General features: G+C 40.0%; 2 protein-coding genes and 1 long non-coding RNA gene across 3 annotated transcripts; all 3 read left to right on the top strand.

The window, feature by feature from the left end:
- The first annotated feature begins 21458 nt into the window (after window positions 1–21458).
- Window positions 21459–26053, top strand: LOC118809326 (sialoadhesin-like). Its single transcript, XM_036572517.1, has 5 exons — window positions 21459–21512; window positions 24546–24896; window positions 25178–25408; window positions 25698–25938; window positions 26032–26053. The coding sequence occupies exons 2-5, from the start codon at window positions 24782–24784 to the stop codon at window positions 26051–26053; spliced, it is 609 nt and encodes a 202-aa protein (XP_036428410.1). The 5' UTR covers window positions 21459–21512; window positions 24546–24781.
- Window positions 26054–33103: 7050 nt separating this feature from the next.
- LOC118811877 lies at window positions 33104–38535 on the top strand. The gene is made up of 5 exons (XR_005007509.1): window positions 33104–33121; window positions 35289–35363; window positions 36365–36442; window positions 38094–38171; window positions 38246–38535. It is a non-coding gene; the product is annotated as an uncharacterized LOC118811877 (long non-coding RNA).
- A 17022-nt stretch (window positions 38536–55557) lies between these two features.
- LOC118809318 (sialoadhesin-like) lies at window positions 55558–67041 on the top strand. The gene is made up of 10 exons (XM_036572506.1): window positions 55558–55562; window positions 56971–57152; window positions 60235–60585; window positions 60899–61117; window positions 61408–61650; window positions 64437–64700; window positions 64783–65022; window positions 66135–66222; window positions 66431–66479; window positions 66814–67041. Exons 1-10 carry the CDS (start codon window positions 55558–55560, stop codon window positions 67039–67041), a joined length of 1869 nt encoding a protein of 622 aa, XP_036428399.1.
- Window positions 67042–72089: the final 5048 nt, after the last annotated feature.

Here is a 72089-nt window from a genome sequence, read left to right as displayed (position 1 = left end):
ACTAACATTACATCTCAAGAAGTCAGTGTTGCTCTGGATAGCGTTAGTGTAGCATCTTGTACAGAGACAAACACAGAGGGCAGTTCAGTCTACAGCTGAACCATCACTGATCTGAGGTCAGCTGAGAGCCAGTCACTGCTGATTGTGTAGTCTCGTCTACCTCAGTAGTACCTCAGTGTCCTCACAGCTAGTTACGGCCACGCTTTTACTTCTGCTCCAGTTCTGGCAGCACCTTTCCTGGTGCACTGTGCTAATTGAGACAGTGCCACCACATGGCTTAATGACGCAATAGCAGTTTCAAAAGATAGAAGTCCACTGAGTGCAGCACTTGTTAAAAAATAGCATTTTCTATGATGAGACCTGTCATCAGAGTTTTGTCAAGAGCATGAAATTTGATGTAGGCGGCCGCCTCGTTATTCTCTTTGCAGGAAAAACCCGGTATTATTAACCTGTTCTATTATATTATTAAGGAACTTCTACTCCAAATATTATAACAGTGTTTTGAGTCCATTTCATTACAGTAGTTTTGATATATTGTGCAATAAAATAATGTCTTAATTATATGGTTATGTAATTAATTACATTCTGTGCAGACAGGCTTCAGACTTTTTGTTTCATTTAAATCATAATTAAACGTCATAAATGTAAAGTATGGTTCAAAGATCAGTCTGGGCAGAAATGTGGAACAAATTGTATAGTCTGGACTAATAATCCTCTGTGATGTATAGAAACCCTTCAGCTGCTCCTTTCAGATGGGTGGGTCCTGCTGGATTTGCTTCCTGACAGCCATGAACAGCACAATGTTTAGTCATTTTCCCACACCAATAACAGATACAGACAGTCTGCAGGAACAACACTCAACATTCACTTTGGGAATGGGCTGGGCTAAACTGCTGTAGGCTTAATGGGTGGGGCTAAACTGCTGTAGCTGAATGGTGGGGCTAAACTGCTGTAGACTGAATGGTGAGCTAAACTGCTGTAGCTGAATGGTGGGGCTAAACTGCTGTAGGCTTAATGGGTGGGGCTAAACTGCTGTAGCTGAATGGTGGGGCTAAACTGCTGTAGCTGAATGGTGGAGCTAAACTGCTGTAGCTGAATGGTGGAGCTAAACTGCTGTAGGCTGAATGGTGGAGCTAAACTGCTGTAGACTGAATGGTGGAGCTAAACTGCTGTAGCTGAATGGTGGGGCTAAACTGCTGTAGCTGAATGGTGGGGCTAAACTGCTGTAGCTGAATGGTGGGGCTAAACTGCTGTAGACTGAATGGTGGAGCTAAACTGCTGTAGCTGAATGGTGGGGCTAAACTGCTGTAGGCTGAATGGTGGAGCTAAACTGCTGTAGACTGAATGGTGGAGCTAAACTGCTGTAGCTGAATGGTGGAGCTAAACTGCTGTAGCTGAATGGTGGGGCTAAACTGCTGTAGCTGAATGGTGGGGCTAAACTGCTGTAGACTGAATGGTGGGGCTAAACTGCTGTAGCTGAATGGTGGAGCTAAACTGCTGTAGGCTTAATGGGAGGATCAAATTATGTGGGCTCTTTAAAATATTACAGATCCACTAAATGTTTTCAGAAAACTGGTGATTTAGTGTATCAGTATTTCACAGTGTTTATCTGTATGAATGCTCTAAAAGCTTCTTTATCTCTGTTCAGCTGAGCTGTGGAAGCAGTTTGCTGTTTGGGGAACTGTTGGATTTGTTTCTGCTCTGTTTCTGTCTCTTATTAACGCTGTTCTCTGGATTCAGTGAGTGACTGTGTTCTTTGGTTATTACTATGAATATCTGAATATATATCTAAATGCAGTTTTAATCATGAACTTAACTGTATCCTCAAATAGAAACTGTTAAATGAGCCTGTTTCTGTTTAATCTGTGTGTTTAGGAGGAAGAGAGGAGCAGAGAGAGGAGCTGATGTTCAGGTACTGAGAGAAAGTTTTACTTTTTCTGTTTATGAACATGCTCCTAGAACAGTGATACCAGAGATGGTATTTTGTCTGTCAAGGGAAGAGGGGAAAACCAGTTGAGAAGGTTGGCTAACGTGTAATTTGGATGATGTTAGCAAATATGAAAGTTAGCGCAAGAGTGGTTTTGAGCTAATCTAGCTGAAGTTTTCATAAGTCACAGATCTCACTGAAACTGCAGCTGGAATAGCTGCTGTGCTAGCTAGTGTACATGCTGAATGAGTGAAAAAAAAAAACTAATTTTCTTTAAAGAGTAACTACACCCTAAGATCTTATTTTTATTCATAGCTCAAATTGATTTTTGTTTCAAATTCTTGCTTGAAATGTGAACACATCTTTCCAAACTGTAAAAATATCATTTTTATCGTGGTGAGTTCCGCCTCTGCAGTGCCCCTCTGGTTCAACTCTGATATAGGTGCGGATGATGTGTCTTCGTACCAAAGTATGATGACACATCACAGTATGCAAATCAGTCTCCCAATGTTCCCGCCCCCTGATGACGTCCTACTCGTGCCCAGAGCCATGTAGAGATATGGCTCTGCTCATGCCGTGCTCAAAATTTTAAAACTATATGAGCCCAGAGTGAGGGAGAATATCAATGCCATTTTGGATGTTTTTCCATGCATATCTTCTCATCACATTTAGCGTGTTATTTAGTGTTCTAGTTAGTTGTTATTGGAAATGCTTAGTTATTGTATTCGTAGATATTGTAGTTTTAGCCTTTTAGACATAACTAGCCTTATATTGAGAACATTCAGCATATGATTAGGTAACCTGACAGACTGATTAAGTGAGGATACTTGCAAGTCTCCATAGAGCTGCTGATAAGTGCTGTGAACAGCTTGCAGAACGTAAGGATTTAGGGCCACAGCAGCAAACCCTGGATGAACGGTGAGGCAGTGTACGACCCCAACCTGCTCACATCTGTGAACATCTTGTTTGGTACCATACAGTCTCATTGTTATACTTCTGTGCTTGGAATCAAACAGGCAGCATGCTAAAAACTAAGCTGTGTTGCTGGTAATGCTAGAGAACAGCTAGCATAAGCTAACTGCACTTTTAAAAAAAGTCCCTCATCAGATCTTCCTAAAAAAAAAAAAATTACTTCATATGATAACAAGCGATTGAACTTGTTTTATTCAGCTCAAAAAATAACTTTGATTGAAAGAATCATTCATTCAAAGTATTTATTTAGGTTCAATAAAACTAGTTAATTCGCTTGTTACCACACAAAGTAATTTTTTTTAGGTAGATCTGACGAGACACTTTTTACAGTGTAGTCTAAGCTACAAAGGTGGGGTTAGATTTTTTCTGCATTAACTTTTAAGAAACCTCCCTACTACAAATGTTCTCAACAAGTGAGAGATTTGTCCAGTGCCCACAAGAGCACCTTTATAGAAAGAAATGGTACCTAATGGTCTAATAGAAGTATGTTTTTAATAGCGAAATGCCAAAATGAATGAAGCTTAGACAGTGTTTAAAGAAATCCACTTAATTCTTTCGGAATTCAATTCAGTATATCTAAGAAATACTAAGAAGACTAAGGTTATATCGAATATAACAACAGAACAGAAGCCAGTTCTCACGGTTTTAGCGAATGTTCTACCATTTGGATGCCTCTCCCACTTGCTGTTATTCATTTTCTGGCACTATGTTAACACTTCAGCAGTTTGAGTCAGTGGCTCATACTGTTAAGGCTCAAGAAACTGTCTGTTGAGAAACACCTTCGCTAGTCGAAGATGGGGATGGTAGGAGAGAAAAATCGTCAGCCTCCTAAGATTCTCAGTTGCAAAAGTGCTGTTTGATTGTCACTCTCCATATTTTCTGGTAGCTAACGTACGCTAGCTCTAAAAACACAGCAGCCCAGCCCACCTGGTTTCCCTCCCAGCCCTCACTGCAGTGCCCCTCCCATTTCTGAGCATTTTTCAAAGATGAGCCAGGGGTGGAGTTACTCTTTAAACACCAGATTTACTGTGTGTAGAGCTTCAGTTCTGTCCTTCAGACTGAAGGTTCTTCTGTAATGAAAGGCTCGTTATTTGAAGCTGTGTGGAACCGAACTATAATCCTCTACTTAAGACTCGAGACTTGACTCTGACTCATGAATAGACTTGTGAGCATCTCTGACTGATCCTAAATAAAAGCTAAAGCTGTGTTCTCCTCATCTCTCTAAAAGGCTCCAAAGTCTGGAGACGACACGTACTCAGCCCTGAACCCTGAAAGCAGGACGTCTGATTACGACACTCTGACTGTGAGTCTGCACTCTGTACCTTCATTCTCTGGTTGAGCTTCATAACAGTTCCTAAGATCTCCTGTTTTTCAGGTTGTCCGTCCTCACCCAGTGATGAGAAGAGCTCCAGAGAACGAGAACTAACAGCTGTGTTCATTTACTCTTCATTCACCACTGTAGCTTCAGCTCTATGGACAGAACATTAAAGAGGCGTACGGAGGATTTCTGAGGATTAAAGAGCTTTTAGAGCTCAAAACACATCAGATGATTCCTAAAGTCAGAGTGATTCTCTCAGATCAGTCAGAGGAGCTTCTGTTTATGAAGGGTCTTTATTCACTGTTGTGCTTTTATACCCCATGATGATTCAAACATGGACCAGAATCAGGCAGTTCTGATCATTCAGTATGAACAGAGTTAAGATGATTTGAATTTTATTTAATGAAATGTCAGTGTGTACAGCTAGGTTTATTAATACCTATATTAATACATATTAAGTTACCATATTTTATATCACTTTTTTGCAGTTTTATTCATGTTTTCATTATTTTAGATCCTCTGAAACTCTTTTATAGTTGTGCTGTACTGTCATTATTCTAAATGTGCTATTAAAAACAGACTATTAATAAAGTTTTGAAGCAGGTTTTTCCTGTTTAATGAACAGTGAACAGATGAGAGATTTCTGGATGGATCTGCTGGCTGTTATTGTCACTGCCTTCCTTCAGCTCCCTTATTTCACTTCTTCCAGTTCACGTACAGGTAGCTGTAAGTAACTGAGGCATTTTACAAATACAGCAGCTTGTTAATTAGACATTTAGAAAACATACAGAAATAAGTAACATTCATAATGAAGCATGTTTGGTAAAAATCGTTGAAGTACTAAGCAAGTTACTGCCTGTTTAAACTTGACACATCATATTTCTGGAGTGTATTTGTTTACCAGTAGATCTGGACTTTTCCAGTATGGCGGATGGGCAGACCAATCACTGCAACTGTGAATGACCAAGGTGCTGTCTATGTATATATAATCATGTGTAAAACAGTGTCCCAATGCACCAATTGCATAATTTAGAGAAAATAAGGCAGCTAAAATATAATCTAGTCTAATCAGTGGCACAGATAATCCATTATTGATGAACTACAAACTGACAGTTCCTCCCACAGACCTTTTGGATATGAACCACCACCATGACTATTAATGCTGCCTTTAAAAACACATCGTACTGCACTTTTCCTGTTTATTTACTAAACAGATAAATATATCCATTGTGTTTTAGATTAAGTAGGAATTTTGGGCTGATTAAACATGAACAAAGAGAGAAAACAGAAGAGGGCCCAGTTTCCCCAAAGCATCTTAGTGTTAAGATCATCTTAACTGGGAGAGAGAGAGAGTTCAGAGTAATACTCACTCTACCATTTAAGACTTATCTTTGTGCTCAGATGCTTTTGGAAACAGCCGTAACTGTAGGAAGAGGAGGAGCTCTAGTAAAAATATTAATATAATAATAACACACTTTTTTCAGAAAAATAATCACACCATGCCATTTTCCTCATAATTACACAATTTCTACTATCTGAAATATGAACATGAGATGCTTTATTTTCACATTTAATTTTTTTTCAGTTGTGTTAATCTAAAGCAGATAAAGCAGTTTGAGCTCCTTCCAGTAGGGGGCGCAGTGCACCACCTGTTCCCCCCCAAACTCCTCCTGTGTAGAAGACCAGCTGAAGTGTGGGTCACTGTTCTCAGCCACTCTTCCTGTAACTGCAGTGACCTTCACTGTTTCAGCCTCTCATCACTGGATACTGTCAGTTATTCAGTCTCTCTCTCTGTCAGTCAGTAATTAAAGAGACTGTCAGCTCCGTTACAGACACTCAACATCAGAAATGATTCTACAGATTTAGGACTTGATGATCTTTAACCAAAGAGAGATTTAAAACTGAATTTAATCCACAATTCAAACGGAGTTAAAAGCTAGAAAAGCTCATCTTTCCTGCCTGATCAGGACTGTGTGGGCGTGTCTGACCTCACGCTGATTGACCGCAGCATAAAGCAGCATAAACAACCAACAGCAGCAGCAGATTTTTACACTTTTTAAGCTTTTATTTTCTGGACTTTTAAAAATCTGTCCTAATTCTGATTGGTACGAGGAGAAACTGGACATCAGCCTCTTCAACATACTGCCCACCTCAAAGCCAACAGAGGAAACACAACAGTGCAGGAATCTGTCAATCAAAATGTCCAACATTGTTCTTTATTTGACAGTTAATAGTGAATTCATGCAGGAGCCGATCAGAGCTAGAAGCACCAACAGATTAAGGAAATAATCAGACAGTCGCTTTAAATCAGTCTGAGTTATTCAGTAATACTGACACTCAGTGTTACAGCCAGTAATGCAGTCAGACTGGAATGCAGTCAGTTCAAATGGGCACTTAGCTCCGCCTCCAGCGAGAAATTTCATCTTTAGCCCCGCCTCCTCATCAGTTCTCCCCTTTAGCTCCGCCTCCTCATCAGCCGCGGTTTGGCGCTCAGTTGTGTCTCCGTCGCGCGCTCTGTGCTGTGGACTCTCAGTGAGGAGTTAGCTTAGCAGCTAAAATAAACAGCTCTACAGAAAAGTCGCTTCAGGACTCAAACACAGAAAAAACACCAACAAAAGCCGTTAATGTTGATCAGAAGCTCAACACGCGGCTCAGCAGCACATCTGGGGGAGTTTATTTCACTGGTTTTCCTCAGAAAACCACAATCTCTGTTTTAGCGTTTAGTAGCTCATCACGCTAATCCTGTTAGCTTTCCTGGCAGGGCAGCTCAGTGTAAAGTGGGTTTAACTCAGCTAAACGCTAATATAACGCACTAAACCCACACGGTACCGACCCATTTTACTGGATTAAGGACAGTTTCACTGAAAGCTGTGGAGGAAAATGTTCTTTTTGCCTTGTTGGACTCTGAGCAGGTTGAAGCTGCCGTGACAGCAGACAGCGGTAACATGTAGAACATTCCAGAGATATGAAAGCTGCTCATATTCAGGTGAGTCTTGGTAAAGCAGGTAGATGCTGGGAACAAACAGCACACTTTAAAACTCTTTGTAGGAGTTTATTTTATTAATATAAACTTAGTTATGACAGGTGAATGAGAGCACATTGAACAGGTAACTCAGCTGTTAGAACCTGATAAAGAAAGCAAGGTTCTAGATTAATTACACTGAAAATATGGGGGAAAGAAATGATTATCTGTTGTATTGTTCTAAGATAACTGTAAAAGTAAAGGAAATAAAGGTGGTGAGTTTATTTTACTTCCTGTAAAAGAATATTAACTTGTACGTTGCTGTGAGTTTCTGTGTGATGGAAACATAAAGAATGATAAGGGACAGTTTTGGGAAATAACAGTGAATCAATACTGTGATGTAAAGAACTTTGGGTTATGGTTCCTGTTTACTTGAACAAGTCAGGATTTTCAGAGAAGTTTGAGACAGACTGATCACTTTTGTAGGTGGTGTCACAATTTAGTGTCTGTTTTCTTCTTAGGTCACTTCACTTCTTGTGGAGACGAGAGTCAGATACAAAACCTCCCTCAGCACCTTCAGACCTTCACACCTGCACACCAGCTCAGGTCTTCACTTCTGGACTCTCATGTTCTTCCCTGAGATCTGATCATTCTCATAAGGTAAGATCTTACGGTGTTAGTGTTCTTTAGCGCCCTTCAGTGGTGTAACTCTGCACTGCACAGTGCTCTTCAGGTAAAACCTTGGGGAACATCTCTCTGCTCTCATTCACTCTCCATTCTTAATCCTTCACACTTCTTATGTTGCACTTAATATTTGAGTATATTACTCATTAAAAATCCTCTACATATATAAGATATGCAGCTGTGTTTATTTAACCAGAACAGGGGTCGGCAACTCAAGAAGAGCTATTTTGTCCTTTCAGCAAAATCAAACCACCTTGGGAGCCTCAACATTTTGTGTCCATTTTACCGTCTTGGCTGTAATTATGTCTGTGTGTGCTAATGCTCTGCTTTAAGCTTTAGCTCAACTATAGCTGCTTTTCTCACATCTCTGGCAGGAAACTTTTCTGCAAAAGGTATAGTTTTTTGTAAAATTTCTCTCAATGTTAATTTTTTCTTGTGGCTGAAGTCGCTTCTCATTTGCCAGCTTCTTGTTCTAATTTTCTTGTTCCACTTTAAATGATGCCTGAGGCACCAGAATGTAACTGCTGCACCATTTAGGCTGACTTCAGCTTCACGACTTTTTAGTATTTGACAGTTTCTCGTTGCAAATTAAGCGTATTAGGAAATCAGCTGAGTGCTTAAAAATGCAAATTTACATTAAAAACCCTGAAGAGTCTAGATCGAACAGAACTATGCACAAATTGTGAAGGAATGCCTTAGCATTGTATTTGCATGCCAGCTCTTTCACCATTATCTGTATGGCCGCACTAAAGTCACAGCAGAAACTGACCACAAACCTCTGATAGTCATTTTCTTCAAGCCTCTTCTACATGCACCAAAGCTCCTCCAGAGCATGTCTTTGGTTTTACAGAATTACCATCTGGAGGTGGTATACACGCCTGGCCTGGAAATGTAAGCAACATGCTGAGCAGGGCCGTAACGCCTGATACACAACCAGCATCAGCACACCAGACGCACACTGTCTGTGCCATGGAGCAACAGCAGCACGACTTGGAGCATATCCTCCAATCTGACTACCTCAATGTGATGGACCAGCGTCTGCTTAGCATTAGAGCACACACAGATGCAACAGCTAAAAACTTTTGTTCTGAACGGCTGGCCTGAGTGCAAAGATGACCCAAGCTTGGACATTAGAGAACTTGCAAAGATGAACTCAGTGTTCAGAATGGTATACTGAATAAAGGCCAGGCAGTCATCATTCCAAAGTCTCTCCGTCCAGAGATGTTGACTCTGATCCATTCCACACACACAGGGGCTGATATATGCTACAGGAAAGCTTGAGAGACACTTTACTGACCAGGTATGCAAAGTGCAATAAAAGACTATATCAGCAACTGCAGCACTTGCAGTGAGTATCAGACAGCAGAAAGAGACTATGCTTTGCCATGGACACATGGATTTCACAAGGCCGTGGCAGATTGTAAGTATGGACTTTTCAGTACGGTGGGAAGTCTTTCCTTCTCCTTGTTGATCATTACTCTGACTTCTGGGAGATTGACCTGCTCCCAGATCTCTCGGCTGAAACAACGATCAAACGCTGTAAAGCACAATTCGCTCGTTATGGCGTCCCAGATTGAGTGATTATGGATAATGAATCTCAATTCGCATGCTGGGAGTTCAGTCGATTTGCGACAGAGTGGAAGTTTGAACATTTTGACAAAGGCAGCTGTCAAAATTGAAAAAAACCTGTGTAAGAAAACTTACTGTGATGGGCATGACCCATGGAAAGCCATCCTCCAATGGCACAATGCCCAAACGGAAGGAATGGACATCAGCCATCTGCAGAACTTGTGAACAAAAAGTGGCACTCCGCTTGTATCTGGTCAAAGTGGATGGCTCCTTCTTTTGTCAGAATAGAGTGGACCTGTGGATAGCTGAGCCATTGACATCTGTCTCCACTGTGCAGCCATCTGCCCGCTGACTACCCAGCTGAGAGCATGGACCTAGATTCACCTGAGCACAGACCGCCTCCTGCTCCCACTAACAAGTTACCGTCACCACCTCCACCTACACAGACTGTCACAAGCTCGCTCACTCCAGGGACCCTATGTCATCACTAGAAGTGGAAGACTGGTGGAGTGAACATACATACATACATACATACATACATACATACATCATCTAAACCGCTTATCCTTCTGGGTCACGGTGGGGTGCTGGAGCCTATCCCAGCTGTCATTGGGCGGAAGGCAGGATACACCCTGGACAGGTCGCCAGTCCATCACAGGGCAGGGTGGAGTGAACATTTCTTCTTATTTTGAGACGTATGAGAAAAACTGGAAAAACAAAACAAAAAAACTCTTGCATACCAGTTCATCATCAGGGGTTCATAGCTGTTCAGAAAGTGTTATGGTTGAAGTTCAATAACTGTAGCCAACAACATAAACTTGTTTAAACTTCAGAAAAAGCCAACCTGTGGAAATATTGTGACTTAGGAAGGGGAGATGTTAGATAAGAGCCAGTCAGTAGCACCACCTACTGCTAGGGACTTTTATTGTGACATGAGCACCTTCTGCCTGTTGTTGTATGTGTGTGTGTTTGTGTGTGTGTGTGTGTACGTGACCGGCCCACATTTAGCCTACATTTAGCAAAAAAAAACAAAAAAACACTGAATATCCAAAACCCAAACCTAAAAACTGAATACCTACCCAGTGAACGAATATCCCAGTAGTTGAATATTTGAGTCCAGCCTTTCTAGCTGTACAGCTTCCCTCTAGGGTAGACATACAAACCCACACTAATTAACCCAAAGCCCAGCACAATAAAACAGTCAACACACACACACGTCTCAAACCAACGACAACAGCAACAAGTAATGTCTTTTTAACAGAGGGAGGGGCGGCACTCGCAGCTCAGCTTTGCTTACCTCACCCCTAAAGCCTCTTCTGAACGGACTACAGTATGCACAGTCATTGTACTCTGACTGCTTCAGGTAGTGCACTGACTTTACTATGTCTCTCCTAAATACTTTAAAAATACATACAAAGTCTGATCACCATGTAAAACTCATCCCTCCCAAACAGAACTTCAGTTAGTGAACTAATTTTTTGGCTAAAGAAATGTGTCTTTGTGATTGTGAACTCATTGGATTCCGTATCATCCGGAGCTAAAGGTAATAAAATGGGGAGTGATGTCCTCCTAATCATGATGGGCATGAACAGCAGGTCTGTGTTGTTTTGACGAGATGCTAAACTCCTCTTTACCAATGAACCCAGTGGACATGTTTGTGCATGAGAATATGGGATGAAGGAGGAGCCAAAACAAAACACAGCTTCTGAAATTATGGAGTATTAATGTAGTAGAACGACAGATCTGTTCTCTGAGGTCTGAGTGTTAAACCTGGTGCAGAAAGCCGGGCATATGTCAGATTTAAATTTCACTCGCAGTCGTTACGTTTCAACTGCATTCTGACTTACTAGTTAATATTGTTTAAATGTTAATTTAATATTTCCTCAAAAAAGCTGTGTGTATGTTAAATTAGTGGTGGGCATCACTGTTAACATTCAATTATGGTATTTTCAAATATCACAGTATCACGCAATCAGATGAGAAAGTTTAAACTTAAAATTTCATTTTATGTTATGGAAAAGTCAGAAATCTCACTGATTAATAAGGGTTTGAACCCTGTAAGAACCTCATAATGTGTAAAATGAGCTTATGTTTATTGTTGAATTGTTCTGTAAAGTATATTAATATTCTCATATACAGGAGTGGAAATGGTCACTTTTAACTGAGGGGACTTTTTCAAATCAAAAACATCCTGAAATATTTGTGCATTTATACACTTAAATATGCTTTTTACAATGACAGATTTTATAATAAACCAATAAATGCTTCAATTTTTCTGTTTTTTCTAAGCAGCTTAACTTTACCTATATCATGAGTCTCTGACATTTTTAAAAAATTTGAAAGAACAAAAACACTCATTCTGCATATTTTGATGTCTTTTTGTAAACTAATCTCTATCCAGCCTAGACATGATTTTATTATAGACTTTATAATTATTGATGCTCAGGGGAACCTGAAGTCAGAGAAACGTACCATGAGAAAGGTAGCTTAGATAGCATGGCTGAGCTACAATATATGGACACCTGACCATCACACCTATATGGGCTTGTTGGACGTCCCATTCTAAAACCATGGGCATTAATATGGAGTTGCCCCCTTTGCAGCTCTAACAGCTTCTACTCTTCTGGGAAGCTTTCTACAAGATGATGGACAGAGTCTGTGGGAATTTGTGTCCATTCGGTCAGAAGATCATTTGTGAGGTCAGACACTGATGTTGGACGAGAGGGTCTGGTTCACAATCTCTGTTCTAGTTCATCCCAAAGGTGTTCAGTGGGGTTGAGGTCAGGGCTTGGTGCAGGCCACTGGAGTTCCTCCACACCATTTACACCCATCCAGCAGATGCTTGGCACGGCACCTAGTGATCTTGGGCTTGTGTGTAGCCGCTTGATCACAAAAACCCATTTCATAGAGTGCCTGATGCTCAGTTCTTGTGCTGATGTTGATCCCAAAGGCAGTTTGTAACTCTGTGAGTGACGCTACAGAGGATAGACGATTCTTATTCGCTGTTAAAAACGTCCGGTTACTTTCACCTTAGATTAATGTGTATGTAGATACCTGACTAGCTCAGAGTGAATAGAAGGCTAGTTAGCTCAGTATCAGTCATTACCCTCAATCTGAGTCACATTAGCTAACATGCTAAAGCTATTGTGGACATTTTAAACTAAGCTCACTGACCGAAAACATACAAATCATCAGATGATATTAATTATTTTGAGTAGACTAGATATCCAAACACAAACCACCACCTTCATTACTGGTTGTGGACCAGAGTCCAGACAGTCATTACCATGAAGACTGGGTGGGCGGGGCCTGCTGCAGTATGATTTCCCATTGGCTGAACAGGCTGTAGGCTAAACTTGAGTTTAACAGACATTTTGTTTCATAAACACACTTTAGAACAGAGTGAAACAGCTACAGCTGTTTACGGTTTACCTAAACACAGTTACGTAGATTTTATACACGAGTTGTTCAGGGTTCCAGTGCGTTCCAGGTCTGTTTCACCCGCTCATGTACAGCCTTATGCAAATGTTTGGGCACCCCTGATCTAATTCCATGTTGTTGTTTATTCTGTGAGTGAAAAGAACACATCCTCTACAGAGACACACTTCTGTACATTTTAATACACAATTACTGCTTATTTACTGAATTTAACACACACACACACACACACACATGATCTAAACCGCTCATCCTTCTGGGTCGCGGTGGGGTGCTGGAGCCTATCCCAGCTTTCATTGGGCGGAAGGCAGGACACACCCTGGATGGGTTGCCAGTCCATTGCAGACTGAATTTAACAGAATAGGAAAAATAAAACATAAAATGTGGCCTGTGCAAAAGTTATAGCTGATTTGAATGTTCTGTTTTTTCCAATATGTTAAATATAGCAAAAAAATAGAAATTATGCACTTAAATGCCATATTTAAGGCTGTTCTCTGTAGAGGATGTTAACTTATGTGGTGTAATTAGATAAGACTGCAGTGTTTCCCACACATAGACTGTACTTAGGTGTCCCCCCCAATAATATTGACAAACATTTTTTTCCCTTTTAACAATTTCCAAATGCTGTTTTGTCCCGTTTTAACAAATTCCAAAATACATAATAATTGTACATTGTAATGTCTGTTTCAACATTCCCCAAACCTGATAGAACATCACCAACCCTTTCTGTAGATAAAAGGACAGAAATAGAGCAGTTTAGAAGAGGAGCTTCATCTCATATCACTGCTATCATAACTAACACTTTCCTCTCTGAAGTGGCAGCGTTTTGGACTTTAATGTATGTCAGTAGGTTTTGATCTGACAGGGATGAGATGATCCTCACAAAGAAGAACAGAAATAAAATGATAATCACACTCAGATGTCTTTCTGAGAGAGTTGAGTGAAAAAGGAAGTGACCCTGAGCTGAAAGTGGAGGTGAGGTGTTGATGACAGACCACACAATGCAAAACACGTCATCAGTGTCTTTGCTGACTTTCTCTCTGCTGAGATCAGAACAGTTCATAAGTGTAGGAGAGTCAGAGTGAGGAGCTTCTGGACCTTCTGGACCTTCAGGTATCCGCTGTGTTTGAAGAGTGATGCTGCCATGTTTTCCCAGAGCTCAGCAAATATTACAGCAGCACTGATCCTCATTTTACTGGCAGGTAAACTTTACATTTATTTACTTTTCTGCTCTTAATGTGTTTGTGTTCCACAGCGTTGATCTACATCTGTGTCAGATCAATGTGTAGAGACTAAAAATCCTTCAACATATAACAGTTACAGTGTGTTTCAGAACATTTTAATACATTTGACACGATTCAGTCACAGGAAGTGACTTTAGAACGAACAGCAGAGCTACAGTAACTACAGATTAATAACTGATACCATTTTATAATCTCTTAAACTCACAGAACATTCAGACTAACTGCAGCTTTAAGCTGAAGATCTTCATCAGAGCTTATTTGTGTGATTAACTCTGTTAAAGCTTTGAAGCTGTTTTAAACTCAGGTCAGCTCTTTTGTGGTTACGATATCTCCACCATCTTCACACCTCTTTGTGGTTCTGTTAACAGGATGGAGAAAGGCAATAGAAATTGTACTTAAGTGACAGAATGAGCTGCTGCTGCTGCGAAGTCTGACAAATGCTGCAGAATTGTTAATTCTAGGATGTGCCCTTAGATTAGATGTTTTTCCTTTTGAGAGAGATAATTTTTCCTACAAATGCAGCATATTGCCTTGTCCGAATTCGCCGGCTGCCACTTGTCATCTAGCTCAAAGCCCAAATGTGCCCAAATTGACGACATAGCATTTGGCTTAGGAATTAGATTTGTGGACGTTATTGAATCAAATAACGTCAACGGGCTAGCAACTAAAAGTGGCGTAAAGCAACAGCGACAAGTAGTTGTTGTGCAGTAAAATGCAGTAACCACAGAGAAGATAGTTGGACAATGTTTAATATCCTGAGGGGATCACATACCTTTGCCAAACACTGCAGAAGGTTATGGATCCAAGCCATCAAAAAGGCAGATTGGGGTCCCGATGGTCCCACAGGCAGCAAAAGTATGTGTCCTGTTCACTTCGTATCCAAATGTAGTGTTTTTTGTTAGGGTGATCAGCTATCAACACATTTGGACTGTAGTTTTAATACTGGTAGCATTTTCTGACACATCTGATTTAGATTTTCTGACACGTGATTTAGATGAGGCTGAATTCAGCTTCCTATTCAGCCACTTCTTGTTTGAATTTCCCCGTTCCACCTTAAATGGTGCCTGAGTGCGCAGTGGCCTGAGGCACCGGAATGGAACTGCTGCACCATTTAAGGTGGAACGGGAAAATTCGAACAAGACGCTGGCGATTAAGTAGCTGACTTCAGCTTTGTGTGACATAGTGTATAAAAATGTCCTACCTACAGTTTAATGTAAAGCTCTATCTGTAAATATGCGCTGCAGTCAGACATTTCAACGAGGTCACACAATTCATTAGAATGCTGGTATGTTTCTGTTTGCTAACATTAGCTGTTAAGGTAATGAGTAAGTTAACACTGCTAACCTAGTTAGGTAGCCTAGCTAACTAACTGGCCAACTAAACTGTGTTTATTTACCTTAGTGACAGTAATGGTACCACTATGCTCCTGATTTTGTCGGATAAGGAAAGGAAAACAAATAAACCAGGTAAGCTGGGCGAAACTCATAGGACATGTCAGCAAACTATAAAGGTTTTTGCGATTTGGAGAGCTTCTATTAGCTGAATATCTAGTGAATAGCAAACTTAGTGGGGCATTCATAGAGACCAGGAGCCAAATTATAGAAACGTCTTAACTCTGAAATTGATGTGATTAGTCTCCATGATGACTTCAGTACGGACTGAATTTTGGGACATTTTTTTGGGACAACTGTTATTCTGGAATATTTTTAGGCACCTGTGTCAGCAGCATAGTTCACTACCAGCATAATGAGCTCCATTTATTTCTACTGTAAAACGCTGCTTTCACTGTGAGATGATTTTCTTTTCTAACTCTGCGTTTTAAAGATCTCAGATGCTGCAGACTCGATCTCCACCGCCCCTCTGATCACCTTCGTGTGTTAATGTTGAAATATTACAGTGATGGTGGTGAATAATGAGGAGATGGAGCTGAACGTGTGTCTGTTTATTAGGAGGAGTAACGTTAGCGAGCTCGGCTAAAGCATTTGGGAAATGGAGACTGAAACTGGGGAGCGGCGACGCTCTGATAAACAGCAGGAGGCGCTCTCATAGGATTCACAATTTACAGTTTATCACACTTCAGCTCTGTTTGACCTTTTTTTACGTCAGTAACGGTGGCTAGCTGTCTAGCTAACTAGCTTGATTATTTTGATATGTTTCAGCTCTGTGTATGGTCGGTTGCTAAGAAACAGATAAGACAGTTGATTGTCGACTTCGAGTAAGTTCGGATTTCCTAACTGGAGATAAGATGCTGTAAGACAAGATAAAATTCCTAAATTAAGATCAGATTGGCTTCTGTAATATGAATTTGTGAAAAATCTTATTTTGACCTGTCAGATCTTAAGACAAAAAGATAGGAACTTTCTGTAATATGGCTCCTGATGACTAACCAATACTGATAGTCAACCATTGTTAGCTTACATTTACATTTATGGCATTTGGCAGACACTCTTATCCAGAGCGACTTACAATTTGATCATTTTTACACAGGAAGGCGAAGGTAGTGTTAGGAGTCTTGCCCAAGGACTCTTATTGGTATAATATAGGGTGCTTACCCAGGAGGGTATGGAACCCCAGTCTACAGCATAGAAGGCAGAGGTGTTACCCACTACACTACACACTACTACTACAATGTTTTACATGTTATATTAAAATGTAAATGAAAGACAAAGAAACAGATCCAACTAAAAAAAAATGACAAAAAATACAAAATCTACACACAGTTGACTAATATTACAATCTTGTGACCGGCTAAGTCACTAAAGCGGTTTTGCTTCCTGGCTGTGCGTGCACCCAGTAATGTTTGTAAACAGGAAACCCGTCTATAAGAGAAGTGTACTCGCTATAAAAGGCACTTGCAATGAAAATCTAACTCAACAGTTTATGCTTCTGTCTTTAATGTCTGTGTGTGTCTATTGTGTGTATAAATTCAGCTAAATGTTATCTGTAGATATCACAAGTTCTCAAGCATTGAAATAATTAATAATAGACACGCTAATGAAATCCCTCATATGTTTAATGGACTGTCCTTCTCCCTTGCATACAAAGCTGAAGTGACCAGCAACTGAAAAATTTTGTTTCTCCAGAATCCCATCAACACAGGATGGAAGTCAGTCAGAGATGATAACTGAGCAATGATTATTGTTTGATTATTTCATATCATGCTCTCCTGCAACATACCTGCAACAAAAAGGGAAAAAAGAAAACCATACGGTGCTGTAATGAGCTTGTTTTTGAAAATGGAGTTTGACGTAAATATCACTGGTGTCAAAACGTACGGTTTTACTGCTCAGTACCTACAGTCCATTTATGGAAACTAAACTGCACACACACAGCCTGTTTAGAGTCTTTGTGATGTCACAAAAAAACAATGCATTTATATAAAAATTAAGTATGAATTTTTTGGTACATTAAACAACATAATGGAACCTCAGGGGGAAAAAATAAGATATGGGCCTTTTAAAAAAAAGTTTTACAAAAAAAAATTTACATTGATATTAAATTGATTTGAATTTTCTCTGTGTGTGTGTGTGTATATATATATATGTGTGTATATATATATATATATATATATATATATATATATATGTGTATATATATATATATATATATATACATACAGGGTTGGGATAGCTACTGAAAAATTAGTAGCTAGCTACAATTTAGCTACTTTTCCAGAAGAAGTAGTGACTACTTTTTAGCTACTTTCAAAGTGCGACTGTCAGAATGTTTGTGAATCTCCACCTGACACACCAGACAAGCCCAACTGAACATGTGAACAAGACACTACATTTCATCATGAGCCAGAAAGAAACACACAATTGAAAAGCTGCGAATATACAAAACATACACAACCAAAGGCGTGATATCCAACAAAAATTTAGACTAAAGGCAACGTCAATCATTCCAGGTTTTTCCTAACAAAAATCAACAAAAATAACTGAATACAAACCAAACAATTTTGTGCAAAACATTGTCAACTGTTCAAATAAAACTGCTCTAATTTAAACATTTCAGCAAGATATTTACAGTTATTCAGAGTCCTTTAAACTTCAGCAACACTTTAGCCTCAAAATCCTCATCAGTGACTCTGGCTCTGTTTGAGGTGAGAATCAGGCCTTAATAATCTCTCCACTGCTGCAGAGCTGCTGCAGCTCCACAGCAGAACTAGATTTTTAAGTAAAATAACATATAATAATCCTCCTTTACTGTAAAATCATTATAACACAGTTCTAACACAGTTTTCATAATAAATGGTCTTAAATGCTGGAGTTAATGTAGAACTGCTAATTCACCCTTTAACCCTGAAAATCAGCGCAGACTGCTGGACACACAGCAATGCAAACAACGAAAAGGCAAAGAGAGAGATTTAAGATGAACATCGATAATTTGGAGGTGAATGGACTTATTTGCATTCATAATCACTCAGTTTCCTCATACGTTTAATCTGCAACAACTCACAAAGCTGAAGTCAGCTTCTCATTTGCCAGCTTCTCATTCGAATTGTCCCGTTCCACCTTAAATGGCGCAGAAGTACAATCTGGTGCCTCAAGCACCATTTAAGGTGGAACAGAACAATTCGAATGAGAAGCTGGTGAATGAGAGTCTGACTTCAGCCTCGTAAAAAGTCGAACATTGAGAGATATTTTACAAGAAGCTCGCGGAAAACTTTCCCGAGATGCGAGAGAAGTGGCTATAACTGAGCTAAAGTTTAAAGCAGAGCAAACGAAGTCTGCTTTTCCTGTATATTATATTTTTTAGCCTATACTAGCACATACTGAGACATTTACAGCCAAGGTGGTAAAACGAACATAAGGTGTTGTGGCTCCCAAGGTTGTTTGATTTTCATTGAAAGGACAAAATGGCTCTTCTTACAATCTGGGTTGCGACCCATGAGCTAAGCCTACTAGTAAGGAGTGATCACCGCATGGGACCCACGGGTGCCCGTTTGCTCGAACTGTCAGCGGCTCAGTCAGGATTGCACAGTCGCCACCAGCCCAGTTAACGGCCACGTTCTATGGTTCAGATTTTGCGCGGATTGCCTGAAGCCTGTAGCGAAATTGTAGTGAAAATTATCACTATAGCTACACAAACATTTGTAGGCGCTACAGCTGTTAGTAACATTTCATAATACTGTAGCGGCTGCTCCCGAGTGGCGCAACCGTCTAAGCGTTGTCCCTCATCAGGGGATCGCGAGTTCGATCCCTGGTGATGCTACAGCCGTCCGTAGCCGGGAGTCCGAGAGAGCACAATTGGCCTTGCTCTCTCTGGGTGGGTGGGATGGCTGCCTCTCTCCCCCCATCACTCAGCGTGATGCTAGTCAGCGCAGGCGTCTGTTAGCTGACGTAACAGATCTGGCGGTTGGCGCTTTCCTCCGAGCGCGTTCAGCTGTCCAGTGACGTTGCATGAGCGGCACCTCGAAAAGAAAGCGGTGGCTGGTTTCACAGGTCTCGGAGGAAGCCTGTGTTAGCCTTCGCCCTCCTAGCGTTGATAGCGTTGTGTGATTGGGGGAGTCCTAACTAGCGGGTGGAATTGCAGACGACTAAATTGGGGTAAACCTGTAGCAGCTACAGAAAATTTTAGCTAGCCTCAAAAAGTAGTACTTAGCTACTCTCCCATCTCTGTTATTATTATCCCATGTTATTGTTAGTTGGGTGGGAATTTCATGATGAATGGACATACAGAAATGGTCCAAATTACTTGCATAAAAGTCTTCACATTATTTCCCATTCAAAAAATCTCCTGCCCTGAAATTTGTAACAAGTGCTCTGAAGGTCTAAATAAAAATGATGAGGTAAAAAATCTCCTTCTCTTAGAAATGTACTTGAAAAAAAGTACAAGTATTCAATTTCAGTAATGCTGGAATGAAGTACAGATCTTCCAAAATTATAATGAAGTACAGTAGCAAAGTACCTCTCTCTGTTAATGTTAGATATCAAATATTATCAGCAGTGTATAAAGCAAGGCAAGTTTATTTATATAGCACTTTTCATACACTGCTGTCATTCAAAGTGCTTTACAAATGAGAAAATACAGAGTTGTTTAAAAACGTAAGGGAGAATAGAAATTAAAAACATGATTAAAACATAATTAAAACAATAAAATTAAAAGAGAAAATCATTAAATTAAAAATCAAATTAGAAATTTAATTAGGATAGTTAAAAATCAAATAAAAAAAAAACTGAACGTTAGTTTAGAATAAAAAGCGCCATTACAGAGGAAAAGGGGCTAGAAACACTAACAGTGTTTAAATCCAGGCTCAAAACATTCCTGTTTAAGAAGGTTTCAGCTCAGTTTAAAGTGTCCAGTGTTGGGGCTCTTCTAATGCTCTCTGTACACTGGGTCCATTTAGCATAGTGGCTAAAGTAGCTAAACGCTGCTTCTCCATGTTTAGTCTTCACCTTTGGCAGGACTGACTGACCATTCCTAATGATCTGTTTGATCCCGAGAGTTCTGATTGGCTCATATCGCTGCAGCAGATCAGATAAATACGCTGACATGTATAGAACAGTAACAGCAACTTAACGTCTATTCTGGAACAGACTTGTAACCAGTGTGAGGATTTAAGAATGGGGGGTTCTTCTTTTACTCCTAGTGAGACTCTGGCAGCTTTACAGTGATCAATCCTACTAGAGATACAGGCGTGGATGAGGTTCTCCAGGTCTGGTTTAGTCAGAACATCTCGGACCTTGTTGATGTTCCTAAGGTGATAAAAAGCTGATTTAGTAACTGCTTTAACACGACTGATAAAACTGAGATCAGAGTCCATCAGTACACCAAGGTTACGTACTAGATCTTTAGACTTTAGGGCTCTTGAATCCAGATAGGCAGCCAGTCTGTGCCTCTCATTGCTATTCCCAAATAAAATAATCTCTGTTTTATCTTTATTCAGCTGCAGAAAGTTTTGTCCCATCCAGTTAGTGATGAGCTCAAGGCACTTACTGTGTGAGTCAAGGGGACCACAGTTGTTTGGGGAGAGGGCCAAGTAGATGTGAGTGGGGCAACAATGTGGCTCCACTCTGTCCATCAGGACATCAGATATCAGCTTCACCTGCTGACTTTTCTCCCATAAACACATTAATAATAGTTATTTACAGGATTCTGGTGTGTGTGTGTGTGTGTGTGTGTGTGTGTGTGTGTGTGTGTGTGTGTGTGTAGTCCTGCAGGCGAGGGTGGACTGTAAGACTGTAGGACAGAGAGTGGTGAAACTGACCTGTAGCCCCACCTGCTGGCCCAGTGGACGCTGTTACTACAAATGGTACAGAGAAAGAACGTGGCACAGCAAGGAAGACATAGGATGTTCATATAGTGACTCAGTTTGGTTGGTCTTGGACACCAGTTCATCTAATCAGGACAGCTACACCTGTCAGGTGTATAACAACATCTTCCCTCTACTAAAATGTAAGTATCAGTCAGTCTGTCTCTCAGCACCAAACCACTGAAGACAAGTAATTCCAGAAGAAATTCAGAACCAGAAAATAACCTGCATTTAGTAGCAGTTTCAGATATAAAGTATCAAAGATCTCACTTTGAAAATAAAAACGCTCTTTTGTTGTACAGTTTTTTTTTTCATATCTTAATGTCACTACAAGTTGAGACACTTTTTGACAGCTAAACAATAAAATCCTCAGGTATATGGAAGTAGCCTTTTCCAGGATCAACAAAACACAGATAGAACGTTTTAATTCTAAGAAATGTTCGTTATATCAAGAATAATAAGGTTCAGTCTGCTAACAAACTAATATACTTGAATGTTTCACATACAAAATATATACATTCTTAAAACATCCAAAACATATACAGGAAATTTGTTTTCAGTGTAATAAAATGTATCGTGTCTGCCACTGTATGTACAAGAAAAAATCATTCTATGTACAGTATTGTGTAAAAGCGAGAGACCATTCTTTCATTTATTTAATTTTCAATCAAAACGGCCATTAAGTACAAGTTAGGCTGTCTTTGCATGGAAACTTACATGGAACTTAATTGCACTTGGGTTGTAAATCGAACTCATTTAGAACTCAGCTGCAACAGTTGAAAGTGTGTGAACTCTGTGATACGAGTTTCATGAAACAGCCAATCAGTGCGCTAATAGCGTGTCATGTGATCATGTTGAACGACATCATTTCAAGCGATTGATTTTACTGGATGCATTCATATGAAAATAAAACAAAACATACTTAATTGGATACTTAACTAGCAAGCTAACACTAACAGCTGTTTACATAGCTGTTGTGCCACTGTTCTTCTTTATCCCACTGTTATCATGATCTACACGGCTACATTCACTTTCCCCCTTAAATTTATACATTATTATACGTACAGTTTTTAATTTTTATTATACATACAATTTTTATACAAAACTGTAAGGTAATGGTTACTTAAACATACATTTTAAAAGTTTTACCACAGGACAGAGTAAATCTCGAATATATAGTAAAGAGCTGTAGACAGAAATATAGGTAAATGATAAATCCAATTTCCAAAAAGTCAGGACAGTAAGTAAAATACAAATAAAAACAGAAAGCAGTGATTTGTAAACAGTCTTTTACAGGTATTTAACTAAAAACCACACAAAGAAGAGAAATGGAATATTTTGTCTTATAGACTTTGTTGATTTTTGTAAATATATGCAAATTCCAAATATGATGCCTGCAGCTTATATCAAAAAAAAGTTAGGACTGGGGCAGTGTAACACTGGGAAGTCTGTGGAATGATCAAAAACACCAGTTTTGGAACTTTCCACAGGTAAACACCTGATGCTATTGTGGCCTGGCATTCAATTAGCCTACAGATAATAAATGGCTTGACAATGCCACCTAGGAAATTGCACTACAAAGTTCAATGCAGATAAAAGATTTTTATCACACAGCTAAGTTTGTCAAACAGGACAGAGATGTAATTCAATTTAAATGGAGAATTTAATACATTATTTAAACTCCATTTTATAAAGAGAAAAAATACATTTAAAATTTCTTATTAGTACAAAATTTTAAAACCAGCTATTTTTCCTCATAAGACAAGACCCCAAATAAATGACCAAGTGTCCTGGATGTGCACTGCAATACATGCATAATGTTAGGAAAGAATAAAGTAACCAGGAGGTTTGGGCCGTCACCATCCCTAAAGAGGATAGATTCAAACTGCTGACCAAAGTGAAACATATAAACATGCCTGACATTAATGTGGCTGAGCCAGTTTGCTGAACCTATTAAATTTGCTAGTTAGAACCCTCTAGGAGTAACAGGAATAGCCCTTTCCTGGTTCAGATCTTACCTGACTGGTTGCCAGAATTTGTGAATGTAAACAGTGAATCTTCTGTTCTCACAAACGTAAAGTATGGTGTTCCCCAAGGCTCTGTTTTAGGACAATTATTATTCACATTGTTTGCTACCACTGGGTACCATTGATAATAAACAGAGCATTAATGTCCACTGCTACGCGTGGACATTGAAAGGACATGAAAGGATTTGCAAATCACTGCTGTCTGTTTTTCTTTACATTTTTCATTTTTTCTACTTTGTCAATACAGAAAAAGGAACAGTGAAAGCTGGAAAATTATAAAACTGATAGATTTGATATTACAATTAGTGTTGCAGACTTGTTTAATTTTCTGTTAAATATATATTTCCTGTTATTTTTCTGACACAGAAAAATTAATAATGTACTTAATGGAAGCTGTGACTGGAAATTAAATACAATATACTTTTGCACAGTACTGTATATTTGTTTTATTTCAAGAATTTGGGTTTCATCATCATCTGAATATTATCAGTGTCTTCAGGAAAAATATATAAAGAATATATATAAAATATATAAAGAATTAGAATATTGTTTAATAGTATACATTAATTACTACATCAGGATGTACTACTGTGTACAGGAGGCAAAATAGCAGGAAGTAGAATAAATGTTGTGCTACATAAGAAGGAAAAAGAAGAGACAAGCGGCTCCATCATGTCAGTTTCTTGATATTGTGGTGGTTTTCTGCTCTGTGTGTCCTCTACTTCATTTGCATATCTTTCATGAGTGTTTGCAGGGCTGCTGCGCTGTGTAAAGCAGTGTTTCTCAGTGACTGACTGTGTTTAGCACTTAGTCCCGCCTCTTCCTTGGGGCCATTGCAGCCTGTATTTACTGTAGTACATCTTGCTCTCTCTGTCACTGTCTGTGTCTGTCTTTCTGAAAGCTAGTGCTTATATTACACCTCTAGATGGACTTGATGAGTGTCATTCTTTGGAATTGTCAGACAGTAGAATGACTGGGACTTCAAAGAATTATAAAGAACTGCATACATCATTCTTAAATCAGAGATTGTTTCTATAATGTCAGGCTGGGTAGTTTAGCTAGATCGTAATTAGTGAGAATATTACAGTTTCAGACTGATATTATTATATGACATCATTTCTTCTTCCTGCCTGTGACTCTGTGTTCCAGGTGAACTGGGTGACCAGCAGTGGGCTGGGACCTACGCTCCTGAACGTGTCTGTGCTCTGAAAGGGTCATCAGTTAATTTGTCCTGCACTTATAAACACCCTGAAGGACTCAGAGTGACTAAATCATTCTGGTACATTGAAAGTCTCAGGCAGCCTGGTGTTGAGCCTGTGGATGTGCGACAGTATGATCTGTATAAGGGGAGAGTGCAGTACAGCCAGACCCTGAACTACTGTAGAATGACCATCACTGACCTGAGAGAGAGTGACGCTCACACATACAAGTTCAGATTCTACACTGATGGTCCTGAGGACAAATACACCGGCGAACCTGGAGTCACTCTGTCTGTCACAGGTAACTCTGGATAATAAAGACCTGCATTCTGACTAATTCTGATATTCCAGTATATGTAAGAGTGAATGAATGGATATTCGGTTAATCTCAGGGAGGGAAAAAGGAAGTAGACCTGTATTATTTCATCTCAGATTTTCTCTGATTTAGCATAACAAATACCCCAACAGTGATTTCAGTGTTCAGATACTGATACCTGGAACAGTTAACCGAGTATCCATACACACCCCTACTAGATACATACAGTGAGTGTAGTTAACTAAATAACACTAAACCTTGTTTAGAATCACCTGCAGATCTGAAGGTTACAGTGTCAGATACAGATGGAGGAGTAAAGAAGCTGACCTGTAGCTCCACCTGCACTCTGCCCAACCCCACTTACATCTGGTACAAGAACAGACAGCCTGTATTTAACCAGAACAGAAATGAACTGAATCTGAGAGACAGAACTGTGGATGCAGGCAGCTACTCCTGCGCTGTGAAAGGATACGAGGAGCTCCGCTCTCCTGCTGTCTGTAAGACCTCACTTTAAACTGCACTCAGAACAGAACAGAACCTCCTGAACATCCTGCACTCACTCTGTTATCATCTCACTGGCAGCTACCACTGCATTACAGTCAACTCATGTTCAGTCACTCTGAGAGACACTGATTTTACAGTTTAATATAATTCAGTTTGTGGTTTTGTTTCTATTTAGTTTTTCATGCTTTACTATGTTTCATTTATTTTCTTTCAGGAGTCTCTGTTAGAGTTCAGAGTTATATGCTGCAGTTTCTTTCACTACAGCTTGTTTGTGTGTTTCAGGTGTTTTTGACCTGCAGGTGAAAGTGGAAGGTCCTGCAGCCACAGCGTCAGAGGGACAGACAGTAACACTGACCTGTAACTCCACCTGCACTCTGCCCAGCAACCCCACTTACATTTGGTACAAGAACGGACAGCCTGTATCTCAGTGTGAATCTGCCTCCTGCTCTGTAGCTGTGGTCAGTGAAGTGGTCAACTACAGCTGTGCTGTTGAAGGCAGTGATCACTCTCCTCCAGTGTGTGAGTACAGAGTATCACATACAGAAATAATATATTTATTAATAATCTAAAGCAGTGTTTTTCAACTCTGGTGCTGTTGGTGTTTCTCTTTCATCAGATTCATCTCCTCACCTCATTAACCAGCAGAATGATTGGGAAGTATTGGCCCTCATTCATAGAAGTTATTTACAGTAAAATCTGGCCATAAAATGAATGCATGTGAATTTAACCCCAGTTTTGTTATTTATCCGTTTCATTATTGGTGTATCTGTATGATCAAACTCACATCAAATAGTTTACCTGAAATAAAATGCTTTATCTGTGGTAAACTAACCAAAATCATTATCAATATAATCTATAATCCCAATAATAAGAATACAAATAGAAAATAACAGTAATACTAATAATTTGTGCATATGGCAATCAAATGCAAAAGTCGATGTGCTGTTTTCATTAGTATAAATTAATGCTGTGACTATTCAACGTTCCATTCAAAGACATATTACACTGTGCTTTTTATACAACTGACTTCACCCAAAACATAAACAATGCAAAACACAGCTAGTGCAAAAGCATCTCATACACTACAATAATACAGCATTGGAATGTTATTTTAGGTAAATAATCACAGTTCACAATCACATCATTCTACCATCTTAAAAACCAAGGCATTTTATTTATTTCACATTTTATTCTTTCCAGTGGTCGTAACTTTAACACTATTAAGTTTGGTCAGTAGGGAGAGCTGTGCACTCATTGCTTCACCTCAAACTCCACCTACGAACGCAGCCATCAGCTCATGAGCCGCTGAATCCTTCCTGTTATTGGCTCCCTGCCCAAACATCTGCATGAATTAGTGTGTGATTCATGTAAATGATATGTATATGACATGCTGGTCGGCTGGCACTTGATTTGACGCACTGAGGCTAATTCATCATCTGCGCTCAAATCTCCGCTCACGTCTATGTTTTACAAACGTTTCATGAAGCAGATGCAGAGCAGTTCGTACGTCATTAAAGGCTGTCAGGTCTGCAGTCTAATTTAAGAGAGCAGTGCTCAAATGTGTTACATCCATTATGGGTGCTGGGACGCCACCCTGTTGGTTACTGGTGAAAGTAAGAATTAATTATATTGAAATGTAATGCCTCTTTTCTATTAAACACTGAAATCGTACTTCATTGTATTTGAAACTGCAGGGTTGAAAAAACTGAAAGCCAGTTTACAGCTCTAGGAGCTGTGGTCATGATCTCTATCTGTGCCACTGGACACCAGTTGCAGCACCCTTTATTTTCCTAACTCCTCTGTCAGATTCAGTGCACTGCCCTCAGCCAATCAGCAGCGCAGAAAAATACTGGCTCAGGATGCTGGAGAAAACGCCTTTGACCAATCAAGTGGCCGTTGCTAGCCAAAATTAATACATTGGTTTAAAACAACTGGCCTCATGTTGAAAGATTAAATGTTCAGTAGAAATAATTGGACAGACATCCATTTTAGCAAGTGTTCTTGAAGAGGTTTTAAAAATGTATACTATAATATTTTCACATGGTTTATTACTGCTGTATGTGTTTTGGTTATTATGGTTATAATCTTTTAACTGTTAAAAGTTAAAAGTATATTGTCATTTAGCTAGAATTCCTTTAGTATTATGTTTAGAGATCTTTTTTCTATGGTGGGAGGAATATTAAGTTCATCAACCAGGTTGTGAATGATCACAGGTATTAAAGCAGTAGAGGTGCTGTGGAATCCATTTCCCAGAACTCCTTGGGTGATCATGTGACTGATGAACTTCCTCGTTCGAGCAATGATTGCTCTAAATCTCATGAGTACTGATTCTCTACACCTGTGTTGTACGTTATATGACCTGTTTAGTTTATAAGCCCGAGCTTTAGCTTAGCCTAATTGCGAGGTATCGTTTCTCTGACTCTTTTCTGAATTTCTCATTGTTGTCTTTTGTCTTTGCCCTACTGGTTATGATTGCTCTGTTTTACCATTTTGCTATTATGGATTTGACCCATGCCTGTACCACGACTACGATTCTTGCCAACCCCTTTTGTATTAAAGCATCATCTCTTGGATTTTACTGCAAGCGTCTGACTGGGTCTGTCACGTTACGGTGATACTGGGACATTAGTCTAGTTAGACTGTGGAATAACAGAACCACCTTCCCAGCTGGTAAAACCACACCAGGCACATTACCACTGGTAGGCCAGAACTTACCCAGATTGATCACTGGCTCACTCAAACAAATGAGAATAGAATTTTATTAAGTTGCATTTTTTAAGATAATAACATTTCATTTGTTTTCTGAGTCTTGTCTTTGTCTGATGGCCAGTAAAAATATTATGCTCTCCAGCTCATTCCAGGCCCAAACTCCAAATTATTTTCTTCAACCCACCAGTTCAACCTTTGCTATCCACCATTACCTTGAGCCTTCAGTTCTTTATCAGCATGCCATTGTTTGAATTTGAAGCTCCAGCTGGGCTTAACAGATGCAACTGTGGGATCTGTAAAAGCCACATCTACTTTAAGTAATAAATCAGAAGACACACGTTTAGGTTTTTAAGGGTTGTTTTTGTTTTGTATCACTATAATGCAGAAGTGCCAGAATATGTAGGGCTGATGACTGCATTGCTGTCAGCAATAAGCTATAACCTCATGTGTAATAACAATGATAGTGTTCGTTCTAGAAGACCTCAGTTCATACATGTAATGACTGAATCTTTATCACCTTTCCATTCAGACTCTCCTAAGAACACCAGAGCGGTCATTCTTCCCTCTGGACAGAGAGTGGAGGGAGACTCAGTGACTCTGACCTGCAGCAGTGATGCAAACCCTCCTGATCTCACCTACTACTGGTTTAATCAGAGCTCAGACGTAGAGCTGGGAACAGGACAGAGTTACAGCATCACCAGCATCAGCTCCCAGCACAGCGGACTCTACTACTGCACCGCTCACAACCAGCTCGGACAGAGCCGCTCAGGACCCTCCCGTCTGGATGTGTTATGTAAGAGCAGTTTGTTCTGTATGATCTGTTTGTCTCTGAGTGTAAGAAGTTCAGTAACTAGTCGAGTCTCTGTCTTGTTCAGACTCTCCCAGACCTCCATCTGTATCTGAGATTGAGTTTGATGGCTCAGTCAGGCTGGTCTGTATCAGTGACTCCAACCCTGCCAGCTCTTACACCTGGTTCAGGAAGATAGGAGGAGACATCTCACAGTTTGAAGAAGGAGCCAATTTAACTTTAGCTGCAGGAACAGATGGAGTTTTCTACTGTATGGCAGAGAATCAATTAGGATCATCCAACTCATCAGAATGTACTTTTACATCAGGTAGGTTATGGGATGTTATGTTGCCTTATTAACTGACTACTAGTCAGTAATCAGGCTTTTTATGGTGGTTTACCATGGGGCAGTGCAGTACAGAGCAGTAAAAATCCTACATCTGCTAGATTGTCTGCAGGAACAACGCTCCACTTCACTTTGGGAATGGGTGGGGCTAAACTGCTGTAGGCTGAATGGGTGGGGCTAAACTGCTGTAGGCTGAATGGGTGGGGCTAAACTGCTGTAGGCTGAATGGGTGGGGCTAAACTGCTGTAGGCTGAATGGGAGGGGCTAAACTGCTGTAGACTGAATGGTGGAGCTAAACTGCTGTAGCTGAATGGTGGAGCTAAACTGCTGTAGCTGAATGGTGGAGCTAAACTGCTGTAGACTGAATGGTGGAGCTAAACTGCTGTAGACTGAATGGTGGAGCTAAACTGCTGTAGCTGAATGGTGGGGCTAAACTGCTGTAGCTGAATGGTGGGGCTAAACTGCTGTAGCTGAATGGTGGAGCTAAACTGCTGTAGACTGAATGGTGGAGCTAAACTGCTGTAGCTGAATGGTGGAGCTAAACTGCTGTAGACTGAATGGTGGAGCTAAACTGCTGTAGCTGAATGGTGGGGCTAAACTGCTGTAGACTGAATGGTGGAGCTAAACTGCTGTAGACTGAATGGTGGAGCTAAACTGCTGTAGCTGAATGGTGGAGCTAAACTGCTGTAGACTGAATGGTGGGGCTAAACTGCTGTAGACTGAATGGTGGAGCTAAACTGCTGTAGCTGAATGGTGGAGCTAAACTGCTGTAGCTGAATGGTGGAGCTAAATTGCTGTAGCTGAATGGTGGAGCTAAACTGCTGTAGCTGAATGGTGGAGCTAAACCGCTGTAGACTGAATGGTGGGGCTAAACCGCTGTAGACTGAATGGTGGGGCTAAACCGCTGTAGCTGAATGGTGGAGCTAAACTGCTGTAGACTGAATGGTGGAGCTAAACTGCTGTAGCTGAATGGTGGAGCTAAACTGCTGTAGCTGAATGTTGGAGCTAAACTGCTGTGGCTGAATGGGAGGGGCTAAACCGCTGTAGCTGAATGGTGGGGCTAAACTGCTGTAGGCTGAATGGGTGGGGCTAAACTGCTGTAGGCTGAATGGGTGGGGCTAAACTGCTGTAGCTGAATGGTGGAGCTAAACTGCTGTAGCTGAATGGTGGAGCTAAACTGCTGTAGCTGAATGGTGGAGCTAAACTGCTGTAGCTGAATGGTGGGGCTAAACTGCTGTAGCTGAATGGTGGAGCTAAACTGCTGTAGACTGAATGGTGGAGCTAAACTGCTGTAGCTGAATGGTGGAGCTAAACTGCTGTAGCTGAATGGTGGAGCTAAACTGCTGTAGCTGAATGGTGGAGCTAAACTGCTGTAGCTGAATGGTGGGGCTAAACTGCTGTAGCTGAATGGTGGAGCTAAACTGCTGTAGACTGAATGGTGGGGCTAAACTGCTGTAGCTGAATGGTGGAGCTAAACTGCTGTAGACTGAATGGAGGGGCTAAACCGCTGTAGCTGAATGGTGGAGCTAAACTGCTGTAGCTGAATGGTGGAGCTAAACTGCTGTAGCTGAATGTTGGAGCTAAACTGCTGTGGCTGAATGGTGGGGCTAAACTGCTGTAGGCTGAATGGTGGAGCTAAACTGCTGTAGGCTGAATGGGTGGAGCTAAACTGCTGTAGACTGAATGGTGGGGACTGAATGACTGAATCTTTATCACCTTTCCATTCAGACTCTCCTAAGAACACCAGAGCGGTCATTCTTCCCTCTGGACAGAGAGTGGAGGGAGACTCAGTGACTCTGACCTGCAGCAGTGATGCAAACCCTCCTGATCTCACCTACTACTGGTTTAATCAGAGCTCAGGCGTAGAGCTGGGAACAGGACAGAGTTACAGCATCTCCAACATCAGCTCCCAGCACAGCGGACTCTACTACTGCACCGCTCACAACCAGCTCGGACAGAGCCGCTCAGGACCCTCCCGTCTGGATGTGTTATGTAAGAGCAGTTTGTTCTGTATGATCTGTTTGTCTCTGAGTGTAAGAAGTTCAGTAACTAGTCGAGTCTCTGTCTTGTTCAGACTCTCCCAGACCTCCATCTGTATCTGAGATTGAGTTTGATGGCTCAGTCACGCTGGTCTGTATCAGTGACTCCAACCCTGCCAGCTCTTACACCTGGTTCAGGAAGATAGGAGGAGACATCTCACAGTTTGGAGAAGGAGCCAATTTAACTTTAGCTGCAGGAACAGATGGAGTTTTCTACTGTATGGCAGAGAATCAATTAGGATCATCCAACTCATCAGACTGGACTTTTACATCAGGTATGTTATGGGATGTTATGTTGCCTTATTAACTGACTACTAGTCAGTAATCAGGCTTTTTATGGTGGTTTACCATGGGGCAGTGCAGTACAGAGCGGTAAAAATCCTACATCTGCTACAGATTGTCTGCAGGAACAACGCTCCACTTCACTTTGGGAATGGGTGGGGCTAAACTGCTGTAGCCTGAATGGGAGGGGCTAAACTGCTGTAGGCTGAATGGGTGGGGCTAAACCGCTGTAGCTGAATGGTGGGGCTAAACTGCTGTAGGCTGAATGGGTGGGGCTAAACTGCTGTAGGCTGAATGGTGGAGCTAAACTGCTGTAGGCTGAATGGGAGGGGCTAAACTGCTGTAGCTGAATGGTGGAGCTAAACTGCTGTAGCTGAATGGGAGGGGCTAAACTGCTGTAGCTGAATGGTGGGCTAAACTGCTGTAGCTGAATGGTGGGGCTAAACTGCTGTAGCTGAATGGTGGAGCTAAACTGCTGTAGCTGAATGGGAGGGGCTAAACTGCTGTAGACTGAATGGTGGAGCTAAACTGCTGTAGCTGAATGGGAGGGGCTAAACTGCTGTAGACTGAATGGTGGGCTAAACTGCTGTAGCTGAATGGTGGGGCTAAACTGCTGTAGACTGAATGGTGGAGCTAAACTGCTGTAGCTGAATGGTGGGGCTAAACTGCTGTAGCTGAATGGTGGAGCTAAACTGCTGTAGACTGAATGGTGGAGCTAAACTGCTGTAGCTGAATGGTGGAGCTAAACTGCTGTAGACTGAATGGTGGAGCTAAACTGCTGTAGCTGAATGGTGGAGCTAAACTGCTGTAGACTGAATGGTGGAGCTAAACTGCTGTAGCTGAATGGTGGAGCTAAACTGCTGTAGCTGAATGGTGGAGCTAAACTGCTGTAGCTGAATGGTGGAGCTAAACTGCTGTAGCTGAATGGTGGAGCTAAACTGCTGTAGCTGAAGGGTGGAGCTAAACTGCTGTAGCTGAATGGTGAAGCTAAGCTGCTGTAGCTGAATGGTGGAGCTAAACTGCTGTAGCTGAATGGTGAAGCTAAGCTGCTGTAGCTGAACGGTGGGGCTAAACTGCTGTAGCTGAATGGTGGAGCTAAATTGCTGTAGCTGAGTGGTGGAGCTAAACTGCTGTAGCTGAATGGTGAAGCTAAGCTGCTGTAGCTGAATGGTGGAGCTAAACTGCTGTAGCTGAATGGTGGAGCTAAACTGCTGTAGAGTAGTTTAGTATAACAGTTTTTATCCGTATGAATGCTCTGAAAGGTTCTTTATCTCTGTTCAGCTGAGCTGTGGAAGCAGTTTACTGTTTGGGGAACTGTTGGAGTCGTTTCTGGTTTGGTTCTGTCTCTTATTATTGCTGTTCTCTGTGTTCGGTGAGTGACAGTATTCTTTGCTTATTACTATGAATATCTGAATACGTATTTTAAATGCAGTTTTACTGAACTCAACTTTACCTTCAAATGGAAACTCCTAAAACAGCCCGTTTGTGTTTAATTTGTGTGATCAGGAGGAAGAGAGGAGCAGAGAGAGGAGCTGATGTTCAGGTACTTTTAAACTAGGATGTTGATACCAGAGACGGGGACTCGAGTCACATGTTGAGACTTTCAGCTTGTGGAATTTCAGCCTGAGAAATCAACCCAAACAAAACACATTAGATTAGAGCTGCCAACAAGTGAACGAAACCTTTCATTTCCAACCTTATGTGCATGACTTCATGTGTCATTACCGCAATGGTGTTCACCTGCAGCTCACAGCAGTTTTAGGTCTGATGCAGCTTCAATTAAGTGTTTCATTATGGAAGAACCTTCAGTCTGAAAGACAGAACTGAAGCGCTACAAACAGTAAATGTGGTGTTGAAAGAAAAGAGGCAAAAGATGTTGAAACAGTGTCTAATGTAGTTTGTACACAGACTCCTATTTGATGCTTTATCATACCTGACAGGTGTTTAGTACAGTGTAATGCCTGCAGCTAAACCCTGCTGAAAAAAACACAGCTTAGACCAACATGAAATCCTTGCTGGGCTAAGCGGGTTTATGCTGGTTTAGTTGGTCAGTCTGCATGGTCATGCAGTTGAACAGCATATCAGTATCCAAAACACAGCATATGCTGGTCTACACTGGTTTTTCTAGTAGGAAATAATGAGACTAAAATTGTTTACTTGAGTGTTACATTGAAGAAAGATATACATGTGAGTGTGAAAACAGACTCTAAGGGGTTCACAGAGGGACAAAGACACCAGTATCTGGGTCGGCGCACCCAGCAACGGCCTGTTTATTGAACGAGTCAGAACAGAGGGAGAGAAGAAAAAGAAAAATTCCATCGCTGGGTAAAACTTGGGCCTCAGGACAGGGGCACCCAGCAGAACTTGTGCCATCTAGGGTAGTCTATACGTCTGTGGGGAGAAAAAGAAAGAATGAGAACAGCCCTTGCCAACCCGACTTGCCTTCCTTTTCTGTCCCCAAGCTCCATTTTTAAAGGGTAGGCCAAGCATGCATCATTGAGGTTCAGCTGTGCTCTCATTAGCAGCTCCCAGCCCAGTTGAATGAGGGCAGGTCCAGCTCTTGGCCACGTGCACCTGGCTGTCCACAACATTAGTGCTGAAGTGCTTCTCCTGGCTCTTCAGCACTTTGGAGAAGGCCCGTACTGGCTTGCTTTGGCGCAAGACGGTGGGGCTCTTGAGACCACCGTGACAATATATATGAAAACAATTTATTGGTTGATAAATACCTCACAAATTCCGAGCTGCTGCTCACAACTGTGTGGGTGCATCAGAGCATAAAATGGCAACTCTGAATTGGAGAGTAGAAAGTGCAAAACGGAGAACAAACTGTCTGGTGGTCATTTTAGAGATCTAATTACATTTACAGATAATGTTGGAGAACTCAGGCTTTTATCTTATGATGGGTAGAGCAGACAGATCGTGTCTAATATTTGAACGTTCAGCACTAATGTTATATCTGTATCCTACTGTGCTTCTGAGTCTGAGGTCACACTGAGCTCCCATTATTAGTCAGCGCAGTCAGATTTGCAGACACAGTGGAGAAACTTCTGTGTGCCTCATTGTGCCTCACGCCTGTCAAATTCAATTGTGGGAAACACAGTGAGCCTTGATGTTGGGGGAGTAGCTAATGTATTAGCCTTTTGTTCCTACGTTTAAGGTGGACTGCGTTCGATCTCGCTTTCACAAATGAAATTAATCACTTATAGTAGCAACAAGTAGCTAATGCAAGTTGGAAGCAGCGTTTAGCTACACTGCAAACAACGCTGTAATAAACTTTAATAACAAGCACCGTTAACAAATTTAGAAAAGCTTATATCAGCTGCTTGTTTTGTCTGGGACTCAGAGCAGCGAGAGATCAGTCACTATGCGAGGAGCTGATGTTTACATATTACTAATTCTAATTAGTACTTTGACAGATCACCTGTGTCAAATTTAGTCCCACTCAACTCAAATCAAACAGAGGAAAATGGCAAAAATGTCATTTTCAAAAAATCTCAACCAAAAAGACCAACAGCATTTTTCTCTGACAGTTCAGAATAAAAATATCACAAACTGTAAATCATAAAACAAAATCATGAAAATTAACAGACAAAAAAAAATAAATTTTTAAAATTTTAGCACCCTCAACCTAAAACACTGTGTACCTGTTTGAGCATCTCTGGCTGATCCTAAATATAAACTGAAGCTGTTTCTCCTCGTCTCTCTTAAAGGCTCCAAAGTCTGGAGACGACACTTACTCAGCTCTGAACCCCAACACCACGTCCTCCGACTACGACACTCTGACTGTAAGTCTGCTGTGTGTGTGTGTGTGTGTGTGTGTGAGTGAGAGAGAGAGAGAGAGAGAGTTTGCACATGCGATTTGTGGGAGCGGGCCCACTGCGATGACTCCTATCTGCTTCGTGGGCTCACCCGATGGAAACTGCTGAAGTTGGGCCCAGGACTGCCCTTGCGGTCCCTTGCATGCTGCACCCAGGTCACACCTCCTGCAGAAGTCCTCTATATCCTGCCTTAGCCATTCCCAGTAGAAACTCTGGCAAAGTCAGCAAAGATTTTCCTAATTCAAAATGACCGAACCCTGCAAAGCCATGCATGTCCTATAAAACTGCCTCCTGCAGCTGCCTGGGCACGACAACCTGCCATCTCCTTTCTCATCGGCTCCGTCCAGGCTTGCTGTAGGACACTATCCGCTAGCCTCAGAGTGTCAGACTTCCAGGACTTCCACTTCCATGACACTCAGACCCCGAATGTCATGATGAAGTGGTCTTGGGTAGATTTGCTCTGTACAGGAGATGGTGTGTGATCATGAGCCCATATAGCAAAGGTTTCTTAATGGTTCCCCTGCCTGTCTTTGGCAGTTACACAGTTTAGACCAAAGAAACTCGGGCCGAAAACACTGCCCAGAACACTAGACAACTCTTGCTACTTGGGAACCAGTTCAAATTTTGCATGGACAGCCTCCTTATCTGCTTTACTAGAGTATTTTGAAGTCTTAATGCTTACCGTTAAAATGCTGCTTATGCGCTTGATTTGTTTACATCTGCAACTTGATATCCAGCTGTTGGTCACAGCTGAGCCATACATAAGCAGAATCTTTCAGTTTGCCTTCTGACTCAGCTCACGTCTCTCTCACAGCTCAGGGACACCCACACATACCCCAGCCCTGCACTCCCCAATAAGAATCTCCAGAAAAATAAGCACAGTTAACAAATGCCAAAAAAAACACAAACTGAAGTTAACATGACCCAAACACTTATTAAACACGCTACCATATTCTTTTATTTTACAGCATGTTAGAGACTCTCCCAGTGACACATACTCAGCTCTGAACCCCAAAACCATGACCTCTGATTACGACACTCTCACAGTAAGTCTGGTGTGTTTCTTTGTTTGAACATTATTGTGGTTATTAGTGTGTTTAGTTTTAAAATTAATTTACAGATTTAATTTTCATGTTACACACGTCAGGATTCAGTATAGAGTAAAGCGTTAACGATACACTCCAGTAGCAAATAACTGAATGACACATGACAAGATTCCAATTTTCAACAGTGCAGCATGACTTGAACAGTAATATTTAATATTCATTATGAAGAGAAGTTAAACATGGATAATGGCTACCACATAGAGATGAAGAAAGCACCAGTTGGTTCTCTTGATCTAGAACAGCAGGAGAGAATTTATCTCAGCATACAGGAGCCTGTACTGTACGAGTTTGAGCCTGTGGAGCGCCGAGTTTAGGATAAAGTTCGGCTGCTAATGAATCATCAACTCTTCAGTTTTGTTTCTGCTGTGAAACAGGTGTGAATCTAAAAAGATCTGCCATCTGTTACTCATTTGTGCTAGTTTCCCTTTGGGGGTTTGTAGTGTTGTTGGCGCCAAGCTAGCAGTGTATAATCACATCTGATGCCAATTCTAGCTTAAACACTGGCGCATGAAGCTTGAAACAGGCTTAAAATACCAATTATACTTTTTTTCAGCATTTTGAGCTCTGTTCTCAAACATATATTTCGCAGAGCACCTGGCTCTAATTTCCAAATAAACCCATTTCTGCCACCAGTCAGCATCACAGCTGATATTTTGAAGAAGTCCTGTCAATCAGCAGTCACAGAAATGATTTACATATGTAACCATTATTATATGTGATTATATGTGAATAGAAAGTAAATAAATAAAGCTCATTTCAAATAAACTAGTACCAAAAAATGAAGACAAATCAGAGGCTCTGAACTCTTCACAAATGCACTCTTTGCTGCTAAAAGATATAAAGTGAAATACAGTGTGGCTAATAACGTTAGCTGAGGTGAAAACAGATGAGTAACATTTGTCTGTTAATAATAATAAAACTTTTCAAGAACCCAAAGACACAATTTTAATAATTCAGACAACAGTAAACAAACACAACAGTACAGAAGAACACAGCAGTGAAGAAGACGAGGTGGAGATGTAATGAGAAGGTTGGATTAGATCAGTGGTGTGTTGTAGGTGAGAGAGAAGAGACGGGTTTAGAGATTTGATCTGAATATATAAAGAGAATTAGACGGCTGGACTTGTGGAGGAAGAGAGTTCCAGAGACGAGGAGCAGAACTAGGGAATGTTGGAGGCTGTGAAGTTTGGATGGAGGAATGTTCAGTAAATCAGCTGAAGAAGAGCAGAGAGAACAGCTGGGTTTACAGTGAAGGAGGAGATCAGACAGTAAGAAGGAGGGAGGTCAGTCAGAGCTTTGAAGTGAAGGCGGTGCTTTACAGGAAGCCAGTGGAGATCATGGAGAACAGCTGTAATGTGGTTATGAGAGCGAGGATGAGTGAAAGACGAGAGTTCTTGTGAAGGGAAGAAGAGCTGATTCTGCAGGTAGAGAGTTACAGTAGTCTGAACCACTGAAGATGAAATCGTGTAGAAAAGACATTAGAATTTTATTACAAACTGAAGATCAGATTTGACTGAAATGCCCGTCACTGATTCTGACAGTCAGCCTGCAGAGAGTGTTCAGTTCTGTACGCTTCTGTTTTCATCCTCAGCCTGTTAGAGACTCTCCCAGTGACACGTACTCAGCCCTGAACCCTGAAACCAGGACGTCTGATTACGACACTCTGACTGTAAGTCTGCACTCTGTGTACCTTCATTCTCTGGTTGAGCTTCATAACAGTTCCTAAGATCTCCTGTTTTTCAGGTTGTCCGTCCTCACCCAGTGATGAGAAGAGCTCCAGAGAACGAGAACTAACAGCTGTGTTCATTTACTCTTCATTCACCACTGTAGCTTCAGCTCTATGGACAGAACATTAAAGAGGCGTACGGAGGATTTCTGAGGATTAAAGAGCTTTTAGAGCTCAAAACACATCAGATGATTCCTAAAGTCAGAGTGATTCTCTCAGATCAGTCAGAGGAGCTTCTGTTTATGAAGGGTCTTTATTCACTGTTGTGCTTTTATACACCATGATGATTCAGACACGGACCAGAGTCAGACAGTTCTGATCATTCAGTATGAACAGAGTTAAGATGATATGAATCCTGTTTGATTACAAATGTCAGTGTGTACAATCAGGTTTATTAATATTGTTTTGTTCCCAGGTTTGTATATTTTAAATCAGTTTCTGTAGTTTTATTCTTGTGTTTTCATTATTTTAGATAAGTAGATCCTCTTAAACTCTTCTATAGTTGTTCTATACTGTCATTATTCTAAATGTGCTATTAAAAACAGACCATTAATAAAGTTTTGAAGCAGGTTTTGTTTTCCTGTTTAATGAACAGTGAACAGGTGAGAGATTCCTGGATGGATCTGCTGGCTGTTTTCATCACTGCTTTCCTTCAGCTTCCTTATTACAGCTCTTCCAGTTCAAGTAAAACTAGCTGTGAGTAACTGGTGGTGATAGACACATCTTAACTCTGAAATCTGATGTGTTTAGTCTCCATGACGACTTCAGTGCAGGCTGAATTTCAGACATTATCTATTACAGCATAACAGTTCCTAACTTCATAATCTCATCATGAACTCCAGATAAGAAAACAGCATCACACAAACATCCTAACTACACTAAACCTCCTAAATCCTGTCCTAACTTTAGGATGAACCCCAACAGGGTCCTCACTTCTGTTTAAGGTCCGTTTCTATGGTTTTTAGGCAGCTGTGTCAGCAGCATAGTTCACTACCAGCATAATGAGCTCCATTTATTTCTACTGTAAAACGCTGCTTTCACTGTGAGATGATTTTCTTTTCTAACTCTGCATTTTAAAAAACTCGATCCCTTTGTATATTCAACCCTAAAAAGTTTCCAAAATTTCCAACAAAGTTGGGATGCTGTGCAAAATGTAAATGAAAACAAAATTCAATGATGTGCAAATCATGTAAACCCTAAAATTAATTGAAAATACTACAAAGACAACATATCAAATGTTGAAAGTGAGAAATTTTATTGTTTTAAAAAAATGTCTGTTTTGAATTTGATTCCAACAACATTCCAAAAAAGTTGGGATGGGGAAAACAGAAGGCTGGTAAAGTTGTGTAATGCTACAAGAAATACCGGTAACACTTTCTATGAATGTCACATTTGTAAGCATCTATAAACACATTTATAACATGTTATAATGTATTCATAAGGCATTATACACATGGTTATAAATATTTATAAAAAAGAATTACACTGAATTACACTTTATAGCCATGTTTATTATACATTATGAATTGTTAATATAATGCATGATAAATAGTGTTAATAACATGTTATACTGTCAGTGCCAAAGAAGTCAGTCCCAGCTTGGAGAGCGTAAAGTAAAGACAAATACCAAGCTAACGGTGGTGTACATTGACTTTCCCACATTGGGTAAAACACTGATGGCAGCTCTAGTTTAAACTCTGACATGTGCAGCCTGTAATGTGCTTTACTGTGAATGTTTTAGTGTTTCAGTAAATCCTTTAGTAAATACTTCAACTTGAAGCCTCACTCTGAACACTGGAGGAGGCTTTAGTACAGTACGCTTCACTTTACTTAGAGTGGACAAATACAACTTATGAGCTCTTATAATTTGTTATGATCAGTACTTATAATGTATTAACAGTTCATAATGCATAATAAGCATGGCTATAACGTGTAATGCATTTTAATTTTAATAAATATTTATAGCCATGTTTATAATGCCTAATGAATGCATTATAACATGTTATGAATATGTTTATAGATGCTTACAAAGGTGACATTCACAGAAAGTGTTACCGAAACACCTGTTGGTTAATTGACAACAGGTCAATAACATGATTGGGTATGAAATGAGCATCTCAGGGAGGCGAAGCCTTTCAGAAGTAAAGATGAGGAGGGGTTCACCACTCTGTGAAAGACTGCACCATCAACGATCAACAATTCAAGAATAACGTTTCTCAACATAAAATAGTAAAGAACTTTTGCTTTTCATCATCTACAGTACATAATAACATTAAAAGATTCAGAGAATCTGGAGAAATCTCTGTATGTAAGGGACAAGGCCAAAAACCAGTATATGCTGGCCGTGATCTTTGGGCCCTCAGACAGCACTGCATGAAAAACAGACATGATTCTGTAGTGTACATCACTGCATGGGCTCAGAAACACTTCTGTCTGTGAAAACAGTTCATCACTGCATCCACAAATGTTTAAGTGATTTGCATTTTGTTTTTATTTACATTTTTCACAGCATCCCAACTTTTTTGGAAATGGAGTTGTATATTAATGTGAAAAACTGTGTTATAATACACAGATCACAAATTTAGAGGAAATAAGGCAGAAGAAATAGAATCTAGTCTGATCAGTGACACAGATAATCCATTGATGAACTACAAACTGACAGTTTCTCCCACAGACCTAATGATAGTCATCACCACCATATATTACACAGCCAGGATCACAAAAACTAAAGATGTAAATACGACCCAGGAATCACTGGTTTAGTTGATCCTGAACATCATACAGGCCAAACAAGGCGTTTTCAGAGTTTGTTTCTCTTCATAACAGAAATCAAGCCTGTGAGATCTACCAGTATTATCTGAGCATAAGATCACAGGAGTTTGAGTTTGTAGTGATGAATGCAGTGAATGTTTCTGTTCTGCACTCACAGATATTCATACTGAGCCTCCTGATATGAACCAGCACCATGACTATTAATGCTGCCTTTAAAACACATCGTACTGCACTTTTCCTGTTTAACTGTTTAGGAAATAAATATATCCACTGTGTTTAGATTAAGTCGGATGGTTAAACAGGAACAAAGAGAGAAAACAGAAGAGGGCCCAGTTTCCCAAAAACACCTTAGTGTTAAGATCATCTTAACTGGGAGAGAGAGAGTTCAGAGTGATGCTCGCTCTACCATTTAAGAATCATCTTTGTGCTCAGATGCTTTTGGGGAACAGCCATAACTGTAGGAAGAGGAGGAGCTCTAGAAAAATCAGTGATAAAATAATAACAAACAAACATTTTTTAGAAAAATAATCACACCATGTCATTTTCCCCATAATTACACCATTCCTACTGTCTGAAATATGAAAATGAGACGCTTTATTATTTTCACATTTTAGTCCCTCCAGTTGTGTTAATCTAAAGCAGATAAAGCAGTTTGAGCTCCTTCCAGTAGGGGGCGCAGTGCACCACCTGTTCCCCCCAAACTCCTCCTGTGTAGAAGACCAGCTGAAGTGTGGGTCACTGTTCTCAGCCACTCTTCCTGTAAGTGCAGTGACCTTCACTGTTTCAGCCTCTCATCACTGGATACTGTCAGTTATTCAGTCTCTCTCTCTGTCAGTCAGTAATTAAAGAGACTGTCACACAACAGTGCAGGAATCTGTCAACCAAAATGACCATCATTGTTCTTTATTTGACAGTTAATAGTGAATTCATGCAGGAGCCGATCAGAGCTAGAAGCACCAACAGATTAAGGAAATAATCAGACAGTCGCTTTAAATCAGTCTGAGTTATTCAGTAATACTGACACTCAGTGTTACAGCCAGTAATGTAGTCAGGCTGGAATGCAGGCAGTTCAAATGAAAAGGGGAATGCTGCAGACCGGAGCCTTAAAGGGGAGGTAACTGGGGGCGGGAGTCTGTCAATCATTTTTAGCATCAACCAATTAAATAACTACTTTTGGCCGTCAATCACATTTTGCCTTGGCCAGCCGCACATTAGAACGAGCTGTCCGTCATTTTTTGCATTAGCCAATCTAAGGGTCTGGCTGCAGACCTGCACCGCCAGCCTGTTAACGGCATCAGCGCTGCTCTGACACGACAGAGTTTCTGTTGGTTTTATGTGGGAAAAACAGCGAATCACGAACTGCTGGGCAACAAGAGTCACACTGAATGTACATTAACGTTGTCATAGTGATAATAAGGTAATTAAATGTGGAAACTTTCAAAATAAAGCCACGATAAAACATAATGTCGGGTTTATTCACAGAAACACAAACAGACTACTGAAACTGATGAAAGCCAGGCTGAAGACGATCAGAACCGTTAGGAATAAAACCTGATGGTTTTGCTTCCTAATGGGAATTGGCTTGATGCCGTTAGAGAACTTTAGGAAACGAACAACTGTATATGGAATCAGTTCCAGAACACCCGATTAAATGATTTGAATCCCTTACACTGTGATAACCCAGAACACCATTAGCGACTACTGAAAACCACCAGGAACCGACAGACGCTTTTAATGGGTTCTATGACTTTTTTCAACTGGGAGGTAAATTAATGTAGTTCTCTGGCGGTGTTCTGGACGGAAAATGGATTAAGTGATGAAATCGCTAAGCAGAAGCAGCCAAACAGTAACGTGTAATCTAGATGTTGTGAGAAGGAGAATACTGCAGACCCGAGACCTAAAATCATCATAAGAACAAAACACTGAAGGCAAACAGTTCCATTAGGAACCGAGTGGCTATGAAATCACTTTTAGTGAACAAGCAAAGTTTAGGTGGAATCAGTGTTTGAATAAACTCAGAAAAAGACACGCCGGTCAGAACTGCACATATTTCTATACTGTGTTCATGTATTTACCTACAAAGTCAGGAGGAACGTGTTCTATCAGTTCACTGATGCTTTGTGTGAGATGGTCAGTCAGTGTTTGCATGAACTCCGTCCTGCTTTACCTGCCAAAGAGACCTAAGCATGTACATATAAGCATATAAGTGAAACAATACTTATAATAATGCCTTGATCTGAAATAAGAAATTAGGTGATATTTAAGGCAACTTCAAAGCTTTAAACTCTTCCCACTTCCGCGTGCCTGAACTGTATGGAACGCCTTTTTGCACTTTCCTTCAAACCATTAGCTGATGCATAAAATGAGAGACAGGTACTACCCCTTGTGATTGGCCAATGCAAGTTTTGATTGACAGTCCATCTCTGTTATATGATTGGCTGATGCAAGAAATGATTGACAGTGTCTCCGCCCATTCGTTACGCCCACTGGTTCTCCGGGCTGCAGATACATATACTTGGTTCAAATGGGCACTTTAGCTCCGCCCCCAGCGAGATATTTATTTTATAGCTCCACCTCCCCATCAGTCTCCCCGTTTAGCCCCGCCTCCTCATCAGTTTCCCCGTTTAGCTCCGCCTCCTCATCAGTTTCCCCGTTTAGCTCCGCCCCCTCATCAGTTCTGCCCGTTTAGCTCCGCCTCCTCATCAGTTTCCCCGTTTAGCTCCGCCCCCTCATCAGTTCTGCCCGTTTAGCTCCGCCTCCTCATCAGCCGCGGTTTGGCGCTTAGTTGTGTGTCTCCGTCGCGCGCTCTGTGCTGTGGACTCTCAGTGAGAACCACAATTTCCTCAGAAAACCACAATCTCTGTTTTAGCGTTTAGTAGCTCATCACGCTAATCCTGTTAGCTTTCCTAGCAGGGCAGCTCAGTGTAAAGTGGGTTTAACTGGAAAATGTTCTTTTTGCCTTGTTGGACTCTGAGCAGGTTGAAGCTGCCGTGACAGCAGACAGCGCTAACATGTAAAACATTCCAGAGATATGAAAGCTGCTCATATTCAGGTGAGTCTTGGTAAAGCAGGTAGATGCTGGGAACAAACAGCACACTTTAAAACTCTTTGTAGGAGTTTATTTCACTGGTTTTCCTCAGAAAACCACAATCTCTGTTTTAGCATTTATTAACTTGTACGTTGCTGTGAGTTTCTGTGTGATGGAAACACAAAGAATGATAAGGGACAGTTTTGGGAAATAACAGTGAATCAATACTGTGATGTAAAGAACTTTGGTTTATGGTTCCTGTTTACTTGAACAAGTCAGGATTTTAAGAGGAGTTTGAAACAGACTGATTGCTTTTGTAGGTGGTGTCACCTTTGATAGCAGGATAGAAATGCAGATCAAATAGAAACAAGGAATTTTTTTAATCATTTATTATTTAAAAATATTTGAGAACAAAGTTTTTTATACTCAGAAACATCTGTTAGGATTGAGAATCTACACATTTATTTAAAAGGGGGAAAGACGTTTGTAGAACCCTGTCAGCATTAATAAACAAGTAAAAGAAAAGCCAAGAATTTTTAACAGAAATTTCACGTTCAGATGAGTCTCTGTCAGGAATGTGCTGACCAGTGTTGTCAACAATGCCCAAAACAGTCAGATATTAACAGGTTTGTTTATTTAAGTGGTCCACATGCACACAGAAAAAATTCAGAGCTGCTGTAACTAACTGGACTAATTTAGTGACTGTTTCCTTCTTAGGTCACTTCACTTCTTGTGGAGACGAGAGTCAGATACAAAACCTCCCTCAGCACCTTCAGACCTTCACACCTGCACGCCAGCTCAGGTCTTCACTTCTGGACTCTCATGATCTTCCCTGAGATCTGATCATTCTCATAAGGTAAGATCTTACGGTGTTAGTGTTCTTTGGCGCCCCTCAATGGTGTAACTCTGCACTGCACAGTGCTCTTCAGGTAAAACCTTGGGGAACATCTCTCTGCTCTCATTCACTCTCCATTCTTAATCCTTCACACTTCTTATGTTGCAGTTAATATTTGAGTATATTACTCATTAAAAATCCTCTACATATATAAGATATGCAGCTGTGTTTATTTAAGCAGAACAGGGGTCGGCAACTCAAGAAGAGCTATTTTGTCCTTTCAGCAAAATCAAACCACCTTGGGAGCCTCAACATTTTGTGTCCATTTTACCTTCTTGGCTGTAAATATGTCTCTGTGTGTGCTAATGCTCTGCTTTAAGCTTTAGCTCAACTATAGCTGCTTTTCTCACATCTCTGGCAGGAAACTTTTCTGCAAAAGGTATAGTTTTTTGTAAAATTTCTCTCAATGTTAATTTTTTCTTGTGGCTGAAGTCGCTTCTCATTTGCCAGCTTCTTGTTCTAATTTCCTTGTTCCACTTTAAATGATGCCTGAGGCACCAGAATGTAACTGCTGCACCATTTAGGCTGACTTCAGCTTCACGACTTTTTAGTATTTGACAGTTTCTCGTTGCAAATTAAGCATATTAGGAAATTAGCTGAGTGCCTAAAAATGCAAATTTACTTTAAAAACACTGAAGAGTCTAGATCGAACAGAACTATATACAAATTGTGAAGGAATGCCTTAGCATTGTATTTGCATGCCAGCACTTTCACCATTATCTGTATGGTCACATTAAAGTCGCAGCAGAAACTGACCACAAACCGCTGATAGCTGTTTTCTCCAAGCCTCTTCTACATGCACGCTGCCCGCTGACTACCCAGCTGAGAGCATGGACCTAGATTCACCTGAGCACCCACCTGCTCCCACTAACAAGCTACCGTCACCACCTCCACCTACACAGACTGTCACAAGCTCGCTCACTCCAGGGACCCTATGTCATCACTAGAAGTGGAAGACTGGTGGAGTGAACATTTCTTCTTCTTATTTTGAGACGTATGAGAAAAACTGGAAAAACAAAACAAAAAAAAAACTCTTGCATACCAGTTCATCATCAGGGGTTCATAGCTGTTCAGAAAGTGTTATGGTTGAAGTTCAATAACTGTAGCCAACAACATAAACTTGTTTAAACTTCAGAAAAAGCCAACCTGTGGAAATATTGTGACTTAGGAAGGGGAGATGTTAGATAAGAGCCAGTCAGTAGCACCACCTACTGCTAGGGACTTTTATTGTGACATGAGCACCTTCTGCCTGTTGTTGTATGTGTGTGTGTGTACGTGACCGGCCCACAGTTCATTCAGTACAGCAGTTTGTCCAAGCAGCTATGTTCCCCGGACACTAACTCGAGGTACGAAGGACAACATTGCAGCGCAAGTGAGGGTCAGTACGGGGGGGGGCGCTGTTTGCAACGTTTATATTGGGCTGTTGTAGTTTCATTAGTACAAGGAATTTTATGTTGAAGAGCCTGAATGCAGGGGAGTGGTATGGCTTCTAGAGTAGAGCAGAGGGCTACATTAAGGACTGTAACCTTGAGTCGTTTAACTCTGAATGGTACAGTATTTCATCACCTTTATTGATAGCCTACATTTAGCAAAAAAAAAACAAAAAAACACTGAATATCCAAAACCCAAACCTAAAAACTGAATACCTACCCAGTGAACGAATATCCCAGTAGTTGAATATTTGAGTCCAGCCTTTCTAGCTGTACAGCTTCCCTCTATGGTAGACATACAAACCCACACTAATTAACCCAAAGCCCAGCACAATAAAACAGTCAGCACACACACACGTCTCAAACCAACGACAACAGCAACAAGTAATGTCTTTTTAACAGAGGGAGGGGCGGCACTCGCAGCTCAGCTTTGCTTACCTCACCCCTAAAGCCTCTTCTGAACGGACTACAGTATGTACAGTCATTGTACTACGTCTCTCCTAAATACTGTAAAAAATACATACAAAGTTACTGACATTCTGGGCTCGGACGGGACTGAGAAACATCTGTAGCCTGATCACCATGTAAAACTCATCCCTCCCAAACAGATCTTCAGCTATCGAACTCATTTCTCTGCTAAAATGTGTCTTTGTGATTGTGAACTCATTGGATTCCGTATCATCCGGAGCTAAAGGTAATAAAATGGGGAGTGATGTCCTCCTAATCATGATGGGCATGAACAGCAGGTCTGTGTTGTTTTGACGAGATGCTAAACTCCTCTTTACCAATGAACCCAGTGGACATGTTTGCACATGAGGATATGGGATGAAGGTGGAGCTAAAACAAAACACAGCTTCTGAAATTATGGAGTATTAATGTAGTAGAACGACAGATCTGTTCTCTGAGGTCTGAGTGTTAAACCTGGTGCAGAAAGCCGGGCATATGTCAGATTTAAATTTCACTCGCAGTCGTTACATTTAAACTGCATTCTGACTTACTAGTTAATATTGTTTAAATGTTAATTTAATATTTCATCAAAAAAGCTGTATGCATGTTTAATTAGTGGTGGGCATCACTGTTAACATTCAATTATGGTATTTTCAAATATCACAGTATCACGCAATCAGATGAGAAAGTTTAAACTTAAAATTTCATTTTATGTTATGGAAAAGTCAGAAATCTCACTGATTAATAAGGGTTTGAACCCTGTAAGAACCTCATAATGTGTAAAATGAGCTTATGTTTATTGTTGAATTGTTCTGCAAAGTCTGCTCTCATGTAAAGGTTACTTAAGCTGGTTTTAACTCTCTACACTTGCGCTATTACTGTGTAAAACCAAATTTAAGGATGGTGTGTGCTGCTGTTCAGATGTTTAAGCATGAACAGATGTAATGACGCCTTCAGTTTCAGCTAAATAGCAGCCGCTGTGTGTGTGGAAAATGTTGGTCGTGTGACTGAGAGTGTGAAGTAGTGTAAATTTAATTGTTCTAAATGCTGATAGTGTAAGATAAGCTCGTCTCTCTCTTGCTGTTCTTCGGAGTTTCTGTTCCATCACCAGTTCTGCATCACTCATATATTAATATTCTCATATACAGGAGTGGAAATGGTCACTTTTAACTGAGGGGACTTTTTCAAATCAAAAACACATCCTGAAATGTCTGTTTCTGTTGCATTTACACACTTAAATATGCGTTTAAAATGACATTTTTCATAGATTTTATAATAAATCAATAAATGCTTCAATTTTTCTGTTTTTTCTTAGCAGCTTAACTTTACCTATATCATGAGTCTCTGGCTTTTTTTATAAAAACTGAAAGAACAAAAACACTCATTCTGCATATTTTGATTGATTTTTTTTTAATTATCTCTATCCAGCCTAGACATCATTTTATTATAGACTTTATAATTATTGATGCTCAGGGGAACCTGAAACGAAGTCAGAGAAACGTACCATGAGAAAGATAGCTTAGATAGCATGGCTGAGCTACAATATATGGACACCTGACCATCACACCTATATGGGCTTGTTGGATGTCCCATTCCAAAACCATGGGCATTAATATGGAGTTGGTCCCCCTTTGCAGCTGTAACAGCTTCCACTCTTCTGGGAAGCTTTCTACAAGATGATGGAGAGAGTGTGGGAATTTGTGTCCATTCGGTCAGAAGATCATTTGTGAGGTCAGACACTGATGTTGGACGAGAGGGTCTGGTTCACAATCTCCGTTCTAGTTCATCCCAAAGGTGTTCAGTGGGGTTGAGGTCAGGGCTCTGTGCAGGCCACTGGAGTTCCTCCACACCATTTACACCCGTCCAGCAGATGCTTGGCACGGCACATAGTGATCTTGGGCTTGTGTGCAGCCGCTTGGCCACAAAAACCCATTTCATAGAGTGCCTGATGCTCAGTTCTTGTGCTGATGTTGATCCCAAAGGCAGTTTGTAACTCTGTGAGTGACGCTACAGAGGATAGACGATTCTTATTCGCTGTTAAAAACGTCCGGTTACTTTCACCTTAGATTAATGTGTATGTAGATACCTGACTAGCTCAGAGTGAATAGAAGGCTAGTTAGCTCAGTATCAGTCATTACCCTCAATCTGAGTCACATTAGCTAACATGCTAAAGCTATTGTGGACATTTTAAACTAAGCTCACTGACCGAAAACACACGAATCATCAGATGATATTAATTATTTTGAGTAGACTAGATATCCAAACACAAACCACCACCTTCATTACTGGTTGTGGACCAGAGTCCAGACAGTCATTACCATGAAGACTGGGTGGGCGGGGCCTGCTGCAGTATGATTTCCCATTGGCTGAACAGGCTCTAGGCTAAACTTGAGTTTAACAGACATTTTGTTTCATAAACACACTTTAGAACAGAGTGAAACAGCTACAGCTGTTTACGGTTTACCTAAACACAGTTACGTAGATTTTATACACGAGTTGTTCTGTCCCGACTTTTACCACCAGAACAGGGTTCCAGTGCGTTCCAGGTCTGTTTCACCCACTCATGTACAGCCTTATGCAAATGTTTGGGCACCCCTGATCTAATTCCATGTTGTTGTTTATTCTGTGAGTGAAAAGAACACATCCTCTACAGAGACACACTTCTGTACATTTTAATACACAATTACTGCTTATTTACTGAATTTAACACACACACACACACACACACACACACACACACGCACACATCATCTAAACCACTCATCCTTCTGGGTCGCGGTGGGGTGCTGGAGCCTATCCCAGCTGTCATTGGGCGGAAGGCAGGACACACCCTGGATGGGTTGCCAGTCCATTGCAGACTGAATTTAACAGAATAGGAAAAATAAAACATAAAATGTGGCCTGTGCAAAAGTTATAGCTGATTTGAATGTTCTGTTTTTTCCAATATGTTAAATATAGCAAATAAATAGAAATTATGCACTAAAATGCCATATTTAAGGCTGTTCTCTGTAGAGGATGTTAACTTATGTGGTGTAATTAGATAAGACTGCAGTGTTTCCCACACATAGACTGTACTTAGGTGTCCCCCCCAGTAATATTGACAAACATTTTTTTCCCTTTTAACAATTTCCAAATGCTGTTTTGTCCCGTTTTAACAAATTCCAAAATACATAATAATTGTACATTGTAATGTCTGTTTCAACATTTAACAAACCTGATAGAACATCATCAACCCTTTCTGTAGATAAAAGGACAGAAATAGAGCAGTTTAGAAGAGGAGCTTCATCTCATATCACTGCTATCATAACTAACCCTTTCCTCTCTGAAGTGGCAGCGTTTTGGACTTTAATGTATGTCAGTAGGTTTTGATCTGACAGTGATGAGATGATCCTCACAAAGAAGAACAGAAATAAAATGAAAATCACACTCAGACGTCTTTCTGAGAGTGTTGAGTGAAAAAGGAAGTGACCCTGAGCTGAAAGTGGAGGTGAGGTGTTGATGACAGACCACACAATGCAAAACACGTCTTCTTTGTCTTTGCTGACTTTCTCTCTGCTGAGATCAGAACAGTTCATAAGTGTAGGAGAGTCAGAGTGAGGAGCTTCTGGACCTTCTGGACTTTCAGGTATCCGCTGTGTTTGAAGAGTGATGCTGCCATGTTTTCCCAGAGCTCAGCAAATATTACAGCAGCACTGATCCTCATTTTACTGGCAGGTAAACTTTACATTTATTTACATTTCTGCTCTTAATGTGTTTGTGTTCCACAGCGTTGATCTACATCTGTGTCAGATTAACGTGTAGAGACTAAAAATCCTTCAACATATAACAGTTACAGTGTGTCTCAGAACATTTTAATACATTTGACACGATTCAGTCACAGGAAGTGGCTTTAGAACGAACAGCAGAGCTACAGTAACTACAGATTAATAACTGATACCATTTTATAATCTCTTAAACTCACAGAACATTCAGACTAACTGCAGCTTTAAGCTGAAGATCTTCATCAGAGCTTATTTGTGTGATTAACTCTGTTAAAGCTTTGAAGCTGTTTTAAACTCAGGTCAGCTCTTTTGTGGTTATGAGATCTCCACCATCTTCACACCTCTTTGTGGTTCTGTTAACAGGATGGAGAAAGGCAATAGAAATTGTGCTTAAGTGACAGAATGAGCTGCTGCTGCTGCGAAGTCTGACAAATGCTGCAGAATTGTTAATTCTAGGATGTGCCCTTAGATTAGATGTTTTTCCTTTTGAGAGAGAGAATTTTTCCTACAAATGCAGCATATTGCCTTGTCCGAATTTGTCGGCTGCCACTTGTCATCTAGCTCAAAGCCCAAATGTGCCTAAATTGACGACATAGCATTTGGCTTAGGAATTAGATTTGTGGACGTTATTGAATCAAATAACGTCAATGGGCTAGCAACTAAAAGTGGCGTAAAGCAACAGCGACAAGTAGTTGTTGTGCAGTAAAATGCAGTAACCACAGAGAAGATAGTTGGACAATGTTTAATATCCTGAGGGGATCACATACCTTTGCCAAACACTGCAGAAGGTTATGGATCCAAGCCATCAAAAAGGCAGATTGGGGTCCCGATGGTCCCACAGGCAGCAAAAGTATGTGTCCTGTTCACTTCGTATCCAAATGTAGTGTTTTTTGTTAGGGTGATCAGCTATCAACACATTTGGACTGTAGTTTTAATACTGGTAGCATTTTCTGACACATCTGATTTAGATTTTCTGACACATCTGATTTAGATGAGGCTGAATTCAGCTTCCTATTCAGCCACTTCTTGTTTGAATTTCCCTGTTCCACCTTAAATGGTGCCTGAGTGCGCAGTGGCCTGAGGCACCAGAATGGAACTGCTGCACCATTTAAGGTGGAACGGGAAAATTCGAACAAGACGCTGGCGATTAAGTAGCTGACTTTAGCTTTGTGTGACATAGTGTATCAAAATGTCCTACCTACAGTTTAATGTAGAGCTCTATCTGTAAATATGCGCTGCGGTCAGACATTTCAATGAGGTCACACAATTCATTAGAATTCCGTTTCTGTTTGCTAACATTAGCTGTTAAGGTAATGAGTAAGTTAACACTGCTAACCTAGTTAGGTAGCCTAGCTAACTAACTGGCCAACTAAACTGTCTGTTTATTTACCTTAGTGACAGTAATGGTACCACTATGCTCCTGATTTTATCGGATAAGGAAAGGATAGACAAATAACAACAAACAAACCAGGTAAGCTGGGCGAAACTCATAGGACATGCCAGCAAACTATAAAGGTTTTTGCGATTTGGAGAGCTTCTATTAGCTGAATATCTAGTGAATAGCAAACTTAGTGGGGCATTCATAGAGACCAGGAGCCAAATTATAGAAACGTCTTAACTCTGAAATTGATGTGATTAGTCTCCATGACGACTTCAGTACGGACTGAATTTCGGGACAGTAGCTATTCCAGAATAACAGTTCCTACCTTCATAATCTCATCATTAACTCCAGATAAGAAAACAGCATCACACAAACATCCTAACTAGACTAAACCTCCTAAATACTGTCCTAACTTTAGGATGAACCCCAACAGGGTCCTCACTTCTGTTTAAGGTCCGTTTCTATGGTGTTTGGCTTCTGTAATATGAATTTGTGAAAAATTTTATTTTGACCTGTCAGATCTTAAGACAAAAAGATAGGAACTTTCTGTAATATGGCTCCTGATGACTAACCAATACTGATAGTCAACCATTGTTAGCTTACATTTACATTTATGGCATTTGGCAGACACTCTTATCCAGAGCGACTTACAATTTGATCATTTTTACACAGGAAGGCGAAGGTAGTGTTAGGAGTCTTGCCCAAGGACTCTTATTGGTATAATATAGGGTGCTTACCCAGGCGGTAAGTCTACAGCATAGAAGGCAGAGGTGATACCCACTACACTACACCAACCACAGCTAATGTTTTACATGTTATATTAAAATGTAAATGAAAGACAAAGAAACAGATCCAACTAAAAAAAATTTACAAAAATACAAAATCTACACACAGTTGACTAATATTACAATCTTGTGACCGGCTAAGTCACCAAAGCGGTTTTGCTTCCTGGCTGTGCGTGCACCCAGTAATGTTTGTAAACAGGAAACCCGTCTATAAGAGAAGGGTACTTGCTATAAAAGGCACTTGCAATGAAAATCTAACTCAACAGTTTATGCTTCTGTCTTTAATGTCTGTGTGTGTCTATTGTGTGTATAAATTCAGCTAAATGTTATCTATAGATATCACAAGTTCTCAAGCATTGAAATAATTAATAATAGACACACTAATGAAATCCCTCATATGTTTAATGGACTGTCCTTCTCCCTTGCATACAAAGCTGAAGTGACCAGCAACTGAAAAATTTTGTTTCTCCAGAATCCCATCAACACAGGATGGAAGTCAGTCAGAGATGATAACTGAACAATGATTATTGTGTTTGATTATTTCATATCATGCTCTCCTGCAACATACGTGCAACAAAAAGGGAAAAAAAAAAAATTATGGTGCTGTAATGAGCTTGTTTTTGAAAACGGAGTTTGACATAAATATCACTGGTGTCAAAACGTACGGTTTTACTGCTCAGTACCTACAGTCCATTTATGGAAACTAAACTGCACACACAGCCTGTTTAGAGTCTTTGTGATGTCACAAAAAAACAATGCATTTATATAAAAATTAAGTATGAATTTTTTGGTACATTAAACAACATAATGGAACCTCAGAGGGAAAAATAAGATATGGGCCTTTTTAAAAAGTTTTACAAAGAAAATTTTATTTTACATTAATATTAAATTGATTTTCTATTTTCTATGTGTGTGTGTGTGTGTGTGTGTGTACATATATACAGGGTTGGGATAGCTACTGAAAAATTAGTAGCTAGCTACACTTTAGCTACTTTTCCAGAAAAAGTAGTGACTACTTTTTAGCTACTTTTTGAAAAGTAGTGCACTACTTTTTAGCTACTTTCAAAGCGCGTCTGTCAGAATGTTTGTGAATCTCCACCTGACACATCAAACAAGCCCAACTGAACATGTGAACAAGCCACTACATTTCATCATGAGCCAGAAAGAAACACACAATTGAAAAGCTGCGAACATACACAACCAAAGGCGTGATATCCAACAAAAATTTAGTAAAGGTAAAAAAGTAAAGGCAAAGTCAATCATTCCAGGTTTTTCCTAACAAAAATCAACAAAAATAACTGAATACAAACCAAACAATATTGTGCACAGCGCAGACTGCTGGACACACAGCAACGCAGATAATGAAAAGGCAAAGAGAGAGATTTAAGACGAACATCGATAATTTGGAGGTGAATGGACTTATTTGCATTCATAATCACTCAGATGGTTTCCTCATACGTTTAATCTGCAACAACTCGCAAAGCTGAAGTCAGCTTCTCATTCGCCAGCTTCTCGTTCGAATTGTCCCGTTCCACCTTAAATGGCGCAGAAGTACAATCTGGTGCCTCAAGCACCATTTAAGGTGGAACAGAACAATTCGAATGAGAAGCTGGTGAATGAGAGTCTGACTTCAGCCTCGTAAAAAGTCGAACATTGAGAGATATTTTACAAGAAGCTCATGGAAAACTTTCCCGAGATGCGAGAGAAGTGGCTATAACTGAGCTAAAGTTTAAAGCAGAGCAAATGAAGTCTGCTTTTCCTGTATATTATATTTTTTAGCCTATACTAGCACATACTGAGACATTTACAGCCAAGGTGGTAAAACGAACATAAGGTGTTGTGGCTCCCAAGGTTGTTTGATTTACATTGAAAGGACAAAATGGCTCTTCTTACAATTTGGGTTGCGACCCATGAGCTAAGCCTACTAGTAAGGAGTGATCACCGCATGGGACCCACGGGTGCCCGTTTGCTCAAACTGTCAGCGGCTCAGTCAGGATTGCACAGTCGCCACCAGCCCAGTTAACGGCCGCGTTCTATGGTTCAGATTTTGCGCGGATTGCCTGAAGCCTGTAGCGAAATTGTAGTGAAAATTATCACTGTAGCTACACAAACATTTGTAGGCGCTACAGCTGTTATTAACATTTTATAATACTGTAGCGGCTGCTCCCGAGTGGCGCAACCGTCTAAGCGTTGTCCCTCATCAGGAGATCGCGAGTTCGATCCCTGGTGATGCTACAGCCGTCCGTAGCCGGGAGTCCGAGAGAGCACAATTGGCCTCGCTCTCTCTGGGTGGGTGGGATGGCTGCCTCTCTCCCCCCATCACTCAGCGTGATGCTAGTCAGCGCAGGCGTCTGTTAGCTGACGTAACAGATCTGGCGGTTGGCGCTTTCCTCCGAGCGCGTTCGGCTGTCCAGTGACGTTGCATGAGCGGCAGCTCGAAAAGAAAGCGGTGGCTGGTTTCACAGGTCTCGGAGGAAGCCTGTGTTAGCCTTCGCCCTCCTAGCGTTGATAGCGTTGTGTGATTGGGGGAGTCCTAACTAGCGGGTGGAATTGCAGACGACTAAATTGGGGAGAAAATTGGGGTACCTGTAGCGGCTACAGCTATTAGCTACAGAAAATTGTAGCTAGCCTCAAAAAGTAGTACTTAGCTACTCTCCCATCTCTGTTATTATTATCCCATGTTATTGTTAGTTGGGTGGGAATTTCATGATGAATGGACATACAGAAATGGTCCAAATTACTTGCATAAAAGTCTTCACATTATTTCCCATTCAAAAAATCTCCTGCCCTGAAATTTGTAACAAGTGCTCTGAAGGTCTAAATGAAAACGATGAGGTAAAAAATCTCCTTCTCTTAGAAATGTACTTGAAAAAAAGGACAAGTATTCAATTTCAGTAATGCTGGAGTGAAGTACAGATCTTCCAAAATTATAATGAAGTACAGTAGCAAAGTACCTCTCTCTGTTAATGTTAGATATCAAATATTATCAGCAGTGTATAAAGCAAGGCAAGTTTATTTATATAGCACTTTTCATACACTGCTGTCATTCAAAGTGCTTTACAAATGAGAAAATACAGAGTTGTTTAAAAACGTAAGGGAGAATAGAAATTAAAAACATGATTAAAACATAATTAAAACAATAAAATTAAAAGAGAAAATCATTAAATTAAAAATCAAATTAGAAATTTAATTAGGATAGTTAAAAATCAAATAAAAAAAAAAACTGAACGTTAGTTTAGAATAAAAAGCGCCATTACAGAGGAAAAGGGGAAAGTGTTTAAATCCAGGCTCAAAACATTCCTGTTTAAGAAGCTTTCAGCTCAGTTTAAAGTGTCCAGTGTCGGGGCTCTTCTAATGCTCTCTGTACACTGGGTCCATTTAGCATAGTGGCTAAAGTAGCTAAACGCTGCTTCTCCATGTTTAGTCTTCACCTTTGGCAGGACTGACTGACCATTCCTAATGATCTGTTTGATCCCGAGAGTTCTGATTGGCTCATATCGCTGCAGCAGATCAGATAAATACGCTGACATGTATAGAACAGTAACAGCAACTTAACGTCTATTCTGGAACAGACTTGTAACCAGTGTGAGGATTTAAGAATGGGGGGTTCTTCTTTTACTCCTAGTGAGACTCTGGCAGCTTTACAGTGATCAATCCTACTAGAGATACAGGCGTGGATGAGGTTCTCCAGGTCTGGTTTAGTCAGAACATCTCGGACCTTGTTGATGTTCCTAAGGTGATAAAAAGCTGATTTAGTAACTGCTTTAACACGACTGATAAAACTGAGATCAGAGTCCATCAGTACACCAAGGTTACGTACTAGATCTTTAGACTTTAGGGCTCTTGAATCCAGATAGGCAGCCAGTCTGTGCCTCTCATTGCTATTCCCAAATAAAATAATCTCTGTTTTATCTTTATTCAGCTGCAGAAAGTTTTGTCCCATCCAGTTAGTGATGAGCTCAAGGCACTTACTGTGTGAGTCAAGGGGACCACAGTTGTTTGGGGAGAGGGCCAAGTAGATGTGAGTGGGGCAACAATGTGGCTCCACTCTGTCCATCAGGACATCAGATATCAGCTTCACCTGCTGACTTTTCTCCCATAAACACATTAATAATAGTTATTTACAGGATTCTGGTGTGTGTGTGTGTGTGTGTGTGTGTGTGTGTGTGTGTGTGTGTGTAGTCCTGCGGGCGAGGGTGGATTGTAAGACTGTAGGACAGAGAGTGGTGAAACTGACCTGTAGCCCCACCTGCTGGCCCAGTGGACGCTGTTACTACAAATGGTACAGAGAAAGAACGTGGCACAGCAAGGAAGACATAGGATGTTCATATAGTGACTCAGTTTGGTTGGTCTTGGACACCAGTTCATCTAATCAGGACAGCTACACCTGTCAGGTGTATAACAACATCTTCCCTCTACTAAAATGTAAGTATCAGTCAGTCTGTCTCTCAGCACCAAACCACTGAAGACAAGTAATTCCAGAAGAAATTCAGAACCAGAAAATAACCTGCATTTAGTAGCAGTTTCAGATATAAAGTATCAAAGATCTCACTTTGAAAATAAAAACGCTCTTTTGTTGTACAGTTTTTTTTTTCATATCTTAATGTCACTACAAGTTGAGACACTTTTTGACAGCTAAACAATAAAATCCTCAGGTATATGGAAGTAGCCTTTTCCAGGATCAACAAAACACAGATAGAACGTTTTAATTCTAAGAAATGTTCGTTATATCAAGAATAATAAGGTTCAGTCTGCTAACAAACTAATATACTTGAATGTTTCACATACAAAATATATACATTCTTAAAACATCCAAAACATATACAGGAAATTTGTTTTCAGTGTAATAAAATGTATCGTGTCTGCCACTGTATGTACAAGAAAAAATCATTCTATGTACAGTATTGTGTAAAAGCGAGAGACCATTCTTTCATTTATTTAATTTTCAATCAAAACGGCCATTAAGTACAAGTTAGGCTGTCTTTGCATGGAAACTTACATGGAACTTAATTGCACTTGGGTTGTAAATCGAACTCATTTAGAACTCAAGTGCAACAGTTGAAAGTGTGTGAACTTGAGTTTCATGAAACAGCCAATGAGTGCGCTAATAGCGTGTCATGTGATCATGTTGAACGACATCATTTCAAGCGATTGATTTTACTGGATGCATTCATATGAAAATAAAACAAAACATACTTAATTGGATACTTAACTAGCAAGCTAACACTAACAGCTGTTTACATAGCTGTTGTGCCACTGTTCTTCTTTATCCCACTGTTATCATGATCTACACGGCTACATTCACTTTCCCCCTTAAATTTATACATTATTATACGTACAGTTTTTAATTTTTATTAAATTCACTTTCCCCCTTAAATTTATACATTATTATACGTACAGTTTTTAATTTTTATTATACATACAATTTTTATACAAAACTGTAAGTTAATGGTTACTTAAACATACATTTTAAAAGTTTTACCACAGGACAGAGTAAATCTCGAATATATAGTAAAGAGCTGTAGACAGAAATATAGGTAAATGATAAATCCAATTTCCAAAAAGTCAGGACAGTAAGTAAAATACAAATAAAAACAGAAAGCAGTGATTTGTAAACAGTCTTTTACAGGTATTTAACTAAAACCACACAAAGAAGAGAAATGGAATATTTTGTCTTATAGACTTTGTTGATTTTTGTAAATATATGCAAATTCCAAATATGATGCCTGCAGCTTATACCAAAAAAAATGAGGATTTGGGCAGTGTAAGACTGGGAAGTCTGTGGAATGATCAAAAACACCAGTTTTGGAACTTTCCACAGGTAAACACCTGATGCTATTGTGGCCTGGCATTCAATTAGCCTACAGATAATAAATGGCTTGACAATGCCACCTAGGAAATTGCACTACAAAGTTCAATGCAGATAAAAGATTTTTATCACACAGCTAAGTTTGTCAAACAGGACAGAGATGTAATTCAATTTAAATGGAGAATTTAATACATTATTTAAACCCCATTTTATAAAGAGAAAAAATACATTTAAAATTTCTTATTAGTACAAAATTTTAAAACCAGCTATTTTTCCTCATAAGACAAGACCCCAAATAAATGACCAAGTGTCCTGGATGTGCACTGCAATACATGCATAATGTTAGGAAAGAATAAAGTAACCAGGAGGTTTGGGCCGTCACCATCCCTAAAGAGGATAGATTCAAACTGCTGACCAAAGTGAAACATATAAACATGCCTGACATTAATGTGGCTGAGCCAGTTTGCTGAACCTATTAAATTTGCTAGTTAGAACCCTCTAGGAGTAACAGGAATAGCCCTTTCCTGGTTCAGATCTTACCTGACTGGTTGCCAGAATTTGTGAATGTAAACGGTGAATCTTCTGTTCTCACAAACATAAAGTATGGTGTTCCCCAAGGCTCTGTTTTAGGACAATTATTATTCACATTGTTTGCTACCACTGGGTACCATTGATAATAAACAGAGCATTAATGTCCACTGCTACGCGTGGACATTGAAAGGACATGAAAGGATTTGCAAATCACTGCTGTCTGTTTTTCTTTACATTTTTCATTTTTTCTACTTTGTCAATACAGAAAAAGGAACAGTGAAAGCTGGAAAATTATAACACTGATAGACTTGATATTACAATTAGTGTTGCAGACTCGTTTAATTTTCTGTTAAATATATATTTCCTGTTATTTTTCTGACACAGAAAAATTAATAATGTACTTAATGGAAGCTGTGACTGGAAATTAAATACAATATACTTTTGCACAGTACTGTATATTTGTTTTATTTCAAGAATTTGGGTTTCATCATCATCTGAATATTATCAGTATCTTCAGGAAAAATATATAAAGAATATATATAAAATATATAAAGAATTAGAATATTGTTTAATAGTATACGTTAATTACTACATCAGGATGTACTACTGTGTACAGGAGGCAAAATAGCAGGAAGTAGAATAAATGTTGTGCTACATAAGAAGGAAAAAGAAGAGACAAGCGGCTCCATCATGTCAGTTTCTTGATATTGTGGTGGTTTTCTGCTCTGTGTGTCCTCTACTTCATTTGCATATCTTTCATGAGTGTTTGCAGGGCTGCTGCGCTGTGTAAAGCAGTGTTTCTCAGTGACTGACCGTGTTTAGCACTTAGTCCCGCCTCTTCCTTGGGGCCATTGCAGCCTGTATTTACTGTAGTACATCTTGCTCTCTCTGTCACTGTCTGTGTCTGTCTTTCTGAAAGCTAGTGCTTATATTACACCTCTAGATGGACTTAATGAGTGTCATTCTTTGGAATTGTCAGACAGTAGAATGACTGGGACTTCAAAGAATTATAAAGAACTGCATACATCATTCTTAAATCAGAGATTGTTTCTATAATGTCATGCTGGGTAGTTTAGCTAGATCGTAATTAGTGAGAATATTACAGTTTCAGACTGATATTATTATATGACATCATTTCTTCTTCCTGCCTGTGACTCTGTGTTCCAGGTGAACTGGGTGACCAGCAGTGGGCTGTGACCTACACTCCTGAACGTGTCTGTGCTCTGAAAGGGTCATCAGTTAATTTCTCCTGCACTTATAAACACCCTGAAGGACTCACAGTGACTAAATCACTCTGGTTCATTGAAAGTCAGTGGGAGCGAGATGTTGAGCCTGTGGATGTACGACAGTATAATCAGTATAAGGGGAGAGTGCAGTACAGCCAGACCCTGAACCACTGTAGAATGACCATCACTGACCTGAGAGAGAGTGACGCTCACACATACAGGTTCAGATTCTACACTGATGATCCTGACGGCATTTACTCAGGCAGACCTGGAGTCACTCTGTCTGTCACAGGTAACTCTGAATAAAAAAGACCTGCATTCTGACTAATTCTGATATTCCAGTATCTGTAAGAGTGAATGAATGGATATTCGGTTAATCTCAGGGAGGAAAAAAGGAAGTAGACCTGTATTATTTCCTCTCAGATTTTCTCTGATGCAGCGTAACAAATACCCCAACAGTGATTTCAGTGTTCAGATACTGACACCTGGAACAGTTAACCGAGTATCCATACACACCCCTACTAGATACATACAGTGAGTGTAGTTAACTGTAAGAGTATCTACAGATGAAAATAACACTAAACCTTGTTTAAAATCACCTGCAGATCTGAAGGTTACAGTGTCAGATACAGATGGAGGAGTAAAGAAGCTGACCTGTAGCTCCACCTGCACTCTGCCCAACTCCACTTACATCTGGTACAAGAACAGACAGCCTGTATTTAACCAGAACAGAAATGAACTGAATCTGAGAGACAGAACTGTGGATGCAGGCAGCTACTCCTGCGCTGTGAAAGGATACGAGGAGCTCCGCTCTCCTGCTGTCTGTAAGACCTCACTTTAAACTGCACTCAGAACAGAACAGAACCTCCTGAACATCCTGCACTCACTCTGTTATCATCTCACTGCCAGCTTCCACTGCATTACAGTGAACTCATATTTGGTCACACTGAGAGACACCGATTTTACAGTTTAATATAATTCAGTTTGTGGTTTTGTTTCTATTCAGTTTTTCATGTTTTTCTATGTTTCATTTATTTTCTTTCAGGCATCTCAGTTAGAGTTCAGAGTTATATGCTGCAGTTACTTTCACTACAGCTAAGTTTGTGTGTTTCAGGTGTTTTTGGTAAAGTCCTGCAGGTGAAAGTGGAACGTCCTGCAGCCACAGCATCAGAGGGACAGACAGTAACACTGATCTGTAACTCCACCTGCACTCTGCCCAACCCCACTTACATCTGGTACAAGAACAGACAGCCTGTATCTCAGTGTGAATCTGCCTCCTGCTCTGTAGCTGTGGTCAGCGAAGCGGTCAGATACAGCTGTGCTGTTGAAGGCACTGATCTCCACTCTCCTCCAGTGTGTGAGTACAGAGTATCACATACACTAATAATCTGTTTAATAATCTAAAGCAGTGTTTCTCAACTCTGGTGCTGTTGGTGTTTCTCCTTCATCAGATTCATCTCCTCACCTCATTAACCAGCAGAACGATTGGGAAGTATTGGCCCTCATTCATTGAAGTTATGTACAGTAAAATCTGGCCATAAAATGAATGCATGTGAATTTAACCCAAGTTTTGTTATTCATCAGTTTCATTGGTGTATCTGTATGATCAAACTCACATCAAATAATTTACCTCAAATAAAATGCTTATCTTTGGTAAACTGACCAAAATCATTATCAATATAATCTATAATCCCAATAATAAGAATACAAATAGAAAATAACAGTAATACCAATAATATGTGCATATGGCAATCAAATGCAAAAGTCGATGTGTTGTTTTCATTAGTATAAATAAATGCTGTGACTATTCAACGTTCCATTCAAAGACATATTACACTGTGCTTTTTATACAACTGACTTCACCCAAAAACATAAACAATGCAAAACACAGCTAGTGCAAAAGCATCTCATACACTACAATAATACAGCATTGGAATGTTATTTTAGGTACATAATCACAGTTCACAATCACATCATTCTACCATCTTAAAAACTAAGGCATTTTATTTATTTCGCATTTTATTCTTTCCAGTGGTCGTAACTTTAACACTATAAAGTTTGGTCAGTAGGGAGAGCTGTGCACTCACCGCTTCACCTCAAACTCCACCTACGAACGCAGCCATCAGCTCATGAGCCGCTGAATCCTTCCTGTTATTGGCTCCCTGCCCAAACATCTGCATGAATTAGTGTGTGATTCATGTAAATGATATGTATATGACATGCTGGTCGGCTGCTGCTTGATTTGACGCACTGAGGCTAATTCATCATCTGCGCTTAAATCTCTGCTGATGTCTCTGTTTTACAAAGGTTTCATGAAGCAGATGCAGAGCAGTTCATACGTCATTAAAGGCTGTCAGGTCTGCAGTCTAATTTAAGAGAGCAGTGCTCAAATGTGTTACATCCATTATGGGTGCTGGGACACCACCCTGTTGGTTACTGGTGAAAGTAAGAAATAATTATATTGAAATGTAATGCCTCTTTTCTATTAAACACTGAAATCATACTTCATTGTATTTGAAACTGCAGGGTTGAAAAAACTGAAAGCCAGTTTACAGCTCTAGGAGCTGTAGTTGTGATCTCTATCTGTGCCACTGGACACCAGTTGCAGCACCCTTTATTTTCCTAACTCCTCTGTCAGATTCAGTGCACTGCCCTCAGCCAATCAGCAGCGCAGAAAAATACTGGCTCTGGAGAAAACGCCTTTGACCAATCAAGTGGCCGTTGCCAAAATTAATACATTGGTTTAAAACAACTGGCCTCATGTTGAAAGATTAAATGTTCAGTAGAAATAATTCATAGATTGGACAGACATCCATTTTAGCAAGTGTTCTTGAAGAGGTTTAAAAATTGTATACTATAATATTTTCACATGGTTTATTACTGCTGTATGTGTTTTGGTTATTATGGTTATAATCTTTTAACTGTTAAAAGTTAAAAGTATATTGTCGTTTAGCTAGAATTCCTTTAGTATTATGTTTAGAGATCTTTTTTCTATGGTGGGAGGAATATTAAGTTCATCAACCAGGTTGTGAATGATCACAGGTATTATAGCAGTAGAGGTGCTGTGAACTGACACAGTGTGGATAGAACAGGCAGCAGGAGTCCAGTATAAGTGTCACGCAACCCTACGTCCTTGATTCACACGAGGAATCCATTTCCCAGAACTCCTTGGGTGATCATGTGACTGATGAACTTCCTCGTTCGAGCAATGATTGCTCTAAATCTCATGAGTACTGATTCTCTACACCTGTGTTGTACGTTATATGACCTGTTTAGTTTATAAGCCCGAGCTTTAGCTTAGCCTAATTGTGAGGTATCGTTTCTCTGACTCTTTTCTGAATTTCTCATTGTTGTCTTTTGTCTTTGCCCTACTGGTTATGATTGCTCTGTTTTACCATTTTGCTATTATGGATTTGACCCATGTCTGTACCACGACTACGATTCTTGACAACCCCTTTTGTATTAAAGCATCATCTCTTGGATTTTACTGCAAGCGTCTGACTGGGTCTGTCACGTTACGGTGATACTGGGACACTGTTTTAGACTGTGGAATAACAGAACCACCTTCCCAGCTGGTAAAACCACACCAAGCACATTACCACTGGTAGGCCAGAACTTACCCAGATTGATCACTGGCTCACTCAAACAAATGAGAATAGAATTTTATTAAGTTGCATTTTTTAAGATAATAACATTTCATTTGTTTTCTGAGTCTTGTCTTTGTCTGATGGCCAGTAAAAATATTATGCTCTCCAGCTCATTCCAGGCCCAAACTCCAAATTATTTTCTTCAACCCACCAGTCCAACCTTTGCTATCCACCATTACCTTGAGCCTTCAGTTCTTTATCAGCATGCCATTGTTTGAATTTGAAGCTCCAGCTGGGGTTAACAGATGCAACTGTGGGATCTGTAAAAGCCACATCTACTTTAAGTAATAAATCAGAAGACACACGTTTAGGTTTTTAAGGGTTGTTTTTGTTTTGTATCACTATAATGCAGAAGTGCCAGAATATGTAGGGCTGATGACTGCATTGCTGTCAGTAATAAGCTATAACCTCATGTGTAATAACAATGATAGTGTTCGTTCTAGAAGACCTCAGTTCATACATGTAATGACTGAATCTTTATCACCTTTCCATTCAGACTCTCCTAAGAACACCAAAGCTGTCATACTTCCCTCTGGACAGAGAGTGGAGGGAGACTCAGTGACTCTGACCTGCAGCAGTGATGCAAACCCTCCTGTTCTCTCCTACTACTGGTTTAATCAGAGCTCAGACGTAGAGCTGGGAACAGGAAAGAGTTACAGCATCACCAGCATCAGCTCCCAGCACAGCGGACTCTACTACTGCACCGCTCACAACCAGCTCGGACAGAGCCGCTCAGGACCCTCCCGTCTGGATGTGTTATGTAAGAGCAGTTTGTTCTGTATGATCTGTTTGTCTCTGAGTGTAAGAAGTTCAGTAACTAGTCGAGTCTCTGTCTTGTTCAGACTCTCCCAGACCTCCATCTGTATCTGAGATTGAGTTTAACGGCTCAGTCACGCTGGTCTGTGTCAGTGACTCCAACCCTGCCAGCTCTTACACCTGGTTCAGGAAGATAGGAGAGAACATCACACAGTTTGGAGAAGGAGCTAATTTAACTTTAGCTGCAGGAACAGATGGAGTTTTCTACTGTATGGCAACAAATCAACATGGATCATCCAACTCATCAGAATGGACTTTTACATCAGGTATGTTATGGGTTGATTTATTTGCGCTGTTGCCAACACAGTGGTTAATGAGAGAAAGACGACTGGATGCATGTTAGTTTTAGTTTTAGTGCAGCACTTTCTTGTTCACACCCTCATCTTGGCCCCCAATACAAGAGTTATGTGACTTTGTACATCTTTGTAACAGCAGGATAAATATATTGAAAGTATATATCAATATAAATATAAATAATGTAAATATATGTTAAATATAGTATCCAAGTACAATAATTGTACTTATGTACAATAAGTATTGTGGTGATTGTGCTTTGTGCATGTTGCTTTAGTTTGCATAATCATTGGCATTGGAGTATTTCTATAATGTATAATGTCTGTGTTAACACTTATTATGTACATAATCGAGTGTGTCACTGAGTGCTAGTAAGTCCTGAGAAGTTTGTTTACATTATCAATTACAGACTACATAGCCAGCTTCTTAACACAGCTGCTGTTTTGTTGAGCGAGGCAGTCCTTTAACAAGCCACCAGGCACAGAGAGCCACACAGCCCAAATAAAGGGCATTTTCCTCCTTTGGACATGAAATGTCTCTGTCTGGTGACGATTAGCCAAGTTACTGTGACAACAGCCTCCAGTGTTTACTGTCGGTTGAAAAACGCATCATTCATTTATTGATGTATTTCAAACAGTAATACAGATATCAGTCACACTTATCGCAGCCACCATACTGTTTACAGTCACAGCATTTACTGAACTGCACCTTTATTAGTTTATTTCCACAGTGTTTGCTCCCTTGTCAGAGTTAGGAACTGTCTTACAATTCTAGGAGAAAAAGTGTATATAATTATTATTATTATTATTAGTAGTAGGAGGAGGAGGAGTATTTTTATTATTACTTTATTGTTTTTTGTTGCTGTGCATGTAAAATAGCCTTTGTAAACCTTTGTAAAGCTGAAGCAGAAGGAAAAAAATACTCCACATCCACATTGGTAATTCTTTACTTTCACTGTAGTATATAGTAAATTTAGTTCTATACTTTCAAGTATATTTTGGCTTCATACTTACAACAAAATTTTGACAAAATGTCACTTAATATAACTTCTCTGCACTTTTTCCATCCCTGCATCTCTGCACAGATACAGATAACAGGACTTCAGCATATGCAGCTTCTGGAGTCGCCGTGGTTTTACTTCTGATATTCACTGCAGTCTTTTTGTGGATGAGGTGAGAATCTGAACACATGTAAGATATGAAACATCCTCCAAATGCTGCCTGTAAGCTGTGCTGCAGTTTAGCTTCTTCACTCTAATATAAGCAGTTTAATACAGTAGAGAGTAAAATAGACGGTGTGCAGTTTTAGAACATTAACAGGAGTTGATTTAATGCTGGAGATGTGAGTCTGAAGGTCATTTTCCTGTGAAAACTCCAACAGGAGACGAGCAGCAGTGACCAGCAGAGAGAGAGAGGAGAGCAGTGGAGAGGTGAGTTTTAATGAGGGAGTCATTTGAGTTCAGTTTGAATTACATCCATTAAAGAATTCATAAACAGAAAACTGTTCTGAGTCTAATATTCTGTTTGCAGCAGTGAAATGATTACCTATTTGCTGTGCAACGATACACATTTTTCTGTGTTAAAGTGTTCTTGATTAAATAGAGATCTAATTCTGTTCTACACAGGTTGTTTTGGTTCAGGTAAAGTTTGCCAATAGAACTTATTCAGTTCCTGAATAAAGGAGCTGAGAAATGCACTGTCATCTGGTTCTGTGTTTCTGTTTTCATCTCTCTCTCTCTCTCTCTCTCTCTCTCTCTCTCTCAGCAAGCTGCAGGTCCTGTGTACGAAGATGTCTCTGCCCTAGGCGTGACCTCTGACCCCTCAAGAGCTGCATCCTCAGATGATCAGGATGATGTTCAGTACTCCACCGTTCATTTCTCACACTCTCAGACGAAGGACGTTCCTCTCTACTCCGCTGTCCAACAGTCAAACTCTCTGAGTGAAGTGCAGTACACTGCAGTGAACACTGCTAAACCAAGAACTGCTCGGTAAGCAATATAAATAATTCAGTGGAGCTTATCTCTCTCACACACAGCTCACTTCTTCTGCTTTCTCTGGAAATAGATTCTCTACAGCACAGACAGTCAGCAGCCGCAGAAAAATTCAACTTTCATTTTCATGCTTACTTCATACACTTATACATACTAACCTAGCAGAATTAATATCAGTTATTTGCTGGCTGAGAGAAACTTTGTCAGTATGAAGGACATTTTCCACTCACCGCTTTGGAGTTTGCATTACTGAGAAATCTAACGTCTGTAATGTAATATAAATAAAATGTAGATATTTTACTGCAGTAGCCCAGCATCACAAACGTTCTGCTCTGTTCAATAACTACATCATCAAATAACAGTTTGAAATATCATCAGCCAATCCTAAACACGGGTCCGATGCCAATAATTTTTTTAAGCAAATATCTGCAGATATTCTTATATTATTGTGCCTCACTAGTTTTGATATTCTGATGAGCGCACAGTCCCACTTTTTTTCTTTTTCTTTTTAATAACCCCTTATAGATTACCTATTATTAACGAACTCTCTGGTGAAGATTAGATTAAGATTAGAGTTATGGGCACAGTTATGGTTCAGGAAAGTTAAGTTGAATTTAATAGATATTTACTTGCATGTAAATTAAATACAAGGTAAGCGTCTACAATGTATCTACAGTTAACCAAAAAAAGTGTTAACAAGCACATTTGATTGATATCAAACATACTAAAAGCTTTATCCAGCTTTTATTTCATGATGCCATAAAGGTTTTTATTCACTTCAATGCTGAACGTGCATCCAGGGAATGCTGGCATGGCTGGTTGAACGGACATCAGGCAGATAGTCAGATCAGCTAGCTTGATGACATGCTAGGTTAGCTAATATGCGATGATGATTTCTAAGATCTCTTAGAATCAACAAGCCAGTTGAACCCATGTGATTTATTTCCCACTTCTGACACCAGTGAAGGACCCAGGGAGTGAAGAATTGCACAAAGTGCAGTTTCTCCTCATGAGCTTTTATTTATTATTGTGGAACTGAATGTAAAAGTGTTGTTTTTCCTGAACAAATCACAATGAAGAAACTGATTAATCTTGAAAGGCGTTTAGCACCTCAGAACATGTTTATGAAATATGTGAAATTCCTCCTTTGCACTAAAAAAAGGAAACACTAATATGATTTCAATGTTGCTAAAATTTGCAGGAATGATGAAACTCCGATCTACAGCACAGTCCAGAAGAGCGTGAGAAGATAAAAGCTCCCACCTCTCCAGCAGACGAACCGATATTGGTGAACAATATGAGGATATTTATCATTTTCGTAAATCTCATCACAATGTACTTTTCTGGGTATTTTGTGAATACTGTACTTTAACACTGACCAACTGCACGATTCATTACAAAGAGAGCTTAATTAGTCCTGTTTAATTAGGTTTAGTGCAGCACAGAATGTGAAATAAAATTACTGTATAGTGTTTGATGGATTTAAAAAAAAAAAGCAAACAAACTACAACTTGTACAAAACGCAGCAGCGAGAACATTAACACGTACTAGATAACGAGATCATATAGAGCAGTTTTATCATCACTCCACTGGCTGCTTCCTTTAGAACTGACTGTAATGTTTTATTAGTAGTTCCTGAATCTCTTAGTGGTGCAGCTCCTTCATACGTCTCTGAAAGCCTCATAAACTCTGATCCACATCGAGCTCTGAGATCATCCAGTGCTGCCTTCACCATTTTCCACTAATTACACTTAGGAAAAGGGGTGAAGCAGACTTCTGATTTTGTTATGCACCAAAGATCTGAAACACATGATCAATAAACATTCGTCTTCTTTTATGCACTGATTTTAAAATACTGTACAACAAATTATCACTTTAGCGTTTAACTAGCTTTTATTATTTTCCTTACTTTTACTGTAATGTTACTTTTACATTACTTATATTATTCTAATTATTGTACTTTTTATCATTTTTTTGTTTTTAATTGTTTGAACTGTTTTCATTAACTCTTTTTTTTATTGCTGATTTTTGTTGCACCTTGTTTACCAATTTTATTTGACTAACTTTTGTTTCTTTTCTTTCTCTGATGTTTTAAGTTCACAATGTAAAGCACTTAGAGCTAATTATTATTATTATTATTACTATTTTACTGAACAGTATTATTTCATTGTAAATATGCATTGCTTTAATATAATGTTTAGTGAGGCAAAATGAATAATAAAACAGTAATGTTGCACATATTTAATGCAAATTATTAAATAGGACCACAATAGTAATATAAAAACAGTAGAATTGGGGAAAGTGAGGATGTAAAGGATGTTATTGTTCTGCTTTTCTAACAGATCTACTGTACACAGCGGTGCAGTTTGCCTCACCTCATTTACCTCAACCTCAAACATTTAAAGTCAGCATGAATCAGAAATCAGAGCCTAATTTCCTTTAAATGATGTTCACTGTGATCGGCTGTTTCGTTCTAATAAAGCACTGAAAGCACTGCTGGGTTTTAGAGAGCATTGTTTGGGTTCTACAGAGTAACAGAAGAACAGTAATGAGTAGAGTTGTGTGCACAGTGTGATTAATATCATGGGTTCAGCACCACCTACTGGTTGGTCAGTAAAATGCAGCCTCTTCTCCTTTAAGGAATTCTGGGAAACTCACAGTAAAGACTGAGTGCATTGCTGTGGGTCCTCACTGCTCCTGACTGTGGACCCAGAAAAATCTAAATATCACAGTAAAGTGCTGAAATGTTCAATATCAGCTTCTATATTCATAATTAATACCACTTACAGACCAACATACTGAAGCTGGGATTATCAGAACGACCATTTCAGTTATTTTACTGTTAGAGCCTCACGGAGCTGCGCTAGTGTTAGCTCGTTTTATTTACACAGATAATCTGACCAAATTTGAAACTAGCATTTTGTGATTGCCATATTCACAGGTAAGTTAGATTGTGTTGTTTATTGTCCAGTTTATGGTCACATGTGCTTTAAACTCTGTCTTTGTTATAAGCTAGGGAGCTGGTTTTGCCATGCGGTTATTTTTCGTGTTCACCATCAGATGGCATATTTCCTACTTTACCTCCATTCTTTTTTTTTTTTGTTATGACCACTCATAATAAAAAATCTTTTGCATGATGCCCTGAAACCTAATGAGCATTGATACGTATATATCAATGTGTAGCAATGTAATTAATAAAACGTGTAATATGTCTGATATTATAGTAATTCGGCAAGTTGACATTGGGTTTGACTGACTGTAAAATGAGTGTTATTGCATTCTTATTTTAATTATTTACATACTGAAAATATCTCCAACAGAAAAAGTACATCAAGTACATTGTTGGAAGGATGAACTGACCAAGTTACTACTTAAATTATTGCCCATACTTAATTAAATAATAAGCTGATCATCATGTCAGTATGCCGGTTTTCTCAACATAGACTAAGCCTAGTCTTGGATTAAACTGCAGTGTCGGTGGTGTTTTACCATTACAAATCCTAGTCTATGCCTTTAGGTTTAATCTGGGTCTGGGAAACTGGCTCACAGTGTCGTGACATATCAGTTAGAGTTCATCTGCAGTCCAGGTGGGGGCGCTAACTGTATTAGTGTGGCTCCCCTGTAGTCCAGGTGGGGGCGCTAATTGTATTTTCTCATAACTGTAGAGGATGGAAACACGACGTAATTAGCTTTTTTCTGCTAAATTTTTGTAAATGTGCATAACATTAGTGAAACGTTTGAATGAAATCCTGGCCAATGAGAACAACAGTCTGTTCAGACTCCCGGGCAGCGTTACAGATCCTAACGAATAGCCACTTAATCTGGATTTCCACATCACCAGACTCTACTGTAGCAGACTGATCTGATCTGATCTGATCTGGTCTGATCTGATCTCTTTCTCATTTGTTGCTCTGTAAAATTCTATTTTGACTGGCTACAAATCAAACTTCTGAAAACCTTAACCTGACTGGTTTTAACAGTCTGAAATGGGAAACAGTCAATTCTCGCGAGTGGTAAAGTCTGTTTCTTTTTCACATGTGGTTTCTTTATTCAGTAGGTTTTGTATCCATCCATCCATCATCTAAACCGCTTATCCTTCTGGGTCGCTGGAGCCTATCCCAGCTGTCATTGGGCGGAAGGCAGGATACACCCTGGACAGGTCGCCAGTCCATCACAGGGCAGACAGACAGACATACACATTCACACCTAGGGGCAATTCAGCATGTCCAATCAGCCTGACTGCATGTTTTTTGGACTGTGGGAGGAAACCGGAGTACCCGGAGGAAACCCACGCAGACACGGGGAGAACAGGCAAACTCCACACAGAAATGACCCTGGTCACCCGGCCGGGAATCGAACCCAGGCCATTCTTGCTGTGAGGCGACAGCGCTACCCACTGCGCCACTGTGCCGCCCTAGGTTTTGTATGATTGTGCAAAATGTTAATTTGTGCAAATGATCATTATTTTAACTAAGATGATTATCAGATCCCTCTTAGTTTTTGTGTGAAGTTAATGTCTTTTTAAACTCGTAGAACACACCACGTCCTATGAGCCGCTGGAAAAGCTGACAGCTGATTAGATCTACAGATTACTTTTTAGAATAATCTCCATTATGATTATTGTTGATGAGGGTCTCAAAAACATTTCAACCAGATTGATCTTTTGATTTTGGCATGAAAATCAACAGACTTTTAACAAATAATGCAGAGAAGGAAACGTCCCAGGAGAGCAGTGTCGTTTAACTATATTGCATTTGATCCGATGTACTGAATCACTGGTTCCCCCCGTGTTTTAGTCTCAGTGACCAAATTTTAAAATCTTCCTGTTGAAATCACATTTTTTTCTTGGGGAACAAAGCTTGATTTCTGAACTTCAAGCTTTGAGTACAGACGTCTAAACTCATTACAAACAAATTATACTGTTGCACACATTTGTCATCTATAATCTGTCATTCTGTTTATAAACACTGCAGTGTTTGTGTTTTGCGTGTGTTAAGTTAAACAAGTCTAATTGAATAATTTCTTTGTTTAATTATACATTCTTAATGA

The sequence above is a fragment of the Colossoma macropomum genome, unplaced genomic scaffold, assembly GCF_904425465.1.
Source record: "Colossoma macropomum unplaced genomic scaffold, Colossoma_macropomum, whole genome shotgun sequence".
NCBI classification, from domain to species: Eukaryota; Metazoa; Chordata; class Actinopteri; order Characiformes; family Serrasalmidae; genus Colossoma; species Colossoma macropomum.
This window is presented reverse-complemented; position numbering and strand designations above follow the sequence as displayed.

Bases quoted from the DNA above. Each gene is read 5' to 3' on its own strand.
- LOC118809326 (XM_036572517.1), top strand. From the start codon at position 24,782: ATGACCATCACTGACCTGAGAGAGAGTGACGCTCACACATACAAGTTC. The intron at 24,897-25,177 runs GTAACTCTGGAT...AACCTTGTTTAG, and splicing joins AGTCACTCTGTCTGTCACAG to AATCACCTGCAGATCTGAAG. The intron at 25,939-26,031 runs GTACAGAGTATC...CTCTTTCATCAG, and splicing joins CACTCTCCTCCAGTGTGTGA to ATTCATCTCCTCACCTCATT.
- LOC118809318 (XM_036572506.1), top strand. The intron at 61,118-61,407 runs GTAAGACCTCAC...TGTGTGTTTCAG, and splicing joins GCTCCGCTCTCCTGCTGTCT to GTGTTTTTGGTAAAGTCCTG. The intron at 66,480-66,813 runs GTGAGTTTTAAT...TCTCTCTCTCAG, and splicing joins GAGAGGAGAGCAGTGGAGAG to CAAGCTGCAGGTCCTGTGTA.